This window comes from Misgurnus anguillicaudatus, chromosome 21 (assembly GCF_027580225.2).
Source record: "Misgurnus anguillicaudatus chromosome 21, ASM2758022v2, whole genome shotgun sequence".
Lineage (NCBI taxonomy): Eukaryota > Metazoa > Chordata > Actinopteri > Cypriniformes > Cobitidae > Misgurnus > Misgurnus anguillicaudatus.
This window is the reverse complement of record NC_073357.2, coordinates 65,240,755-65,312,843: the sequence shown is the minus strand read 5'-3', so window position 1 is coordinate 65,312,843 and position 72,089 is coordinate 65,240,755. Positions and strand designations below refer to the sequence as shown.

General features: G+C 40.0%; 2 long non-coding RNA genes across 2 annotated transcripts; one reads left to right on the top strand and one right to left on the bottom strand.

Moving 5' to 3' along the window:
• The first annotated feature begins 59,052 nt into the window (after positions 1 to 59,052).
• Positions 59,053 to 61,235, top strand: LOC129430757 (uncharacterized). The gene is made up of 3 exons (XR_012359922.1): positions 59,053 to 60,104; positions 60,184 to 60,238; positions 60,838 to 61,235. It is a non-coding gene; the product is annotated as an uncharacterized lncRNA (long non-coding RNA).
• Positions 61,236 to 61,602: 367 nt separating this feature from the next.
• Positions 61,603 to 62,415, bottom strand: LOC141352786 (uncharacterized). Its single transcript, XR_012359921.1, has 2 exons — positions 61,948 to 62,415; positions 61,603 to 61,829 (listed from the first exon to the last, which is right to left on the bottom strand). It is a non-coding gene; the product is annotated as an uncharacterized lncRNA (long non-coding RNA).
• Between the last annotated feature and the right edge of the window lie 9,674 nt (positions 62,416 to 72,089).

The window sequence follows — 72,089 nt, the reverse complement described above, 5'->3', positions numbered from 1 at the left end:
CTTCTCCCAGAAACCATACCAGGAGAATCAGCGTCGTCTGAAACGCCTAGAAAAATAGGTCCCTGGTGACAACATTTTCACACCCACACTAAAAATAACACCCATACCAGGAGAATCAGCGTCGTCTGAAACGCCTAGAAAAATAGGTCCCTGGTGACAACATTTTCAGACCCATACTAAAAATTTTCAAAAAAACACCAAGTCCAAACTCAAAAATACTTCTCACAGAAATCATACCAGGAGAATCAGCGTCGTCTGAAACGCCTAGAAAACTTGGTCCCTGGGGGTGACCAAGAAAAATCTCAGGGGGTGCACTTCCAGGGGGTGCACTCTTCGTATTTATGCCTATAACCTAACCCTAACCTAACCCTAACCCTAACCTAACCTAACCCTAACCCTAACCCTAACCTAACCCTAACCCTAACCTAACCTAACCTAACCCTAACCCTAACTCACTAACCCTAACCCTAACCCTAACCTAACCCTAACCCTAACCCTAACCCTAACCTAACCCTAACCTAACCCTAGCCCTAAGCTCACCAACCACTAATGTGGATTTATTTTTCAAAATGTAGAATATTGTGAGTGCTTGTGCATACTATTTTGGGCCTTTGGTATGATGATGGGGACTTACCTGAGGCGGCCAGTTGAACGATGGTCAGTGCTTCCGAGTTGGACCTTGGGTCTGGCTTTGGCCTGGCTTTTAGCCATTTCCTAACCTAACTCACGCGAGTGCCTCGCTCTCTGGACCTTGAAAAGTGTGGTTTCCATTTTTGTACCAATGGTTTCACTGTGGTATTGCAAGTAAAAAGCAAAAATATGCTTATTAAAATTTTATTTCACGTTGGGAAGAAGAAAGAAAATTAGGAGAGAAGCCACGCCCTTCTCAGATATATAAAGAGCTATAGAGATAGACACTGAGACAGAGGAAAAGTGCATGTAAAATTATTAAAGGGGTTTTACATTTAAAATAAAATGTCAAACACACAATAAAAAAATATTTATGTGTGGTATATAAACTCCACCGCATAGAGTGTTGAGAGCTCATTTAAAATCAGCCTCCACTGGTATCAGAACTAGTAAGAAGGTTTCTCAACACGAAGATGGACATGGAGCATTTATTTTGGATCTGGTTTCCACTGAGAAATAGACATTAAAGACCACCCTAGAAATCTCCTATCAGCCCGAAATGTGGAAAGTAAGCATAGGATGGATGTATAAAAGGGTATCTCACGTCTCAAATAAGATGGAGGCACACTTTGGGTCGGTGTGTTATGGTCATATGTCAGAAAAACAGTGTAGAGTACCGGTCTCGTATCAATCTCGGTCATTGGAAGATGTTGAAGGTCCTTCTGAAGCTTCTGAACAGTGTAGAGCCTCATTTTAAATCAGTCTCCACCAGAAGAACGGTGTTGAGTCCTCTTTAATAATTTTTTTAAAAATTAAGCCTCGCCTGAAGAAGACACAAAAAGCTGTCGAAACGTCGCGTGACAGGCTAACAAACCAAAGCCTTCTCTCGAACACCAGCATAACACCATCTGGAGTCCTTTATTGTGGATGGTGATTGAAGTAGATCCATACAGATCCTCTCACCTAAACACAAACTCTAACCCCAACGTCACACGAGCCCTGCAAAAAGCAGCCCTAAGCTCACCAACCACTAATGTGGATTTATTTTTCAAAATGTAGAATATTGTGAGTGCTTGTGCATACTATTTTGGGCCTTTGGTATGATGATGGGGACTTACCTGAGGCGGCCAGTTGAACGATGGTCAGTGCTTCCGAGTTGGACCTTGGGTCTGGCTTTGGCCTGGCTTTTAGCCAATTCCTAACCTAACTCACGCGAGTGCCTCGCTCTCTGGACCTTGAAAAGTGTGGTTCACATTGTTGTGCCAATGGTTTCACTGTGGTATTGCAAGTAAAAAGCAAAAATATGCTTATTAAAATTTTATTTCACGTTGGGAAGAAGAAAGAAAATTAGGAGAGAAGCCACGCCCTTCTCAGATATATAAAGAGCTATAGAGATAGACACTGAGACAGAGGAAAAGTGCATGTAAAATTATTAAAGGGGTTTTACATTTAAAATAAAATGTCAAACACACAATAAAAAAATATTTATGTGTGGTATATAAACTCCACCGCATAGAGTGTTGAGAGCTCATTTAAAATCAGCCTCCACTGGTATCAGAACTAGTAAGAAGGTTTCTCAACACGAAGATGGACATGGAGCATTTATTTTGGATCTGGTTTCCACTGAGAAATAGACATTAAAGACCACCCTAGAAATCTCCTATCAGCCCGAAATGTGGAAAGTAAGCATAGGATGGATGTATAAAAGGGTATCTCACGTCTCAAATAAGATGGAGGCACACTTTGGGTCGGTGTGTTATGGTCATATGTCAGAAAAACAGTGTAGAGTACCGGTCTCGTATCAATCTCGGTCATTGGAAGATGTTGAAGGTCCTTCTGAAGCTTCTGAACAGTGTAGAGCCTCATTTTAAATCAGTCTCCACCAGAAGAACGGTGTTGAGTCCTCTTTAATAATTTTTTTAAAAATTAAGCCTCGCCTGAAGAAGACACAAAAAGCTGTCGAAACGTCGCGTGACAGGCTAACAAACCAAAGCCTTCTCTCGAACACCAGCATAACACCATCTGGAGTCCTTTATTGTGGATGGTGATTGAAGTAGATCCATACAGATCCTCTCACCTAAACACAAACTCTAACCCCAACGTCACACGAGCCCTGCAAAAAGCAGCCCTAAGCTCACCAACCACTAATGTGGATTTATTTTTCAAAATGTAGAATATTGTGAGTGCTTGTGCATACTATTTTGGGCCTTTGGTATGATGATGGGGACTTACCTGAGGCGGCCAGTTGAACGATGGTCAGTGCTTCCGAGTTGGACCTTGGGTCTGGCTTTGGCCTGGCTTTTAGCCAATTCCTAACCTAACTCACGCGAGTGCCTCGCTCTCTGGACCTTGAAAAGTGTGGTTTCCATTTTTGTACCAATGGTTTCACTGTGGTATTGCAAGTAAAAAGCAAAAATATGCTTATTAAAATTTTATTTCACGTTGGGAAGAAGAAAGAAAATTAGGAGAGAAGCCACGCCCTTCTCAGATATATAAAGAGCTATAGAGATAGACACTGAGACAGAGGAAAAGTGCATGTAAAATTATTAAAGGGGTTTTACATTTAAAATAAAATGTCAAACACACAATAAAAAAATATTTATGTGTGGTATATAAACTCCACCGCATAGAGTGTTGAGAGCTCATTTAAAATCAGCCTCCACTGGTATCAGAACTAGTAAGAAGGTTTCTCAACACGAAGATGGACATGGAGCATTTATTTTGGATCTGGTTTCCACTGAGAAATAGACATTAAAGACCACCCTAGAAATCTCCTATCAGCCCGAAATGTGGAAAGTAAGCATAGGATGGATGTATAAAAGGGTATCTCACGTCTCAAATAAGATGGAGGCACACTTTGGGTCGGTGTGTTATGGTCATATGTCAGAAAAACAGTGTAGAGTACCGGTCTCGTATCAATCTCGGTCATTGGAAGATGTTGAAGGTCCTTCTGAAGCTTCTGAACAGTGTAGAGCCTCATTTTAAATCAGTCTCCACCAGAAGAACGGTGTTGAGTCCTCTTTAATAATTTTTTTAAAAATTAAGCCTCGCCTGAAGAAGACACAAAAAGCTGTCGAAACGTCGCGTGACAGGCTAACAAACCAAAGCCTTCTCTCGAACACCAGCATAACACCATCTGGAGTCCTTTATTGTGGATGGTGATTGAAGTAGATCCATACAGATCCTCTCACCTAAACACAAACTCTAACCCCAACGTCACACGAGCCCTGCAAAAAGCAGCCCTAAGCTCACCAACCACTAATGTGGATTTATTTTTCAAAATGTAGAATATTGTGAGTGCTTGTGCATACTATTTTGGGCCTTTGGTATGATGATGGGGACTTACCTGAGGCGGCCAGTTGAACGATGGTCAGTGCTTCCGAGTTGGACCTTGGGTCTGGCTTTGGCCTGGCTTTTAGCCAATTCCTAACCTAACTCACGCGAGTGCCTCGCTCTCTGGACCTTGAAAAGTGTGGTTTCCATTTTTGTACCAATGGTTTCACTGTGGTATTGCAAGTAAAAAGCAAAAATATGCTTATTAAAATTTTATTTCACGTTGGGAAGAAGAAAGAAAATTAGGAGAGAAGCCACGCCCTTCTCAGATATATAAAGAGCTATAGAGATAGACACTGAGACAGAGGAAAAGTGCATGTAAAATTATTAAAGGGGTTTTACATTTAAAATAAAATGTCAAACACACAATAAAAAAATATTTATGTGTGGTATATAAACTCCACCGCATAGAGTGTTGAGAGCTCATTTAAAATCAGCCTCCACTGGTATCAGAACTAGTAAGAAGGTTTCTCAACACGAAGATGGACATGGAGCATTTATTTTGGATCTGGTTTCCACTGAGAAATAGACATTAAAGACCACCCTAGAAATCTCCTATCAGCCCGAAATGTGGAAAGTAAGCATAGGATGGATGTATAAAAGGGTATCTCACGTCTCAAATAAGATGGAGGCACACTTTGGGTCGGTGTGTTATGGTCATATGTCAGAAAAACAGTGTAGAGTACCGGTCTCGTATCAATCTCGGTCATTGGAAGATGTTGAAGGTCCTTCTGAAGCTTCTGAACAGTGTAGAGCCTCATTTTAAATCAGTCTCCACCAGAAGAACGGTGTTGAGTCCTCTTTAATAATTTTTTTAAAAATTAAGCCTCGCCTGAAGAAGACACAAAAAGCTGTCGAAACGTCGCGTGACAGGCTAACAAACCAAAGCCTTCTCTCGAACACCAGCATAACACCATCTGGAGTCCTTTAATGTTGACGGTGATTGAAGTAGATCCATACAGATCCTCTCACCTGAACACAAACTCTAACCCCAACGTCACACGAGCCCTGCAAAAAGCAGCCCTAAGCTCACCAACCACTAATGTGGATTTATTTTTCAAAATGTAGAATATTGTGAGTGCTTGTGCATACTATTTTGGGCCTTTGGTATGATGATGGGGACTTACCTGAGGCGGCCAGTTGAACGATGGTCAGTGCTTCCGAGTTGGACCTTGGGTCTGGCTTTGGCCTGGCTTTTAGCCAATTCCTAACCTAACTCACGCGAGTGCCTCGCTCTCTGGACCTTGAAAAGTGTGGTTCACATTGTTGTGCCAATGGTTTCACTATGGTATTGCAAGTAAAAAGCAAAAATATGCTTATTAAAATTTTATTTCACGTTGGGAAGAAGAAAGAAAATTAGGAGAGAAGCCACGCCCTTCTCAGATATATAAAGAGCTATAGAGATAGACACTGAGACAGAGGAAAAGTGCATGTAAAATTATTAAAGGGGTTTTACATTTAAAATAAAATGTCAAACACACAATAAAAAAATATTTATGTGTGGTATATAAACTCCACCGCATAGAGTGTTGAGAGCTCATTTAAAATCAGCCTCCACTGGTATCAGAACTAGTAAGAAGGTTTCTCAACACGAAGATGGACATGGAGCATTTATTTTGGATCTGGTTTCCACTGAGAAATAGACATTAAAGACCACCCTAGAAATCTCCTATCAGCCCGAAATGTGGAAAGTAAGCATAGGATGGATGTATAAAAGGGTATCTCACGTCTCAAATAAGATGGAGGCACACTTTGGGTCGGTGTGTTATGGTCATATGTCAGAAAAACAGTGTAGAGTACCGGTCTCGTATCAATCTCGGTCATTGGAAGATGTTGAAGGTCCTTCTGAAGCTTCTGAACAGTGTAGAGCCTCATTTTAAATCAGTCTCCACCAGAAGAACGGTGTTGAGTCCTCTTTAATAATTTTTTTAAAAATTAAGCCTCGCCTGAAGAAGACACAAAAAGCTGTCGAAACGTCGCGTGACAGGCTAACAAACCAAAGCCTTCTCTCGAACACCAGCATAACACCATCTGGAGTCCTTTATTGTGGATGGTGATTGAAGTAGATCCATACAGATCCTCTCACCTAAACACAAACTCTAACCCCAACGTCACACGAGCCCTGCAAAAAGCAGCCCTAAGCTCACCAACCACTAATGTGGATTTATTTTTCAAAATGTAGAATATTGTGAGTGCTTGTGCATACTATTTTGGGCCTTTGGTATGATGATGGGGACTTACCTGAGGCGGCCAGTTGAACGATGGTCAGTGCTTCCGAGTTGGACCTTGGGTCTGGCTTTGGCCTGGCTTTTAGCCATTTCCTAACCTAACTCACGCGAGTGCCTCGCTCTCTGGACCTTGAAAAGTGTGGTTTCCATTTTTGTACCAATGGTTTCACTGTGGTATTGCAAGTAAAAAGCAAAAATATGCTTATTAAAATTTTATTTCACGTTGGGAAGAAGAAAGAAAATTAGGAGAGAAGCCACGCCCTTCTCAGATATATAAAGAGCTATAGAGATAGACACTGAGACAGAGGAAAAGTGCATGTAAAATTATTAAAGGGGTTTTACATTTAAAATAAAATGTCAAACACACAATAAAAAAATATTTATGTGTGGTATATAAACTCCACCGCATAGAGTGTTGAGAGCTCATTTAAAATCAGCCTCCACTGGTATCAGAACTAGTAAGAAGGTTTCTCAACACGAAGATGGACATGGAGCATTTATTTTGGATCTGGTTTCCACTGAGAAATAGACATTAAAGACCACCCTAGAAATCTCCTATCAGCCCGAAATGTGGAAAGTAAGCATAGGATGGATGTATAAAAGGGTATCTCACGTCTCAAATAAGATGGAGGCACACTTTGGGTCGGTGTGTTATGGTCATATGTCAGAAAAACAGTGTAGAGTACCGGTCTCGTATCAATCTCGGTCATTGGAAGATGTTGAAGGTCCTTCTGAAGCTTCTGAACAGTGTAGAGCCTCGTTTTAAATCAGTCTCCACCAGAAGAACGGTGTTGAGTCCTCTTTAATAATTTTTTTAAAAATTAAGCCTCGCCTGAAGAAGACACAAAAAGCTGTCGAAACGTCGCGTGACAGGCTAACAAACCAAAGCCTTCTCTCGAACACCAGCATAACACCATCTGGAGTCCTTTAATGTTGACGGTGATTGAAGTAGATCCATACAGATCCTCTCACCTGAACACAAACTCTAACCCCAACGTCACACGAGCCCTGCAAAAAGCAGCCCTAAGCTCACTAACCACTAATGTGGATTTATTTTTCAAAATGTAGAATATTGTGAGTGCTTGTGCATACTATTTTGGGCCTTTGGTATGATGATGGGGACTTACCTGAGGCGGCCAGTTGAACGATGGTCAGTGCTTCCGAGTTGGACCTTGGGTCTGGCTTTGGCCTGGCTTTTAGCCATTTCCTAACCTAACCTAACCTAACCTAACCTAACCTAACCTAACCTAACCCTAACCTAACCTAACCCTAACCTAACCCTAACCTAACCCTAACCTAACCCTAACTAACCCTAACCCTAACCCTAACCTAACCCTAACCTAACCTAACCCTAACCTAACCCTAACCTAACCCTAACCTAACCTAACCTAACCCTAACCCTAACCCTAACCTCACGTTAAAGAACACGACGAGGAAAATGTTAGACTGGAGCCTCACGTTAAAGAAAAAATACGTCATAATAGGTGATTCTAATATAGCTAGAATTCCTGCTTACGATGTAAAGGATTTGCAAATCGACAGCTTTCCGGGAGCAAAATTCCAACATGCTAGTAATTTACTTCAAAGGGCAGTCATCGCCGTTGAACCGGAAAAGTTGGTAGTTGCATTCGGAGTCAACAATAGAACCCAGAGATATAGGATAACAGTAGAGAAAGAGATTGACAAAGTTCTCAGCATAGTGAGGAAACGTTTACCTAACACTCAATTATACGTCCCTATGCTTAATTTTTCTAGATCCTTACCGGTGGAAGAACAGTCCTTTCTTGAACAGCTGAATAATTATATTCAAAAGAACACAAATTTTATACCTCCCTTGTCTCAAACACAGTTTCTGGTCGAACATGATTACATACACTGGAAAGCCACCACGGCCAGGGCTATGTTAAAACACTGGGCGAAACATTTAAACTTGCTCCAACCATAAGCCAGAAATTTGGAGAACATAGTCTTATCGTTAACCTTTCCGACTCGTTTGAACTCACACCGACACAGGAAACTGTACTCTCTAAGGGCCTTTCTTTCATTCCCACACCACAGAGCTTTAAAACACAGAAAATTGAGATACAAAATGATTTACAAAAGTATCATAGAAGACTCAAGTTAGAAGCATTTTTTGAACCTAGAAAAAGTAAAAAGAACAAGCTACCGTTTACACATGGGTCTGATTGGACACCAGCGTTATCTAGTTTACCCATGCAGATAACATCTATAATCAGAGCAGATTATTTGGCTCTTAAACATCTCAACTGGTCCGTTCAACCAGGCCCTAATCTGAAGGTAACGGAGAGAAAGGCTATTAGAGAGCTACAGCAAAACAAAAATATCGTGATCAAACCGGCCGATAAGGGCAACGCAGTGGTCATCATGGACAGAGACCAATACGTTTGGGAGGGACAGAGACAGTTAGCCGTGACAGAACATTACAAAAGTCTTGAAAAACCTATTTATTTGGACACCATGAAGGAAGTGAGAGACATTCTTGAAGAAATGTGTGAGAAAAATATTTTAAAGGAAAAGCAGAGAGAATATTTACAAGGGCCTACGATTCCCAGAGCCAGACGTTTTTATTTGCTACCAAAAATACATAAAGAACCTGAGAAATGGAGCATTCCTTTCAAAATTCCCCCAGGGCGCCCGATAGTATCGGATTGCAATAGCGAAACGTACTATACGGCAGAATATATTGAACATTTCTTAGGCCCCATTTCACAAAAACATCCTAGTTACTTGAAGGATACTTATGATTTCATTTCTAAAATTAAAAATATTGATGTCCCACAGGAGGCCATGCTTTTTACTATAGACATAGATAGCCTGTACACCAACATTGAAACGACTGCGGGTATTGAAGCGGTTAAAAAATGCATGGAAAAATATCCTGATAGCAAAAGACCAGATGAATACATTCTAAGATTATTGGACATTAATTTAAACAAAAATGACTTTGAATTCAATTCTAATTTCTATTTACAAGTTAAGGGAACAGCCATGGGTAAGAAATTCGCCCCATCATATGCAAATATATTCATGGCGGCCTGGGAAGAATCAGCTCTCTCCTCTTTTCCTTTAAAACCTCACGCTTACTTCCGTTTCCTAGACGACATATGGGGAATCTGGACTCATTCGAGGGAAACCTTTTCTGAATTTATTGAACACCTTAATAACCATCAGAGTTCCATCAAGGTCAAGTTCACACTCAGCTACACTGAGGTAAACTTCCTTGATGTGGTCTCATATAAAGGGCCTAATTTCTCCACTACAAATAGACTAGATTTCAGGGTATACTTTAAAGATACGGACACACACTGTCTGCTGCACAAATCGAGCTTCCATCCTAAACATACATTTAGGGGGATTATTAAGTCTCAACTCCTCAGATTTCACAGAATCTGCACGGAAAAAGCTCAATTTGAGGTGGCCACAAAAATACTTTTCTCAGCTTTGAGACAGAGAAATTATTCCAGATCTTTCCTTAGGAGTATATACAAATCTTTTCTTAAACCTAAGCCGTCTAATGTAGTGAATGAACAATTGAGAACAAAGATCATCCCCATGGTGTCCAAATTTTGTGACCCGAGTATCCAATTGAACAGAAAAATCAAAGAAAACTTCTTTAAATTTACAGACTCCACGCCCTATTTACAAAAACATAAGCCTATTGCAGCTCATTGTAGAAATAAGAACTTACTAGATATTTTAGTAAACAGTAAACTACCTAAACCTCAGACTAAAAGTAGGGCTGGACTCTGTAAATATTATGTTCATATGAAATGGATACAAAATAAAGTCACAAAACAAATATTTGAACTAAAACAGTCTCTGTCCCCCCACTCGACCAACTGTGTGTATCTGATATTTTGCAATAAGTGTAAGATTCAGTATGTTGGACAAACTAAAAATAAAATAAACACTAGAATTTACCAACATGTACATAATATCATACATAAGATTGACAAAAGAAGACACTTAGTTAATCATTTCCTGAAACACGGGCTGAAAGAACTTAGGGCCACTGGCTTACAATCAGATCCACAGTGGTCACTTAGAGACAGACTTAACACAGAAAGTTGGTGGATTAGAAAACTCAATACATCCTTTCCTAGAGGCCTAAATGAGGCCTAAGGTCAGCTGTTTTTCCTATTCTAGTGTGTCACACTGAAGTCTCCCCTGTCATATGGTTTGTGTATACACACACATATTTCTGAATATTCTATCTCTTTGCAAATAATATATCTTGATATAAATGTATTTTCTTTTTCACATTACAGAGAGCTGTGAGGAACACATCTGATCACGATCACAGGAGATGAACAAACACAAATTGAGAGGCCTCAACACAATTACAAGGGGCACAGTTTGCTTTACGCCTAACCCCAAGTCAGGTGATATCTGTGCAATTTGCCACAACAACAAAAATAGAACACCACACCTACCCCTTTCCCTAACCCCAAGGTCACAAAACCTGAGCCCTGATCTCCCCATACACACTGACAGAAGCCCCAACCTACCCTTTTCCTAACCCCAAGGTCACATGACCTTAGCGTATATCCCCCCCATTCCCTAACCCCAAGGTCACAAAACCTAAGATTATCCTTTCATTGACAAATAGCCCCCAACCCTGTAGGCCACAACCCTTTATAATTGAAACACTATACATTCATAACACCTATATCACAATACATTGAATTCATTTATACTATACAAAAGTATAGTAGCATAATACACAGGATCTTACACACAGTAGAAATATAAATATTAAAAAATACCCCATAGGAGGCACACACACTATATACACAGTATATATACACACATATAATAATTCATATTAAAACACAAAAATTACAAACACAAGACATTGATGAGATTAAAATTATACATGATTAAAGAATTGTTCACCTGTTGATTGTGGATGTGGAACTCACAGTTTCTCTACGTACATGGATACCTCAGGTATGTTCTTATACCTTTTGACATACGGTACAACAACCATACATACAGTGGGACTGTGGGGTGGGGGCCTTTCTGTTCCTGGGGGTGCTGATGGGATTGCTCGGAGTGGTCAGTTGACTGATGGCCCATGCAAACCGAGTCTGGACTTGTTCAGTCTCTGGACTAACCTGAACTCCTAACCTAACCCCAAGGTCACAAAACCTGAGCCCTGATCTCCCCATACACACTGACAGAAGCCCCAACCTACCCTTTTCCTAACCCCAAGGTCACATGACCTAAGCGTATATCCCCCCCATTCCCTAACCCCAAGGTCACAAAACCTAAGATTATCCTTCATTGACAAATAGCCCCCAACCCTGTAGGCCACAACCCTTTATAATTGAAACACTATACATTCATAACCCCTATATCACAATACATTGAATTCATTTATACTATACAAAAGTATAGTAGCATAATACACAGGATTTTACACACAGTATAAATATAAATATTAAAAAAATACCCCATAGGAGGCACACACACTATATACACAGTATATATACACACATATAATAATTCATATTAAAACACAAAAATTACAAACACAAGACACTGATGAGATTAAAATTATACATGATTAAAGAATTGTTCACCTGTTGATTGTGGATGTGGAACTCACAGTTTCTCTACGTACATGGATACCTCAGGTATGTTCTTATACCTTTTTGACATACGGTACAACAACCATACATACAGTGGGACTGTGGGGTGGGGGCCTTTCTGTTCCTGGGGGTGCTGATGGGATTGCTCGGAGTGGTCAGTTGACTGATGGCCCATGCAAACCGAGTCTGGACTTGTTCAGTCTCTGGACTAACCTGAACTCCTAACCTAACCCTAACCCTAACCCTAACCCTAACCTAACCTAACCTAACCCTAACTAGTACCTAACCTAACCCTAACCTAACCTAACCCTAACCTAACCTAACCTAACCTAACCTAACCTAACCCTAACCTAACCTAACCCTAACCTAACCTAACCCTAACCTAACCCTAACCCTAACCCTAATTGTCAAAGACTGAATTTATAAAAAATACAACATTTGTTAAAGGATAACATTAAACATTTATTTCCAATTTAACATTTAACACCTTAATAATTAAAACAGACATTTAAGTAGAAATGCTGAGGCTGTAATTGCGTAGAGTAACCACAAGGGGGCGCCACGCGATCGTCAAATTTCTCAAAGACCTCATTAGACTCATGTTTTCATCTGCAGTGTGGATGGACTGGACAACACGTGCTAAACATCGAATAAAAGAACTACAAAGGACTTAAATCAGCTGTTTTAAAGGTGACATATGTACATTACATCAATATAGTAACTTTTTAACATCACCAATTAGCCTTTAGTCTGGAAATTATCTAATTTGTTGACATTGGCAAAACCACGTGGTTTAGCATGTTACTCGGCTCTCATATTAACTTAGCCTTAAAAACACTAGATTAACAAGGGTGACTTTTATTAATATGAAACAATTAAACAATTGTAAATACCGCTATATATGTCAAATTAATTGAATTTTAAGATTTAATTTATTATTAGAATCCATAAAAGAGCTCTCATCTCCAAGGCAAAAATCTGATGTTTATTCATTAGACTCCAACCTCACCAATTGAGAGTCTGATCGTTTCTATAGCGATTGGCTATGAGACACACACCTGGAACTGATCCACCAGGCGAGGGTGCCTCATGAGGAGGGTGTATAGTACATAAAACCCTGAAACATCCGATGATTCATGAGGTAGTGCTACTGACGATGTGTCTCAAACATTTCCCTCGCATTGGCATCAGTGACCTCTGGAGGGATAGGACCACTTGTGATTATCAACAACAATGAAGACATCCACAAGAAATGTAATGAAAATAGAAGAAAAGGCAATAACATAAGGACAGGGTATAGAACGCAACGTTGTGCAAATACAGTCCGCAAAATGAGGCCAAAACTTAAAAATAAACAAAACCCTGAGGCGGGTATAAACTCTTAAAAACAAAAGTCACGGATTAAAGGTGAAAAGGCGAAACGTATGGAAAAGGTATAGAACGCTACTCTGTGTAAGACAATCCACAAAACAAGGCCAAGACTCTAAAACAAAACTAATTAAACCCCAAAACGTGTTATTAATTCCCAAACACAGTTTTTTAAAGGTGCGACCTGTGGAAGGATGGGACGGCTGCTTATCGACGACAATGATGAAATCGACGAGGGACGTAACGAAAATGGAAGAAAAGGCAATGACATAAGGACAGGTATGAAACACTATTTGGTGAAAATACAGTCCGTTAAATGAGGCCTTTACTCTAAAACAAATTTAACAAAACCGTGAGACGGGCATAAACTTTCAAAAACAAATGTCACGTATAAAAATGAAAAGGCTACATATAAGGAAACAGAATAGAACGCTACTTTGTGTACGTACGATCCACAATACAAGGCCAAAACTAGACTAATAAAACCCGAATCGGACCATTAATTGCCAAGCGCAGAGGAGCGATTGAAAGGTAAGCATTGCATAATGTTATCGCTTGCTCGGCCCTCCTCCTGAGATTTCTGAGGAGGAGGGAGTCGAGTAAGGGAGTACTATGAAGCCCAGACAGGCATCAGGGAGATGGCTGGCGCAGTCTCGTCCCCGTCTCCCCTTACTCCCTTGCTCGACCGGATTTCGATGACGCTCGGTGGGTATAGATTTGTGGCGTTAAGCCTACTGGACGGGGGCGAGACTCTAGTCCTTGTAAGGGATTCAGTGCGTCGACCTCCAAAAACATGCGCCGGCCCGTGCCTTTTCCTCGTTCTCCCTAAACCAAACTGTGCAGAGTCTGTACAGGGGGAGACGTTGTATCTTCAATACCTAACCCCATAAAACCCTGAAACATCCGATGATTCATGAGGTAGTGCTACTGACGATGTGTCTCAAACATTTCCCTCGCATTGGCATCAGTGACCTCTGGAGGGATAGGACCACTTGTGATTATCAACAACAATGAAGACATCCACAAGAAATGTAATGAAAATAGAAGAAAAGGCAATAACATAAGGACAGGGTATAGAACGCAACGTTGTGCAAATACAGTCCGCAAAATGAGGCCAAAACTTAAAAATAAACAAAACCCTGAGGCGGGTATAAACTCTTAAAAACAAAAGTCACGGATTAAAGGTGAAAAGGCGAAACGTATGGAAAAGGTATAGAACGCTACTCTGTGTAAGACAATCCACAAAACAAGGCCAAGACTCTAAAACAAAACTAATTAAACCCCAAAACGTGTTATTAATTCCCAAACACAGTTTTTTAAAGGTGCGACCTGTGGAAGGATGGGACGGCTGCTTATCGACGACAATGATGAAATCGACGAGGGACGTAACGAAAATGGAAGAAAAGGCAATGACATAAGGACAGGTATGAAACACTATTTGGTGAAAATACAGTCCGTTAAATGAGGCCTTTACTCTAAAACAAATTTAACAAAACCGTGAGACGGGCATAAACTTTCAAAAACAAATGTCACGTATAAAAATGAAAAGGCTACATATAAGGAAACAGAATAGAACGCTACTTTGTGTACGTACGATCCACAATACAAGGCCAAAACTAGACTAATAAAACCCGAATCGGACCATTAATTGCCAAGCGCAGAGGAGCGATTGAAAGGTAAGCATTGCATAATGTTATCGCTTGCTCGGCCCTCCTCCTGAGATTTCTGAGGAGGAGGGAGTCGAGTAAGGGAGTACTATGAAGCCCAGACAGGCATCAGGGAGATGGCTGGCGCAGTCTCGTCCCCGTCTCCCCTTACTCCCTTGCTCGACCGGATTTCGATGACGCTCGGTGGGTATAGATTTGTGGCGTTAAGCCTACTGGACGGGGGCGAGACTCTAGTCCTTGTAAGGGATTCAGTGCGTCGACCTCCAAAAACATGCGCCGGCCCGTGCCTTTTCCTCGTTCTCCCTAAACCAAACTGTGCAGAGTCTGTACAGGGGGAGACGTTGTATCTTCAATACCTAACCTAACCCTAACCCTAACCCTAACCCTAACCTAACGAGCCCTGCAAAAAGCAGCCCTAAGCTCACTAACCACTAATGTGGATTTATTTTTCAAAATGTAGAATTATGTGAGTGCTTGTGCATACTATTTTGGGCCTTCGGCATGATAATGGGGACTTACCTGAGGCGGCCAGTTGAACGATGGTCAGTGCTTCCGAGTTGGACCTTGGGTCTGGCTTTGGCCTGGCTTTTAGCCAGTTCCTAACCTAACCTAAGTCGAACGTGGTACCAAAAGAAGCGCAATCAAAAAGGGAACAGTTTGAACTTGGATTGAAGTCTCTACGACCTTCCTATCAAGAGATATTTGAGGATCAGTCATTTGACTGATCCTGCATTTACCCCCTATACCTAACCCTAACCTAACCTAACCTAACCCTAACCTAACCCTAACCCAACCTAACCTAACCCTAACCCTAACCCTAACCTAACCCTAACCCTAACACAAACTCTAACCCCAACGTCACACGAGCCCTGCAAAAAGCAGCCCTAAGCTCACTAACCACTAATGTGGATTTATTTTTCAAAATGTAGAATTATGTGAGTGCTTGTGCATACTATTTTGGGCCTTTGGCATGATAATGGGGACTTACCTGAGGCGGCCAGTTGAACGATGGTCAGTGCTTCCGAGTTGGACCTTGGGTCTGGCTGTGGCCTGGCTTTTAGCCAATTCCTAACCTAACCCTAACCCTAACCCTAACAAACCAAAGCCTTCTCTCGAACACCAGCATAACACCATCTGGAGTCCTTTAATGTTGACGGTGATTGAAGTAGATCCATACAGATCCTCTCACCTGAACACAAACTCTAACCCCAACGTCACACGAGCCCTGCAAAAAGCAGCCCTAAGCTCACTAACCACTAATGTGGATTTATTTTTCAAAATGTAGAATTATGTGAGTGCTTGTGCATACTATTTTGGGCCTTTGGCATGATAATGGGGACTTACCTGAGGCGGCCAGTTGAACGATGGTCAGTGCTTCCGAGTTGGACCTTGGGTCTGGCTTTGGCCTGGCTTTTAGCCAGTTCCTAACCTAACCACCCTAGAAATCTCCTATCAGCCCGAAATGTGGAAAGTAAGCATAGGATGGATGTATAAAAGGGTATCTCACGTCTCAAATAAGATGGAGGCACACTTTGGGTCGGTGTGTTATGGTCATATGTCAGAAAAACAGTGTAGAGTACCGGTCTCGTATCAATCTCGGTCATTGGAAGATGTTGAAGGTCCTTCTGAAGCTTCTGAACAGTGTAGAGCCTCGTTTTAAATCAGTCTCCACCAGAAGAACGGTGTTGAGTCCTCTTTAATAATTTTTTAAAAATTAAGCCTCGCCTGAAGAAGACACAAAAAGCTGTCGAAACGTCGCGTGACAGGCTAACAAACCAAAGCCTTCTCTCGAACACCAGCATAACACCATCTGGAGTCCTTTATTGTGGATGGTGATTGAAGTAGATCCATACAGATCCTCTCACCTAAACACAAACTCTAACCCCAACGTCACACGAGCCCTGCAAAAAGCAGCCCTAAGCTCACCAACCACTAATGTGGATTTATTTTTCAAAATGTAGAATATTGTGAGTGCTTGTGCATACTATTTTGGGCCTTTGGTATGATGATGGGGACTTACCTGAGGCGGCCAGTTGAACGATGGTCAGTGCTTCCGAGTTGGACCTTGGGTCTGGCTGTGGCCTGGCTTTTAGCCATTTCCTAACCTAACTCCTAGAGGCCTAAATGAGGCCTAAGGTCAGCTGTTTTTCCTATTCTAGTGTGTCACACTGAAGTCTCCCCTGTCATATGGTTTGTGTATACACACACATATTTCTGAATATTCTATCTCTTTGCAAATAATATATCTTGATATAAATGTATTTTCTTTTTCACATTACAGAGAGCTGTGAGGAACACATCTGATCACGATCACAGGAGATGAACAAACACAAATTGAGAGGCCTCAACACAATTACAAGGGGCACAGTTTGCTTTACGCCTAACCCCAAGTCAGGTGATATCTGTGCAATTTGCCACAACAACAAAAATAGAACACCACACCTACCCCTTTCCCTAACCCCAAGGTCACAAAACCTGAGCCCTGATCTCCCCATACACACTGACAGAAGCCCCAACCTACCCTTTTCCTAACCCCAAGGTCACATGACCTAAGCGTATATCCCCCCCATTCCCTAACCCCAAGGTCACAAAACCTAAGATTATCCTTCATTGACAAATAGCCCCCAACCCTGTAGGCCACAACCCTTTATAATTGAAACACTATACATTCATAACCCCTATATCACAATACATTGAATTCATTTATACTATACAAAAGTATAGTAGCATAATACACAGGATTTTACACACAGTATAAATATAAATATTAAAAAAATACCCCATAGGAGGCACACACACTATATACACAGTATATATACACACATATAATAATTCATATTAAAACACAAAAATTACAAACACCAGACACTGATGAGATTAAAATTATACATGATTAAAGAATTGTTCACCTGTTGATTGTGGATGTGGAACTCACAGTTTCTCTACGTACATGGATACCTCAGGTATGTTCTTATACCTTTTGACATACGGTACAACAACCATACATACAGTGGGACTGTGGGGTGGGGGCCTTTCTGTTCCTGGGGGTGCTGATGGGATTGCTCGGAGTGGTCAGTTGACTGATGGCCCATGCAAACCGAGTCTGGACTTGTTCAGTCTCTGGACTAACCTGAACTCCTAACCTAACCCTAACACACAATAAAAAAATATTTATGTGTGGTATATAAACTCCACCGCATAGAGTGTTGAGAGCTCATTTAAAATCAGCCTCCACTGGTATCAGAACTAGTAAGAAGGTTTCTCAACACGAAGATGGACATGGAGCATTTATTTTGGATCTTGTTTCCACTGAGAAATAGACATTAAAGACCACCCTAGAAATCTCCTATCAGCCCGAAATGTGGAAAGTAAGCATAGGATGGATGTATAAAAGGGTATCTCACGTCTCAAATAAGATGGAGGCACACTTTGGGTCGGTGTGTTATGGTCATATGTCAGAAAAACAGTGTAGAGTACCGGTCTCGTATCAATCTCGGTCATTGGAAGATGTTGAAGGTCCTTCTGAAGCTTCTGAACAGTGTAGAGCCTCATTTTAAATCAGTCTCCACCAGAAGAACGGTGTTGAGTCCTCTTTAATAATTTTTTAAAAATTAAGCCTCGCCTGAAGAAGACACAAAAAGCTGTCGAAACGTCGCGTGACAGGCTAACAAACCAAAGCCTTCTCTCGAACACCAGCATAACACCATCTGGAGTCCTTTAATGTTGACGGTGATTGAAGTAGATCCATACAGATCCTCTCACCTGAACACAAACTCTAACCCCAACGTCACACGAGCCCTGCAAAAAGCAGCCCTAAGCTCACTAACCACTAATGTGGATTTATTTTTCAAAATGTAGAATTATGTGAGTGCTTGTGCATACTATTTTGGGCCTTCGGCATGATAATGGGGACTTACCTGAGGCGGCCAGTTGAACGATGGTCAGTGCTTCCGAGTTGGACCTTGGGTCTGGCTTTGGCCTGGCTTTTAGCCAGTTCCTAACCTAACCTAAGTCGAACGTGGTACCAAAAGAAGCGCAATCAAAAAGGGAACAGTTTGAACTTGGATTGAAGTCTCTACGACCTTCCTATCAAGAGATATTTGAGGATCAGTCATTTGACTGATCCTGCATTTACCCCCTATACCTAACCCTAACCTAACCCTAACTCCTAACCCTAACGTTGTATCTTCAATACCTAACCCTAAAGTCGGATAAAATAGGGTTGAAGAGGAATGGGGACATGTTTAGGGTTAGGGTTAGGGCTATGCCATGTTAGGGTTATGGCTGGATAGGGTTAGGGTTAGTAAAAAAAAGGGTTTGTAATTTCAGGGTTACTAGAATTAGGGTTAGGGTGGGCAGTTAGGGCAGACGGTAGTATAATGCATTGAGAAAACCACTGAAACCACTGTTCAAGGATGTATTTAACCCTCTAGGCGCCACGGTCGACTTTTGTCGACAAGATGCGTCACTGAATGTAACTGCCGATTTTGTCACATAGGGTGTCAAATTTCGTTCATCCCCCCCCTCCACTAGATGGCAGACATGTCATACTTTATACCCGACTCAGAAAAACATCATGCTTCTATACAAACTCTTAGAGCAAGAGCGCATTGAAGTGCGCAACAGCAAAGCTAGTGTGCAAGTGAGTCACTTTATCTGAGCGATAAACTCAGCGAGTTTTTTCAATACATGATCATATAATGGCATCAAAAAAGCTTAACTGCAATGAAGTATTGGGTCTTATATTCGCTGACAATGATTATGAAGGGGAATATCTGCCTTCAGAAGATGCTGGTGATTCATTTAGTGACCACAATTTAGACGTGCCCCTGCTTTGCAATCGTGCGGCTGGACAAAGTGAAAGTGTAGCTAAGTTATACACCAAGCACATGATGAATCCTTTGCCCAATGTCAGTGGTGGGAATGTTACACGGGGTCGGAGAATTCATCGGGTTAGCGGGCGTGTTACAGGTGTGGGGAAGGAGGCTGGAGGTAATATGCGCGTCCAGTCTTTTTACCGTGCAAGCAATGTAGAGCGAGCTGCGTCTTCCCGAGCGGGCCCTGGGAGTCTGTCGGGCGAGCGGACGACTTCCAGTGCTCCGTCCCGTGCACACAATCACGGCGACAGTAAAGGCAATAGTCCAAGCTGTGCAAATTCTCTCCACTCGGGGCGCATGCGAGGCAGATCTGGCCATGCGGCTCGTAGCAGGAGCAGAGGCGGAGTTACATTACACGGGGCAGAGGAGCCATTATGCATAACGTTAGTCTATCGGCGCGCAGATCAGTTTGTTTACTACCTACTATTTACCCGAGCATTCAGTATTGTGCAATATAGCATACAGAAGGTGAGGGACATTTTGGGGGGAAAGAAGTGCTGCATTTTATCATTCAAACATGTGACTTTTCATGAAAATTCAAGATGGCTGCCACATATGACGTCATAATATGCAAATGTAATGATTAAATTTAATTTAATTTTATTTCCCTCCATAAAGTGTTTCATCCTTAATATTTCTCTAATTTACAGAAAGTCTCTATCTCTTATCACGTTTAAGATATAGCCTTTTGAAAGTAACATGTCAAAATTAAATGTTTTAGGAAAAAACCTCTGGCGCCTAAAGGGTTAAAATGTCATTTATCTAGGGGCATCTAGCACTAACACCAATCCAGAGAGGAAGTAAAGATGGGTTAAAAAATCATAAGTGCTTTTACTAAACCAAAAAAAATCTACACTTTCTGTCATAAATGCTACACCAAATACACAGTAAATCCACATTTGCTGAAGTATCTCGAACCGGAAAACTTGCAGTGTCCGATGGTGATTAAAGCAAATATTAATCCCGGAAAAATGAACATCCTCATGCAAGATCAATGGTTTGTTCTTCTCTTTATGGATGTTCTAAATGAGATCAACATGATTTATACCGCACAAATCAATCATCACAACAACTAAATTGGGTCAGAAGGACCTCGACCTTTACACCTTGCTGCTCTTATCAACGTCATCGGTGTGCACTCCTTGTCTTTGCATGTCGGCTGCCCAATTGCTGGTATCAAGCCAAGCATCAAACTTCTGGTCCCGTGTAAGGTTGTAGGAGGTAGTGGGAACAAAGGGCATCTTGTCCCTCGCATGTGGCATTTCAGAGGCAGACAGTTTCTAGTCCAATCTGGATAATCATGTGCTTAACCTAACAGGCTCAATGTAGTCTTTTGGCAATACGACTGTGCCATTCCTTTTGTGCAGTTATATGCTAGAAAACCCACCCAAAAAATTGTTTTACCTTAGCCTCTTGTTTTTCACCAGGGACCCATTTTTCTAGCTGTTTCAGACAATGGGGATTCACTTGGTAGTGTTTCTGTTAGATTGATTTTTGAGTCTGAACAGTGATCTTTTTATTGTACGGGTCTGAAAATTTTGTTATCAGGGACAAATTGTTCTAGGCATTTCAGACAACGGGGATTTACCTGGTACTGTTTCTGTGAGAAGAATTTTTGAGTCTGGACTTTTTGGTGAAAATAGGTAAAAAGATTAATGTTTAAGGCTATTTTTCTCAGCCTAGGAGGGTCATGGAGACTTGCCCTTGTTAGGAACCATTAGTTAAAGTGATCTCGGTCTAAACTGTTTTTTTAATAATCCTTGGTTGTCTAATGGGTATTCTCGGTTTTTAACCTATAGGAAGTCAATGCATAGTTGGTTGGCTATCGAGCTCTTTCAAAAGAGTTCCCACTAATTAGTATATATACCAAATTTCAGGTCTCTATGACCTTCTGGTCAAGAGATATTTGAGGATCAGTCATTTGAATGATCCTGCAATTACCCTATATAACCTACCTACCTAACCTTAAATGCCTAAATGCACCCTAGGTGCATATTCGTTTTAAGCCTATAGCCCTGCCTATCCTCCTGCTGAAATTTCACATCTCCTCACAGGAACGTCGTACAAACTTGAACCTGGTGTCATTGGAAAGGCCTAACCCCCTTTAAAATGACACCACCCACAAGTCTCCACAACATTCCTGAAAGTGCCACACCCTCGACATTGGGCTCGTTGGAAAGGTGACCTTGCTACGTCAAGCTGAAATGCAAACAAAAATAGCTACAAAAACTCTATTTCAACATGTCTATATCTCAAAAGCAAAAGCTCAGATTGACTCAAAAACTGCACTTACTTAAAATTTTGAACGACATATAGAGAAAAAACCCATTCAGAGGGGACATATCCAGAGGGGACATCTTCGTTTTAAGCCTATAGCCCTAAGCCTAACCCTACTCAATATAGTAACTTTTTAACAGCACCAATTAGCCTTTAGTCTGGAAATTATCTATTTTATTGACATTAGCAAAACCACGTGGTTTAGCAGGTTACTCGGCTCTCATATTAACTTAGCCTTAAAAACACTAGATTAACAAGGGTGACTTTTATTAATATAAAACAATTAAACAACTGTAAATACCTCTATAGACATCAAATTAATTGAATTTTAAGATTTAAATTTTTTAGTAGAATCCATAAAAGAGCTCTCATCTCCAAGGCAAAAATCTGATGTTTATTCATTAGACTCCAACCTCACCAATTGAGAGTCTGATAATTTCTATAGCAATTGGCTACGAGGCACACGCCTGGGACTGATCCACCAGGCGAGGGTGCCTCATGAGGAGGGTGTATAGTACATAAAACCCTGAAACATCCGATGATTCATGAGGTAGAGCTACTGACGATGTGTCTCAAACATTTCCCTCGCATTGGCATCAGAAACTGTTACGATCCCAGATGGTGTTTTAGGGGTATGAATGGGAGGCAACAATATGAAATGATTGTGGATTTATTTTTGGTGTGTGTATGGGAGCCAACAACGACAGACAACAAAAAAATAGTGGGCAAAACTGTGCAATTTATTAATGTACAAAGGTGTTTAGTGGTGTGACAAGGTGAATAAAAGGTAATGATATTTACAATATTTACAAGTAACAAATACACAAAAGGGGAAAGGGGCACGAGCGGTGCCAAAACAAAGAAACAAACAAAACAAAACCGTTCTAGCTAACGTTTAACCCTCTTACCTACGCTATAAAACAAAAAGGTAATTAGATAAATTTTCAGCGTGACACGACGCCCTAACTTACCTACTCTACCTACCCAAACACAAAACGTACAGAGGGTGGCACACGCTCCTAATCTAGTGTCTCTAATACAGTGAATGTAACCTACGTGTTGCACAATGTATGTCACATGACGTACTTACCTGTCCACTTTCCCCAATATTAACAAAGTCACACACAACAGAGCGAATGAACACTAACGTACAAACGCATAAACAAGTGACTAATAAACTGGGTACGAACAGTCTGACATACACAACGAGAAACAACACAGCAAATGATTCTCAAACAGTATACCAAACAACAACAGGGGTTTACAATAACAGTAACCAGCGTACTGGCATGAATGAACAGCGGTGGGTTTTAAATAGGCGGGATCGGGTGTTGATTGGTGGATCGACGAGTGACGTCACACAGGATAATTAAGATTGACAGGAAAGGTGTCCAATGGCAGGGATCTGAGGAGACAGACAGCGGAGGAGAGAGAGAGAGACAGAGAGAGAGAACAAAAATAACCAACAAACAACAGAGCACGTAACAGCAACCTCTGGAGGGATAGGACCACTTGTTATTATCAACAACAATGAAGACTTCGACAAGAAATGTAATGAAAATAGAAGAAAAGGCAATAACATAGGGACAGAGTACAGAACGCTACGTTGTGAAAATACAGTCCGCAAAATGAGGCCAAAACTTAAAAACAAAAATAAACTAAACCGTGAGGCGGGTATAAACTCTTAAACACAAATGTCACGGATTAAAGGTGAAAAGGCGAAATGTATGGAAAAGGTATAGAACACTACTCTGTGTAAGACAATCCACAAAACAAGGCCAAAACTCTAAAGCAAAACTAATTAAACCCCAAAACGTGTTATTAATTCAAACACAGAGGAATAATGAAATGGTGGAAGCACCGGATGACACGAAAAACATTGAAAGAGAACTACTAAGGAACTAAATCGGCAGTTTTAAAGGTGCAACCTGTGGAGGGATGGGACTGCTGCTTATCGACGACAATGATGAAATCTTCGAGGAATGTAATGAAAATGGAAGAAAAGGCAATAACATAAGGACAGGTATGAAACACTATTTGGTGAAAATACAGTCCGTTAAATGAGGCCTTAATTCTAAAACAAAATTAACAAAACCGTGAGACGGTCATAAACTTTCAAAAACAAAGTTCACATATAAAAATGAAAAGGCTACATATAAGGAAACAGAATAGAACGCTACTTTGTGCACGTACGATCCACAATACAAGGCCAAAACTCCAAAACTAGACTAATAAAAACCCGAATCGGGCTATTAATTGCCAAGTGCAGAGGAGTGATTGAAAGGTAAGTTTTGCATAATGTTATCGCTTGATCAGCCCTCCTCCTGAGGTTTCTGAAGAGGAGGGAGTCGAGCAAGGGAGTACTATGAAGCCCAGACAGGCATCAGGGAGATGGCTGGCGCAGTCTCGTCCCTGTCTCCCCTTACTCCCTTGCTCGACCGGATTTTGATAACGCTCGGTGGGTATAGATTTGTGGCGTTAAGCCCACTGGTTGGGGGCGGGACTCTAGTCCATGTAAGGGAGTCAGTGCCTAACCTAACCCTAAGAGCACTAACCCTAAGGTCAGGAGATTTGAGAACCCTAACCATAGTGTCAGGAACCATTAACTAGAATGATCTCTGTCTAAACAGTTTTTTTTAATAACCCTTGGTTGTCTAAAGTATTTTTGATTTTTAACCTAAAGGAATTCGATGCATAGTGTGTTATTATTCATTACTCTGAAAGTCAGTAACATCTGACCCTCAAAAGAAGGAACTCTTGAGTTCCAAACCACTGTATTTATTAAAATTTGAGAGAGTTGGCTTGTGCCACATGTTGGCTCCAAGGCTAGTAACCTTGTTACTTCTGCCTGCTATAAGGAACTTTTGAAGTTCCAATTACGAGGGGGTAGCCCGGCATAGGGGGGTGGGAAGACACACGCCCAGACTGATCACCTGGTGCGGGCCACCTCAGGGGAGGGCGTCTAGTGATTGTAAGGCCGAAACGTCCAATGAACCTGAGGTTTACTACTGATGATGTGTCAAATGGGAAATGCAACTTGGAGCCAGAGTTTTTGGGGGTGAAGGGACCAGTGACGTTGTGCTCTGGTCTGGGGAGGAAAAACAGGGGGCAGAACAATCCTTCACTAACATGCGCCGGCCAGTGCCTTCTGTGCATCCACCTATCTAACCAACAGCCGTGTAGGCAGTCTGGGGGTGGAGCATAACCTAACCATGCCAGTTGCCTTCGGAAATGGAAGGTTTGGGATAAGCCCAGTGTAAAAATGAGGAAAAGAGGTGGGAGGCTGTGCTTTACTTTTTTCTGAACAATGCAACCATGGTTAGAGTTCAAAATTGGTCCCCTAGGGGTCATTCTGGTGATATATATGGGGGGTCTTGTGTATGGTAGAATAACATTGGATTGGATCAGCTGCCCTACCCGATCCGGACTTAGGTTTCTGGGTTTGTGATCGGGTGGGGGAGCGAAGATGAGGCCTGATCAGGCCCGGGAGAGGACTGGCGAAGTCCCGTCACTCCTCTCTTCTTCTTCATGACCCTGTCTTGTGTTACCAATGGGTGTTTTTGAAAGGTTGTTCTATACTTTTAGTAAGACATATTTTCTATGTTGTAGGTGATATGGATTCAGTAGGAAAGGCTACTCGTATCGTGCATAAGCACATTAAAGCTTCCCACCATCTCCAGAAATTGGAAGGGCTAGGAGACAGGCCAGGTCCGGTCCAGCTCCGGAAAATAGCGGAATGGTTGGAAGAAGTGAACTGGCCAGCAGCCCCTAATATGGCTACACAAACTAGCCTGGAAAATAATGCTGAAGGTTGTCTAGTTTCGGGAGTAGAAATATTGAAGAAACACTACTCGAAGGTTCCAGATGAGATACTGCAAGAGTTTGAAGCGTTGGGGCTACTTGGTGAGCAGAAGAGGAGGGCCATTGAAGTAGCGGCAAAATGGGCCAATAGAAATATCAGGGGCCTTAAGCCAGAAATTTTACGAGAGATAGAAAGGAAGATTCTTCCGGATGGAAGATTAAAGCAGCGGAGGGAGGAGCAGGAAGGTCCAAGGGAAGACCTGGGACAAGTCCCGGTAGGGAGTGGCATTGCACCACAAAGAGAATTGAGCACGGTAGCGGGTGGGTCTGGGGAGCAAGGTGGACAGACCCGGACAGAAGGTTGTGTGGTGCAGGGAGAAGACCCTGAAGAAGAGGGGGTAGGGGGTTCCCAAGAGAGTGCAGAGCAAATTATCCGGAAGCAGACAAAGAGGAAGAGGCAGGGGAGTCTGTTTATCACCATCCGCAGACCACCAGGAGAGTGGGCTCTTGAGCCTCAGAGGGAAATTATAGTTATTGGTGATTCTAATGTAGGCCGGCTGCCTCAACCATCAGAGGCAGAAGTACAAATCGTTAGTTTCCTGGGGCGCAGTGGATGCACAACCCCTCTTTGGTGGAGAAGGCCATAACCAGGGGTTATAATGCGGCCTGGGGCGCATTCCAGAATGCCCAAGTCTTTGTTCCGGTCCTCAACTATTCAGAGACCCTAACATCAGCGGAAAAGCATATGGTCAGACAGATCAACAACCATATCAGATCTTTAGAAGCAGTGTTGCAGCCCCTACCTCCCCATCACTTTAAAACCAGTCAGGATGGTATTCACTGGACCAAGGAGACGACAGAGGCAATCTGGCAGATGTGGTTGGTGGAGATTGACTGGGACTCTCAGCAGGTTTTGGGGGGTGTAAGCCAAGGTTGGCTGGGGGATTCTGTCCTTAATTTGTCTGACCAAGTGAGCATAAATAAAGAACAAGTAAACCTTTTGTGTAAGGGTCTTCATTTTTTGCCCACACACGGGATTACATTTTGACAGGTTACAGGTGGGGAGGGACTTGGCAGAATATCACAGACGCATAAAGTTATTTGCTTTTTTTAATGATGATGGTAATGATGATGATGAAAATTAAGGGGCACAGAGGTATAGAAGGTTCACTTTAAAATCTGAATGGGAGCCGGAGGGGGATCAGGTACCAGAAATGATATGGGACATTATAGATAGGGACACTGAAACCCTTCAAAACTTTGGGGAAATTGAGGGGAGGCCCAATTTATCAACCACAGAATTAAGGGCAATGCAATCCCTAAGGCAGGATAAAAGAATCATTATCAAGCCTGCGGATAAGGGAGGGGTCATTTTGGTGATGGATAGGGCCCAATACAAAAGTGAGGCTTTGAGTCAGTTGCAAAACCCAGAGTTTTACAAGGAATTAGCAAAACCCGTGTTCCCAGAAACAGCAGAGGTTCTACATACTCCCTAAGATCCACAAGAATAGGGACTCCTGGCCCTTCCCGGACATGCCACCTGGCCTTCCGATAGTATCTGATTGTGGGAGTGAGAGTTATGGGGTAGCTGAGTGGCTTGACAGTTAATTGAATCCTCTGGCAGCAAAGCACCCTAGTTATCTCAGAGACACATGGGATTTTCTGGAGAAGGTAAGTGGTATACAGACAGGCAGTAATTCTAGGCTCTTCTTTATGGACGTCTCTAACCTTTATACAGAGATCGACATAGGGAGGGGATTAGAGGCAGTAAAGGAGTGGTTGCGAGATATCCTGAACAAGGGAGGCCAGATGAGGCTATTCTGAAGCTACTAGAAATAAGCCTGAGATCCAATGATTTTGAGTTTGCCGGGGTGGGGCGTCGTAGGAGTATAGTGGTGGGGAGAAGGGCTGTGGTCAAAGGGGTTGGAGGGAAAGTTTATAGATTCCAAGGTGGGAAAAAGAACTGCAAAAATGGAATCTATTTGTTGCAGTGTATGAAGTGTGGTAGGAAGTATGTGGGAGAAACGGGCGGAGTGTCTCAAATCAGCGAAATGCTGCCGTTTCAATGAGCATTCAGAATGTTTTATTGAAAGATTGGCATATTGTTGAAAGCGATCCTAACCTTAAGAAATGTTTTGAAAAACCTCCCCGTGTAGTGTATAAGAAAACTCCCAATCTCCGAAATATCTTGGTTAGAGCCGATTTGAAACCACCTAGTCATTTTTTAAACAAAATACCTTATGGAAATTACAGATGTGGCAACTGCCAACAGTGTAATTTCACATTTAAGACTTCGACTTTCACACACCCTCACACGGGAAAAACATTTAAGATCAGAGGCATCATTTCTTGTAAGACTGCTAACGTTATTTACCTTTTGCGTTGCCCTTGTGGGTTGTGTTATATTGGAAAAACCAGCAGACCTTTAAATATCCATATCTCTGAACATCAATGTGCCATTAGACATGGCGATCCAAGAAGTCCGATTGCACAGCATTTCGCTGATTTGAGGCACTCTGTTTCCACTCTGCAGTACATTGGTATTGTACTAGTAAAATATCCACGCCGCGGTGGTGACATTAATAAATTGCTTTTACAGCGTGAGCTCTACTGGATCTACACATTAAACACACTGTCGCCAAAAGGTTTAAATGAAGACTTTGATATTTGTCCTTTTCTTTAATGTGTAAGAGATTGTATACTAGGGGTGTGCAGCAGAGTCAGTATTTGTATCTGTATTTGTATCTGTAACAGTCTCAAAATTATTTGTATCTGTATTTGTATTCGGATGGAACCGGAAGTGGGCAGGTCTTAAACCGGAAGTTTGTCATATTACACGAAAATTGCATTTTTGCTCTTTATTATAATTATAACTTAAAGGTAGGGTAGCAGATTTGATCCTGAAACATTTTTTGTTATGCTGGTTAAAAGTCTCCTCACATCCTGATAGCAATCACTGTGTTAAGTTGTTTAAATGTATTTGTAGAAATTTATGTCATCTGTGAAAGGCGTAGGACCAAAAAATTTTCAACAAATCATAGATTTCGGTCCGAACGGACGTTTCCATTTTTGTCCCTCATACGTAAGCGTAATTGAATGCCAACCACGCAGCGAGTCCACGCAGACACCATACGTCATCGGCGCGTTCACGTGCGCTCACCTCCTGTCTGTAAACAGTGAGAACAGCAAACTTTTCTGCTGAATTGACAACCTACACAGGAGGCACAAAACGAAAGACATCTTTTATAACAACAACAGCAAAAACTGCCTGGATCGGCAAGAGCAAAAACCAAAATTAACATCGGTAACTTTACTGCTTTACCACGAGATGAAACAGCTGCAGGAGCTGCAAAGGGTCTGAAAGGGTCGTTGCACTGTTTATTTTGGTAAGGTAGGTACGCGATATGTTTGTATTGAGATGGATTCAGATATTCTACTTTGATGAAACATTGTGTTGCTTATGAAATTTGTGTTCGTTTACAGATTAGCGCAACGATATAGTTACTACGTCTACACAACCGAACGTGTGCTTAAACTAATTCTGATGCAAACCAGTTGTTTGGTTATTTTGGAAGTCTTATTCAACTTTGTACTGCAAAGTTTTCTCACTGCTGAATGAGACATGAGATGTGACCGTCTGATCTGTGCGTGTTCATGTGTTTTGAAAGAGGCGTGACTTTGGATGGCGATTTGACTTGAGGGTGGGATCGGGATTTTATTGCTAGGCGGCTACCGCTAGCATTTTTCAAAATGTGTTACCCTACCTTTAAATAACTGTAAATATTTATTAATAATAATAATACAAAATTTTAATCAAAAAGCTGTGCCTATGTGCTATGCATCATTGTATTGTAGCATTAAAATAACAAACTTGAGAGCACACTGACAAAACTGTAGGCTACATCACCTTTAAACGGTTTTGTGCCTGTCAGCACAGTTCCATGAGACCCTTTATGTCTAAATGAGTGGGATTTTTTCAGAAAAAAATAGTAGCATTCATTAATCCCTCGTCTAGTGATTCAAATAATTAAACATCTAAAATTATCGTTATTTGTAAGTTTTCTGAGTGAAATATAACTATGCTACTCATACATCCACATGTCTGACATCTTGGTTTCGGTTTAAAAACATGCAGGAATGTGAAAATAAAATGCAGAACTTGCTTGATGTTTAAAGAGTTATTAAGGGAGATAAAGTTCGGGAACTGATTTATGTTAAAAAGTTATTAAGATCGACAAACTCGCGCTGACTGACAGATCCGAAATGCAACGCAGAGACACGCAAGTGCGCCACGCTAGGGTTAGAATAGTTGAAAAACATCTGTTTTGACAAGAATTTATGAAAGCATAATAAGCATTACAACAAACTTGCTGAGCTTATTATTATCTATGTCCATATAACATTTGCGCGAACATAACGAATTGTTAAAAAAAACTCTCTCATTAATCTTTATCTAAATAAATAAATAATCAGATATTCGTTTAAAATTTTAAATAACAGTATTTCAAATAACAGTATGCAGTTTTGACTTAGTTCAAAACAAGCAACATGATTTTAAACAATAAGGTAATTAGAAAGATTGAATTCAAATGTTTCAGTTGTTATTTGCTTACTTTATTTTTATGTTAATTAATAATTAATAGTCATAGTAATCTTCACTTTAAATTTTGCTTTTAAAATGTTATTTTCATATTTTTAGCTATTTACTTATTTATTTTATATTCACCAAGATTGACAATAAAGCTTGCTTGGACTAGAAGTAATTAAAAGATCATCTACCGGAGTCAAACAGAGACACAGAGTTATTAACGAATATTTTATTATTAAAGTGCAGCATTTTATCAAGCTTTTTTGGTCTTGTGTAATTAGATAAAACGAAAAAAAAAAACTAAAAGGGTCATTTTTAAAGCTGGGTTTAAAGAAGTTTGATATTAACAGCGTTTTTAAGATTTTAAACTAATTTCAAAACAACTCGCGTTTTTAAATAAGGGTTGCTCCGAAAATGTAATTCATGTAATTTTATAGATTGCACTCATTTACTTCACATTCACATTATTCATGCTTTAAGGGGTTTATAATTTACAGCTGTTCCAGTAAACACGTGATTTTGCCCGGCCAAATATTTTCTCTGTTATTCGGATGAATTCGTTATTCGTTTTGAAGCCATTATCAGTGCGCTTCCAAATAACATATTTGGCTTCGGGCACATCCCTATTGTATACTTTTCATATTTTTGTGGTTATCAGCTGTAAATATGTACGCAATCTAAAGTATTTATGTTTGTTAATGTTAAAATTGTTTTGTGCATTGTGCATATTCCAGTTGTTTTCTTTTATTATTATTATTATTTTTTCTTTAATGTATTTTGTCATTGATAATTTCTGCTTGTGATTGTAATATATTTTTTTGTGAATGTGGTATGATCATGTGACACCTAATTACCTGTGGGTAAGTCTATAAATAGTGGTTTATCAGCTGGGTTAATTTGTCTGATGAAGAGCCTGCATGCTCGAAACATAACCTGATGCCATGTACTGTTTTTAAATAATAAATATTTTTGATACTTTTGGAGCTTTGGTGTCACCGACTTTGCATTACTATACTACTACGTTTTTTTGGTCGAGCACGCAATTTAAATTGCTGTGCGTGCTTTAGCCTGCTTATAATAAAGAAATGCATAAAATTGCCTTGCATACAGGTAGACATATCAGTAGATGAATGCCGGGGGTGGATCATGCAAGAGGACTTTACCCTCGCTGTTTGGGTAGGGCCAATATAACCTGTGATGTGGATGAGATTTTCTGGCCTCACCCAGAACAAAAACGGATGTTGAGGCAGAATAAAAAAAATGTTTTACAGTTGTGCTGTGTAGCACATGAAGGAATAAAAATGTGCTAATGCATACATTGTTTGTGTCTTTTTTGGTCATATAAAAAGGTTTTTGAGGGTGAGAACCACAAGCAACTTACCAGTTTTGGATCTATTGTTTTGAATATACAGCACCAGTGTGTAGTCCTATGTTGTAGTGTGTGTGTTTTTTTGAAAGCTTGTGTGTAATGTCTGAGGGAAAATGTTGGTTTTTCAGTTAGAGTGAATGGTTTTGAGTGTAGAGCTTCATTTTGACCTGAAAATATGATTCATGCTATATTTAGCAGTTTTACCATATTTACATTTACGTATTTACAGCAGTAGGCTAGTAACGTTAGACTAATGTAACTTACATGCGAGGAGTATGTCCATCATTCATTCCAATTCAACATTTTCAGGTCACTTTGCAGTGTCACTCTGTGTGTGTGTGTGTATATATATATATAATTGTTTTAATTGACTGACCCCTGAGAATTCTACAATTATAGTATTACAGCTGTTTGTATCTTATACTTGACTTTACTTTCCGAAGGCAGTCGCTCTACGCATCTTCAACAAGCATGTGAAGCATATGATGAAGTACACACAAAAGTTGGATGACATCACAGTAGCGCGAGAGCTGTTCGTAAGCAGAGTCCTTATGACTTCTCGATTCACTCTTGTGGCACTTTGATGTCACCTGCCTGTCAGTTTTTGCAGCGTGGCAAGAACTGAAACAAATCTAATGTCTAGGATACATGTTGGATGACGGCAAAGGGCTTGTCAACAAACAACGCACACATACCCCCCCAAAATTTCTTATTGAATCTACAGACTTCACATGGGTCACCCGTTTTGCTTGAAAATCGCAAATTTCTCTGAAAGGTGAGGGATTTTCATGCCTGAATAAGGCTGAAGAACACATACCAAACATTTTTTTTCACCAACAAAAAGTACTGGATCTTGTAGAGTTGGAAATTTGCTATAAAAAGATGTAAAAACCATTCTACCCACTTATTCACATGTAACAATATATTGATTTAACTTTTGTAAGACACTTTTCTTGTGTAAAGGCAATATGCAAGGAACAGTCAATGGTCATGAATATTGATGTGATTTACACCTGGAGATAAAGACCCAACCCCTTAATGCCTGAATAAGTTGTGCTAGAATGAGAAAATAGAAAATGTTTTGCTTGTAGTTTAATAACAAAATACTCTAAAATAAAATCTAAATAATAAGTATCAAATTTAAACTGTGTACATTTTAGCAGACAACTTTGTGTTGGAAAACAGTTCCTGAACATACAAGTGAACATCACATGACTGGCATTTCCATGATCTTTATACAAGCAATGCTAAGAAACTGAAACTTTGAGTGATACACAACAATATGTATGTACAATTAGGCTGACCTATGATAAAAACAGGTTTTTAATGATTTAACACTTAATGATAAAGATCGCTATGTAAATTGTTTTCTCAGTATAAAATGCATTATGCCTATGGAATGTCCCCACAAAACATGGAAACCAGAGAGTGTGTGTGTGTGTGTGTGTGTCATCTAAATCATCATCCAGTATATTAGACCCCATTCCCACAAAATTACTTAAAGAGGTATTTCCTGTAGTGTCAGACCCAGTACTAAATATCTTTAACTCATCGCTAGAATTGGGATACGTTCCAACAGCTTTCAAACTAGCAGTTATTTGACCGCTACTTAAAAAAACAAACCTTGACCAGGGAGATCTTAATAACTTTAGATCAATCTCAAACCTATCTTTTCTTTCTAAAATATTAGAAAAAGTAGTGGCAAGCCAGCTACGCACATTCATAGTGAATAATAGTACATATGAAAAGTTCCAATCAGGATTCAGGCCCCACCATAGCACAGAGACAGCGTTGCTTAGAGTTACAAATGACCTACTCTTAACATCCGATCGTGGTGAAATCTCAATCCTTATATTACTAGACCTTAGTGCAGCCTTTGACACAATAGATCACAGAATCCTACTTAATAGACTAGAAAACTATGTTGGCATCAGTGGTCAGGCATTAGCCTGTTTTAGATCGTATCTAACCAATCGATATCACTTTGTTTATGTAAATGAGGAAGAGTCATATCGCTTCTCGGTTAAATACGGCATACCACAGGGATCAGTTTTAGGCCCTATCCTATTCTTGTTATATATCGTCGCTGTCGGGCGGAAACCTCGTATGTCCAAATTTTGTCAATTTCATATTTTTTCACAAATCGAGGCTATTGGTCAGTCCCCACGTGGGTCTGTTACTTTTACAATTTATTAACCAATCTAAAGTCCTGAAAAAGCTTGAGTGTAAACCTCTTAACTCCTTTGGACATTTCAACTGTCTGAAAAACCTCATAACTCCACCTCCTCTTCACTCCGTGGGAGAGCTTCGCTGCATATTTCTTTTCAAGATTGAGAATCGCAACGAAATCCTCGTCAAACAACACGTCCACTGAGGTAACCTTAACTCAAAACACTGGTTATTTATGTTTCAGTTATATGAATTATATAATAACATTATGTTTTTATATTATGTATAACAGTTTTATCTCGAAGTAATGGTAGTGCTAAAGTCTAATGTATTGTTTCTGAGGCTGCTAGATTTTTCTTTACGCTATTCACGTTTCTAAAGTGAATTTAAAGCACAAATTGCATGTTGTTTAATTAGTTAGCCACTATGCATTGGTTTCGTCATCATGTTTGGTGAGATATCTAACGTGATATTCGTGGGGCTTAAAGAAAAAAAATATTGACCCCGCTAATTCTGCCATTGCAGTCATGAATTATTATGCAAGGTAACTGTTTTTTGCCTCGTTATTATACGTAAACATGCCTTATATAACGTAGGGAAATGATTGTTTGTTCTTTATTAATTTATTTTTTGCAGCAACCATGTCTGTGTCCTTAAAAGAACTCTGTCAGGTACAGAGTGGAACGATGAACTTGAAAATCAACCATTCTGATGACTGCGTCCACATCGAGTCACAACCTCAGACAACAGCAGTCACAAACTCACAAACACAAATACACTCAGTAATGGGCTAAATAAAGAAATTCTTAACTATGATTTTATCTGTTAACCTATGATATCAGTTATTGATATATAAAAAAAAATAAAATATTACTAAGCTTATCATACATGTGCACTGAAGTTTTAAAATGTATCTAATATAATACTTGAATTAAATTGAATGTTTTAGATACCACCATTAAATTATTTTGTGCATGTAAAAGACAAGTAGCAATGTTTTTATTGAATTCAATTTTGAATTAAATTGAATGTTTTCGATACCAGCATTAAATTATTTTGTGCATGTAAAACACAAGTAAAAGTTTTTATTTATTAAAGAAAAAAGGGCTGTTTAATTAATATAATAATTCTGTTTGTTAGACACTAACAAGTGAAAATAGTTAGTTTTGAGTACATTTATTAAAACTCGATAGCAGTTATGCTTCTGTGCAGAAGAAAGGCCATGAGCCACGAAGGTAAGTTTGCGAGCAGATTAGATTAATTTCCACCTATTAGACAGCATAGTCCGCTCATCATGTTTTGTATTGCATCACTTAAAGGCGGAGTCCACGATGTTTGAAAGCGAATGTTGATATTTGAAATCACCTAAACAAACACGCCCCTACCCCAATAGAATCTGGACCTTCTGTTGATAGACCCGCCCCACACATACACAACCCGGCATTTGATTTGATTTGATTGGATATAAGTGTGTTTTGCTAGTTGGCCCGTCTCCTTTTCCAACGCGTTTTTCAAACATCGTGGACTCCGCCTTTAAAGATCGTAAACCTTTAAAATAGAGTTTAGTAAGATGTATGTAACTACAGTTGGCTTTTGTTAACTATTGAAGCCTTGTCTCTTGTCAAAAGGCTCAATGTGACCGCAGTATTTGTTGAACACTGCTGGCAACAGTGACAACTGTGTCCGTACCATTCTTATCAATGAGAGCATAAGCTTGTATCTCCCTGCTCCCAAGTCATAAAGCACGTATCTCCGATAAAACATGACTTTGGGAAAATGTTGTGTTTTGGAGATACGAGAATTCTGCCCGACAGCGACGATATGTTACCTCTAGGAGACATTATTAGGAAACATAACATAAGTTTTCACTGCTATGCAGATGATACCCAGCTTTACATCTCGTCACATCATAGTGAAACCCACCAGTTTTCTAAGTTAACAGACCTCATTAGTGAAATTAGGGACTGGATGGCACATACCTTTCTTAAGCTAAACTCCAATAAGACAGAGATACTTATTATTGAACCAAATCGCTCCAAACATAATATGTCAGATTACAAGTTGCCCATAAATGGCTGCACGGCGGTGCCATCTTTCACGGTTAAGAATTTAGGTGTAATGTTTGACAGCAATCTATCTTTCGATAGTCATATCTCCAATGTCTGCCGCACAGCATTCTTCCATCTTAGAAATATCTCAAAAATACGCCATATGCTGTCTGCATCAGATACAGAAAAGCTTATCCATGCTTTTATGACCTCTAGAATAGAATTGTAATTCGTTACTCAGGGGATGTCACGCAAATCAGGTAAACAAGCTGGTTCAAAACGCCGCCGCAAGAGTGCTTATTCGATCAAAAAACTATGACCACATAAGTCCAATTCTGGCATCTTTACACTGGCTACCAATTAAATATCGCATACAATTTAAAATATTACTAATCACCTACAAAGCCTTAAATGACCTAGCACCCTCGTATATTAAAGAATTACTGTCAGAATACAATCCATCACGTACACTGCAATCACAAAATTCTGGTTACTTAATTATCCCTAGAATATCAAAAGTGTCTAAAGGTGGTAGATCCTTCTCCTACTTAGTCCCTAAGCTCTGGAATGATTTACCAAATAATGTTTGAGTATCAGACACAGTTGATCAATCAACTAAACTTAAGACATTCTTCTTTAACAAAGCATTCACATAAAATGTCCAGTAAATGTACTTATCCCACAAAAGTTAGTTTGTCTAGAACAAAGCACTCACATACCTCATATTGGGTAATATACTTATGCCGCAATAGTTTGCCTGTCTGGAACCGAGCTGACTTAAACCACTATACTGTATGACACGTGCATTACATGTGAACAGCCCCTACGCTAATAGGATTCTGTTTCTCTCTCCCTGTCTCGTCCTCGACCCCGAGGACAATGAGACAAACCGACCCAGTTCCTGCAACTGTGAAGGTCATCACACCGTTGATCTACTGACCATCCTTCAATGAAATGCCCAGCCGATGCCTGACCAGCGACCACTGGCGGAACCAGTTTAATTCGCTTACCCGTTCACATACCCCGATAGTATATATATGTGTGTGTGTGTGTGTGTGTGTATCTCTCAAGGGTTTTTTCCCTCCTAGGAGTTTTCCCCCTGGACTAGCCAGGAGGGTTTTTCTCCTGGGGGGGTTCATCCCCTGGAGAGTCCGCCACTTTTGGCTTAACTTACTACTTTACTGTATATGTTAAATTATTACTATGCTCGTTTTTCTATGCTTTTATACATCTATTAATGTAAAGCTGCTTTGAAACAATTTACTATTGTGAAAAGCGCTATATAAATAAAATTGAATTGAATTAAACCTGGTGTACCTGGTAATTATCACATTGTTGGGAGCGATTGTCCCCACAAAGATAGGAATATCAGATAACATTTTAATAATAATAATAATAATAATAATAATAATACATAAGTTTTATATAGCGCTTTTAAAAAAGACGCAAAGACGCTTTACAAAAAATGAAACAAACAAAAATGAGAGTGCTAATTTGGGTTATATGCCAGTTGAAACAGATGGGCTTTTAGCAGTTTTTGTAGGTGGTCAGTGAGTCCGAGTTTCTGATGTGGATAGGTATTGAGTTCCAGAGAGGGGGCGGCAATGGCGAAGGCACGGTCCCCCAAAGTTCTGTGTTTTGATTTGGTGATAGGTTTGAGGAGGTTTAAATCGGCAGAGCGGAGATTTCCAAGAGCACGGTGATGCTGTAAGAGGTCTTTGAGGTATGGAGGGGCTAAGTTATTGAGGGCTTTGTAGGTGATGAGTAGAACTTTGTAGTGAATGCACTGTTGTACATGGAGCCAGTGAAGCTGTTGGAGGACTGGGGTGATGTGATTTCTGGAGCGGGTGTGGGTGAGGAGACGGGCAGCAGAGTTTTGAACATATTGCAGCTTTTGTAAATCGGTGGAAGGGAGACCATATAGGAGGCTATTGCAATAGTCGAGTGTAGTCGCTTGATGTAGTAAATGCATGGATGAGGGTTTCAGCAGCAGATGTGGAGAGAGTGGGCCGTTAACGAGCAATATTTCACAGGTGGAAAAAGGCAGTTTAGTGATGTGTCGGATATGAGGCTTAAATGTGAGCGTGGGGTCATAAATGAAACCAAGATTTCGGATCTGGAGAGAGGTGGTAACTGTATGGCCATCGACAGATAGAGTGAAATCTTGGTAGGAAAGGAGTGATTTGGGACAAATGATTATGATTTCTGATTTATTGCAGTTGAGTTTAAGGAACTTGGCATTCATTCAGGATTTTATTGCAGACAGGCAGTTTGTGATGGTAAATACTGTGGCAGGAGTGATGGATCTGGTGCTTAGGTATAGTTGTGTGTCATCAGCGTAACTGTGGATTTTTAGTCCATGATTTTGAATGATAGATCCAAGGGGAAGCATATATAGAATAAACAAAAGGGGACCTAGCACAGAGCCTTGAGGGACTCCGTGATTGACAGGTATGGTGTGAGACATACAGTTATTGATGGATATGAATTGAGATCTTTTGGTGAGGTAGGAGGTGAACCAAGAGAGGGCTGTGCCAGAGATGCCAAGATGTTGTAGGCGTTGTAGTAGAATGGAGTGGTTAATGGTGTCGAAGGCGGCAGAGAGGTCGAGTAGAAGGAAATGGAGAGGGAACCAGAGTCAGAGGCGAGGAGGAGGTCATTTGTTACTTTGAGTAGTGCAGTTTCAGTAGAGTGAGAGTGCGAAATCCAAACTGAAATGTTTCGTAGAGCTGATTGGAGAGGAGGTAATGTTTTAGTTGATCCGCAACCGTGCGTTCCAAAATTTTTTACGGGAAAGGTAAGTTGGAGATGGGGCGGAAGTTGTTGGGGTTTTCAGGATCCAGGCCAGGTTTTTTAAGTATTGGTGTGATAGCTGCAACTTTAAAGGCAGAGGGAACTATTCCAGAGGTGAGAGAGGAGTTTATGAAGACCGTAATGAGTGGGCTGAGGCAGGTGAAACAGGGCTTGACCAATGCGGATGGAATAGGATCCAATAGGCAGGTTGTGAGGTTGATTTTATTGGAGTGTTTAGTGATATCCATTTCGTGATGACTGATAGGGAGGGGAGAGTGATGTGAAATGGAAGAGATGAGTCAGATTGAGGGTCTGTGCTGGGGGAGATGTTCACAGAGAGTTCTTGGTGAATGCTGTCAATTTTAAATTTAAAGAAGTCGATGAAATTATCACATTTGTCCATGGTGAATGAGCGAGTGATATTGTCAATGGGTTTGAGTAGTTTGTTAACTGTGGCAAACAGAGTCCGGGGGTTTGAGGATCCAGAGTTAATGATACCAGAATAAAAAGCAGTACGGGCAGATGTAAGGGCTGATCTGTAATGATGGCTATGATCCTTGTAGGCTTGAAGGTGTACAGTGAGTCCGGTTTTCTTATATATGCGTTCTAGTTGTCTGCATTCTTTTTTGAGTTTGTGCAGTTCTGGGGTGAACCAGGGTGCAGAGCGGGAGAATGTAACTGCTGCAGTTTTAACAGGTGCAAGAGTGTTTAGACTGGATGTGAGTATGCGATTGTAGTAAACTACTAAGTCTTCGGTGGTTGAGTTTTCAGGAATGCTGGATATAGATATATTGTTTGCAATATGTGTGGAAAGGGAGGTGAGACAGAGGGACTTTAAATTTCGGTAAGATATGGTACGTGTCTTGTTTGAAATAGGGGCTGGGGGGTTTGATGTGGAATATTATGGCGAGGTGATCAGATATAGCCAGGTCAGCGTATGAGAGATTGTCGATATTTAAGCCAGTAGAGCAGACCAAATCCAAAATGTGTCCACGGTTGTGAGTGGGGAAGTTGACATGTTGTGTAAAAAGCTGTGTCCAAAAAATCCATGGTAAGTTTGGAGGTTGAAGAGTCGATGTGAATATTGGAGTCCCCTACGAGTAGTATGGTTGATGAAGTTGAACAGAGTTGAGTTATGAATTCTGAGAAATCTGACAGAAACGTAGGATTTGGTTTAGGAGGGTGATAAATTATTGCAATAGTCAAGGAAGTGGGGCCTAAGAGTTTAAATGAGAGGTGTTCAAAAGACGGAGCAGATGGAATGGAGAGAGGGCAAAGCTTAAGAGCTTGTCTGTAGATGGCAGCAATACCCCCGCCCCTGCCTTCAGGACGAGGTTGGTCCATGTATGAAAATCCAGTGGGGGTGGCTTGGTTGAGAGAAAAATATTCATGAAGTATTTGCCAGGTTTCAGTTAAGCAAATTAAATCTAATTGTGAGTCCAAAATAAATTCATTAAGAATTGTGAATTTGTTGTTAAGGGATCTTGTGTTAAATAGTCCAAGCTTGAAAGACTTGTTTTGAAGGGGATGAAACGGAAATAGGAACTGGCCGGAGGTTGAAATGGTTCACGTGACGTTGGTTCTGATGACGTTGTGCATGTTTGTTTAGATGCCGGGAAGCGGAAGAGAAGTGATGAGGTGTTGTGTCTAAACTGTCATTCCCAGTGGATATGTGTATTAAGTTTCTACGGGAGCCGCCGTGGATGTAACGGTGGCGTTGAAGTAGTTTGAGGGTTTTTAGTTCAGCGGTGAGCTCCGGAGTAGCCAATGGATAGCGGTTTAGCTGGAGTAGCTGTTTAGCTGAGTACCGGAAAACCATGAAGTGGTTGGTGGAGTTTTGCAACCAAGAAAGCAGGACGAAGAGCAGAAAAGGAGGTGGACCAGGTGCTGCATCGTCCAAGGAGGAAATTTTAGTCGCCTTTGGGGAGGACAAGTTAGCTAACCGCCCGAAAGTGCGGGTGTTAACCCGATCGATCCAGCGGCGTTGCCAACTATACAGTCCGTAGTCCCAAAACGCAGCTGAACCAAGCTGGATCAGGTCAGCAGAGACATGCAGGTGAAATGGTCCAGGTGAGTGCTGAAGTAGTTTTAATCCAATAAGAGATTTTAGAATTGTTTTTCCTGGAGGGAGAAGCGACAGCCAAAAAACGCACCAGCGTCCTCTTCCATCCTAATTTTGGACATTTTGAGGTCCCCATGAGAAAACAAGCTTATAAATCAAACAGAATGATGTTTCTTGAAAATGTGAAGTAGCAGAAAGTTTTCTGTGATGGATGGGGTTAGGGAATACAATACAGTTTGTACAGTATAAAATGCATTAAGTCAATGGAATATCCCCACAAAACATGGAAACCAGAATGTGTGTGCATGTGTGTGTGATTCTGTTTGTGTTTGCATCTGAGTCTCTGTGTGTGTGTGCTGATGGAATGTGAATTGTGTGTAAAGCTTATAGGCTTTTATATACTTCAGCTGCAATTACCTGCTAACAGCTGCTTACTGCACAGCAATCAGTAATGCAATAACACTTCACATTCAACTCTGAATGATGGCTCTTCACTTCTCTCTCTTTCAACCCCTCACAACATGACCATGTCTCCCAAAAGAACATTATGGATAAGGTAATTTAACTGTTATAGAAGTCACTTTTATAGTAAGTTTGTGTGTGGATGTGGTGTGACAAAGGGTAACTTTGGTTTGAGAATTGTGGGGACACAAAATAGGGAAAAACGATTTCGAGTTGAATCGCATGTTATGCATTTACATACGTTTAGGGCAGCATTTCTCGAAGTGTGGGGTGGGCCCCACTTTACTTTAAAAAAACTGACGCATTTATCCAAAGCGACTTACAATTGCTATACATGTCAGAGGTTGCATGCCTCTGGAGCAACTAGGGGTTAAGTGTCTTGCTCAGTCACAGTGGATTTGAACCCAGGTCTCTCACACCAAAGGTGTGTGTCTTAACCACTGCGCCATCACCACCCCCTGGTGGGGAATAGGAACATTACAAGTGGGATGTGACAAACAGGAGGAAATTTGGTAATTTTTGTGATCTCTATTAATTCCTTTATTTATTGTCCATACACTTAAAGTGAAATATTTAAATGTAATCCTAATTTAAAACAACATCAGGGTGTGAAAAAATGGCACTCAGAAATATTGTAGGCATACAAGAATGAATTAAAGGGATAGTTCACTTTAAAAATGGAAATTCTGTCAGCATTTGCTCATCCTCATGTTGTTCTAAACCTGTATTAATTTATTTTTTCTGATGAACACAAAAAATATATTTTGAGAAATGACGGTAAACACACAGCAGCAAGTGACCACCGACCTCCATAGTAGGAAAAATATTTTGGAAGTATTGTGATAAATGGCTAAGAAAATATTTTGATAAATGATGGTAAGCACACAGTTGAGGGTACCCATTAAATTCAATCGTCTAGAACAGGTTTAGAACAACATGAGGATGAGTAAATGATGACAGAATTTTCATTTTAAAGTGAACAATCCCTTTAACACTGGAATGTTAATTAAAGTGAAACAAAAACTTTAATGTTGAGAGGTGGTATAGGTCGTAGCGGGTATAAAAGTTAACAATGGATATGTTTGCGACAAAGAAAGAAAATTTTGTTATGTTTTAAAACATGACGTAATTAAATACATTTTAAAAGTTAAACTTAAATCATACTTGATTACCATTTTGTTGGTGCAATTAGGGACAGGTGGGGCTTAGAACCCTTCCCTACCCCCAAAGTAGGGAATGGCAGAAAAAGTTTGAGAAACACTGGTTTAGGGACTATGGTGATACAAATTATAATGATACAAATTATAATGATAAATTCTGCCAAAAAGAATATGCTACTAAACTATTGTATATGATTTATTTGTGGTTTACCGTTTTCTACATAAAAATACCCTACATCATGTAAAGAACATTCTGTGAAAATATAAACTTGAAATCTTTAATATTGACTGAGTAATGTCATGAAATTAATGCATGAAATCAAATGTGATGCTCCTTATCTCACGATAAGATTTGAGACTTTAGTCTAGTTTTCACAGGCAGAGTCCCAGTGACATAATGTTTACTTAAGCTGTTACACACCAACAAAATTGTAATATTTAAAAATGGCAAACAATGACAATACATCCGTCAGGAATCTCAGGGATAACAGGGGTGAACCCAAACGCAGACAACAAGGGGTTAACTCAGGATATTTATTAATTAACAAAACAGGAAAACAAAACCCCAGAGCGGCCAAAACATAAACTGGAGACTAAAACAGAGGGAGAGAACACTAAACAAGACTTGATCTTTAGTACACTAAACAGGTAGACACTAAACAATGAACTTCACTAAATACAATAACACGACTAGACTAGACTAGACTAGACTAGACTAGACTAGACTAGACTAGACTAGACTAGACTAGACTAGACTAGACAACGTACTCACAGGCTTTTGAAACAAACGTCAATGCTGAAGCACGGGACAATGAATACAAGAGGATTAAATAGGGGAGCAAATCAAGAGGGTAACAGGTGATATAAATCAAACAATAATGAGGAGAGGATGACAAAGGAGCGGGGTGAAAGTGATGAGACACGGGAAAAACGTGGTCTAATATAACAATACTAAGACCACGCTTTTCCACATAAAACATTGTACTGTCAGAACCCTGCCATACTGGTCTAAATATTAAAACAAGACAAGGTTCCAGCAGGATCCTGACAACATCTTTTATACAAATCTGCCTTCTGCTTTAAATAAGTCTGGGTCAAGAAATCCTTGACCAAAGCTTGTATAGATTGTATTATTATTATTATTACTCATAAGATGAACAACATGTTTCACACACTAGCTTCAGTAAAGCAAAAATAACAACAGATCACTAATCATACTTGACTAGTTAGCCTTCATTAAGTTTCTGTCTCATAACAAATCAACTCGATTCTCGGATGCATAAAAATACTTCCTTGGCATATTGTGTTACATTGTGGTGTGTAACTGAGCTATGTAAATTAGCTTATACGTGCTATGTTCATTAAAACAGCTTATAAGGGCTGACTTCACATCAGAATCATAACACAAAACGAGGAACGTAAATCTGTATTGTATTGCTCCATTTTTTAAAATTGCATTTATAGTAAGGAAATGCACATATGCAGATGTCATAGCAAATAGCAGTAAATACACACACACACACCTTGAAGTTCACTTCACTCGAGGGTGAGACAGCACTAAAATAACTCAGAGTAAAGACTTGGCGGATCGAGGGAGAGAGGGGCCAGTTGAGGGGGTTGATCATGCAGCACAGTCCATGGTTGGGGACTTCAAAAGTTTATGGGCCATTAGAATTGTCCTAAGCATCCCCCTTATGGCGTCACATTGACACAGGCAGATATCTCTCCTTTTTTTGTTCCCCGTCGGTCTTCTGCAGTGATGACAATGTGCGGTTAAAAAAATTAAAACCAACAACTTTGAAAGTGGGGGGAAATGATCAGGATTTGGAAATTACACCCCTGAACGTCAGTAATCACCATTTATTACATACATTGGCAAATACATCACTTTCACTTTATTTCACTTTTACTTTCAGAGTCAGACAGTAGCTTTATTGTCATTGTGACCCTATACAGATTGTACAGAGTGAAACGAAACATTAAATGGGCATTATGTAGCTTATTAATTTAAAAAAAAATCTTTAAGAAAGAGTTTTCATTTGTATACTTATGAGCCAATCATAATGAAATAGAAAGAATGACAGATTGACTGTCCTCCACGTTTGTCTCTGTCAGCCTGTAGCCGCTATTGTGTGTGGAGGAGTCGGGTCCGAATTGGCGTGAATATTCAAAATGTGACATCATGCGCGTGCTCGTCTACTTTGGCGTTCCATATACACGCTTACGGCAGCCATTAGTAAACAGCGGCAATCGCTAGCATGTTTCAAATTGACTTTGCAGACGGAAAGAAGAGACCAACCTCCAGCACAATCCAAACACCCAAGGAAACTGGGTTAGGGGCAAAGCCAAGAGTAAACATTGGATTGGCATTTGATTCTTGGAGGGAGCTCCGGTCAGAACTGGGTATGAAAACAGACCCTGAGCTGGCTTTCTTTTTACTGCAAAGGTAAGACATAGTTACAGGCCATTTGTAATATATTATTTTATTGTTTTTGTGGTTTAATGCTAACGATAGGGTTAGGTTAGTATCCATAACTTAAAACATGTTTTCATAAAAATATTAAGATTGATACCACTGGACATTATAATAAGATATCTGCTATTGGAATCAGTCTCTTACTATCACAATTTAAGTGGTCATATTGGTTAATAGCTATCTCAAGTTTTTCTCGTGCTCCTCTGATGTCATTCACTTGGATGCGCGGCGCACACGCACATAGAGAAAGTTAGAAGAGCAAGATCCGATAAATGTTGTAAATAACGCAGGCTGCTTAAATATATCCAAATTTGTGCTAAATTATGATTGATTGATTTAAAAAACTCTCCAACTGCTTTGCAATCAGCACTGAGAAGCTGTTTGTCTTTCAAAACTCTGACTCTGCCAAAAGAACCGTCGAGGCATTGCCCCGCCTCCCTCTGACTCTGTTTGCCCGTGATTCATGGGCCGTAAACCTGCAACAAACCAATCAAACCAAAGATGGCAGCGAGTATTACCCAATCAAGGGCAGAATAGGAAGTGTCTTCACACAATGCGGGTGGGTTGATTTGCATGGGATGCTGCTGCATAATGTGGACCTATGTAAAATACGGGACAAATCATGTCCCGTATTGATTTCATATGGAATGCGTTATTTTGCCTGTAAATATGGGACAATTATGTATTTCACAGGATGGGTGACAACCCTAACTACAGTAGACAGGGGATCTTAACTGAATGTACAGTGGCAGCTGTTTGTGAGCTAATAATAATAATCATAATAATAATAATATGTTTAATTTCTATAGCGCCTTTCCAATGCTCAAGGACGCTTTACAAAGACAGTTAGAGTACAGCAAACATTATACACGAAAAAGAACAAAGAAATTGATAGTAGTCATTTGCTACAGTCAAAACATAAACAATTGCAGTTGCACATCGCAAGAGTTCAGATATTTATATACATACACAAAGCTGAAGAATTAAAAGACATACATTATGACTTATAGTACTGAGCAAAGAGAGAGGTTTTTAGATTAGACTTGAATTTATGAAGTGATGTTATTGTTCTAGGAGCCAGATGCAGCGAGTTCCATAGCTTAGGGGCAACAACAGAGAAAGACTTGCCACCCATAGATGATAGTCGGAATCTGGGTACACACAGGAGCTTGCAGTCAGAGGAACAAAGAGAACGAGAAGGAGTATAGGGAGACGATAATTCAGAGAGATAGGAGGGAGCGAGACCATTGAGCCCTTTAAAGGTAATCAGGAGTACTTTGAATGTAATACGAGATAGCACAGGTAGCCAGTGAAGATGATAAATGATAGGGGTGATATGAGTGGAGCGTTTAGTGGATGTAAGCATTCTTGCAGCAGAGTTTTGAATGTATTGCAAGCGGGAGATTGACTGCGTTGTTAAACCATAAACCATAATCAGTTACAATAATCAATGCGTGATGTGACAAAAGCATGAACCAGTGTTTCAGCATCTTTTGAACTGATGTATGGGCGGAGTTTAGTAATTCGGCAAAGTTGAAAACATGCAGTTTTAGTAAGGCTTCTAATGTAGGGATCTAAGGACAGAGAGGGGTCTAAAGTGATACCTAAGTTTTTGATAGTGACAGATGGGATGATGGATGTAACACCGAGGCCAAAGCTAGGATATATTGTTATGATTTTGTTAGGGTTGGGGGGTGGTAATTAAGATTTCAGTTTTGGACAGGTTTAGACTTAAAAAATTTGAATTTAGCCAGGTCTTTAGCTCACTGACACATGCTGAGAGTGATATGATCTGGTTAATGCAGTCTGGTTGGCAGGCATTATAGATCTGAATATCATCAGCATAGCAGTGGTACTGAAAACCACGACGGCGGATAATTTGTCCAATATGCATGATGAACAGTAATGGTCTGAGAACTGAACCTTGAGGAACACCTTGTTTGAGTAGGACAGTTGGCGATTTATATTTGTGCAGAGAAATAAAATATTGCACTGCTCCAGAGATACCAATCTCTAAGAGGCGTGTCAGTAATAATTTGTGGCAGACAGTATCAAACGCTGAGCTGAGATCGAGTAATACAGTAAGGAAATGTTGCCGGAATCACTAGATAGGAGGAGATCATTAGTTACTTTTACTTAAGCTCAGTGCTGTGGTTCGGTCGGAATCCAGATTGAAAAATGTCAAAATGATTGGTGTCAGCCAGAAAAGATTGGAGTTGAGCGGCCACAACCTTTTCTATTATTTTTAACCCTCTGGGGTCGGACCCTTTTTGGACACTGTCAGAGGTTCTGACATGCTCTCACATTTGGTCTTTTTTCAGTTGCTTTAAAACACATTAATGTATGTACATGTTTGTATTTTTAAGTAAATTATGTTTATGCATGGTTAGTAAAAAAATGAAAACAAAAAGTTGCTGAAATAAGGCCAAGGAACACATCCTAAACATTTGTTAACAAGCAAAAAAGTTATCTACTCATGTAGAGTAGAGAATTTGCTACAAAAAGATGTAAAGATGGGCCCTGGGGAAGTTTTGACATGCACTGACATTTGTGATTTTTTCAGTTGCTTAAAACATATTAATGGCAAAAGTCTCATAACACTGCATTCATCACAAACTGGGCTACAATATCATATAATCAACATGTATGTACATGTTAGTATTTTTGAGAGAAAAATGTTTATGCGTGGTTTTTGAAAAAGCAAAAATTTTAAGTCACTGATATAAGTCCACAAAACTAATTCTAAACATGTTTTCCCAAGACTTTTCAAAACAGGATCTAGTAGTCTAGAGTTTTTTCTTCAAAATGATGTGAAAATCATTCGGCCTACTCATTCACATAAAGCAAGATATTTTATAATGAGCCACATAATGAGCCTTGTGGGGATGTTCAACAGGAATGTAACTTTATGAAATCAGAAAAAATCCAAAGTGCTCAAAAAATAGCTGAAAAATTGTTTGAGAAAAATTAGTTAGGTGCTCTTTGGTGTAGGGTATACAAAACGTGAAAAAAGAGGAATCCAAGACACTCTTCATATATCAAAAAGTAAAAAGCCTTTATTTAAATATGGCTATAACATTAAAAACATATAACAGGGCAGTAACCCACGCGTAGCGGCACAGATAGCCTTCTTCAGGGTATACTGATCAAACAAACAATCTTCACTTATAGGGCCCTATTTTAACAATCTAAGCGCATTGTCTAAAGCGCACAGCGCAACATCTAAATGGGCGTGTCCGAATCCACTTTTGCTAATTTAACGACGGAAAAAATGGTTCTTGCGCCGAGCGCATGGTCGAAAAGGGTTGGTCCTATTGTAATGGGAGTATTTTGGGCGTACCGTGCAGTAAACCAATGAGAGTCTCAGCTCTCATTCCCTTTAAAAGCAAGCTGTGCTGGCGCTATGTCTAATCCCTATTTAGATGACGGACTTTGTAAACTGAAAAACTAAGCGGAGGTAGAAGATCCCCAGTTTAAGATTAATGTTAAATAATTGTGTTGTTTTTCACTTGTATTGAAATTGTTATTTTTTTATTAAAAACTTTAAAACCCGTTTTCTTTTAGTCATGGAAGTAAAAAGCAGGCTTGTAATTGCTTTAAATGTATGGCTATCCAATATCATCAAAACATAATTTACAAGTATGTAAGAAAAGGTTTGTACTCAAAAAATACTTTATTTGTAACAAACAGAAGATAAAGAAACGGCTCTCCTCACGTTTCAGCACTTTGGACAGCGTTTTTTTTTAGCAAAGAGTTTTTTTAAGCATTACTTAAAAATGTTTCTCATCTCACCATATCCACAGGTACATCATATACAATAAATCCGTGAGGTAGCATAAAAAAACATTTAAAAACAGACGCATTTGTTCAAAGCAAAGCATTTATTTACTTACCAGGCTGCAGGTGAAGAAGCTCTTTGGGCCTTCTAACGTCTCATAATTAGTCCTCATTTATGTCCAAGAGACTCAATAATAATCTTTTACATTCAATCCTTTAATCTTTTATATTTAAAAGCATTTTTGTGCTGCTGCGCATTCATGCTCTTTGTGATAAGCAAACCCGCAGTGTCCTCCCGTTTATAGGCGCATTTTACTAATGCGCTCTTTAAATAACATAAAACACATTGCGCCATTGACTTTATACTTTAGACCAGGTTTTTGTTGGTCAATGGCGTAGTCTATTTTAGTTGCCTCAAAATAGCAACGCGTCAACAATGCGCCTGAACACACCTCATTTTCAGACCAGAACGCCCATGGGCGTAAAAGGGGGCGCAAAAGCATTTGCTATTTAAACAACGCGGCGCTAAACGTGAAAATTAGAGTGGAAACTAGCGAAAGACACTTGCGTCGCGCATTGCGCTGCATTGCGCCGGGTGTAAGATAGAGTCCAAAAAGTTAGCTAATCACAAACACCTGAATGACATCACAAAGGTAATGTATTCCCATATGTAAACAATACAAGAAAAGACCACTAGATGGCAATTTCACTAGAGTTAGGACACAAATAAATAGAACTCTATTAAAAAGAAAAGAAAAAACAACAAACAACAAAAGAACAATTACAAAAAGGGACTAAAGTCAATTTCATAATTTAGTCCTGGGTATGTCATAGCCTGCAAATTATATATATAAAAAGTTTCTCTTTGTAGTAGTAATCTTAATCTATCACCACCCCTAATGTTCTTTTTAATTGTCTCTAGACCTTCAACCATTAAACCATCTGGGTTGCTATTATGTGCACTGTGAAAGTGTTTGGCCATTGGGTAGTCAAAATTTGCCTTTTTAATAGCATTCTTATGTTCTGAAATTCTGTCTTTGAGACGCCTCTTTCTTCGGCCTATATAAAGCAACCACATGTACAAGATAATCTATCTTATCTTGTACATGTGGTTGCTTTTTGTAATTGTTCTTTTGTTGTTTGTTGTTTTTTCTTTTCTTTTTAATAGAGTTATATTTATTGGTGTCCTCTCTAGTGAAATTGCCATCTAGTGGTCTTTTCTTGTATTGTTTACATATGGGAATTCATTACCTTTGTGATGTCATTCCGCTGTTTGTGATTAGCTAACTTTTTAAGTCAAGATTGTTTGTTTGATCAGTATACCCTAAAGAAGGCTATCTGTGCCGCTACGCGTGGGTTACTGCCCTGTTATATGTTTTTAATGTTATAGCCATATTTTAATAAAGGCTTTTTACTTTTTGATATATGAAGAGTGCCTTGGAGTCCCCAGGAATGTAACTTTCTCTGTAGTAAAACCATGATTGCATAAAACCAAGGTTTACTTTTCAATATAATGTAAATACACACACATTATATATCTTGTATATATATATATATATGTTTGTGTTTGGTTGGATTTGTGTTTGGTTGGCCAGCGAGAGGTTTACTTTTGTGCAGTAAAAAGCTCAAAAGAACAACTGCCTGTTTATTTACAGCCGCCGCCATTACCTCATGTGTTGATCATGATAGCAGTAAATGTGTGCACATGCGAGTGATCCTGTGTTTAATAGGCGTGCTGTGCGATGATATACGCTTAGACACAACTAAATAAGGATTGTACTGTTTGCAGTCGCGTATTTTATAAGAATACCAAAAACCGCGTCGATTTCCTGACTCATGTGTTTTTGTATGTGCGTTTCCCATCGCGTGAACTGTTTGACAGAAGACAAAGAAAACACTCGCGTCTGGAGATAGTGACACACATACGCAAGTAAATAAGGATTGTACTGTGTGCAATCGCGTATTTTATAAGAATACCAAAAAGCGCGTTGAGTTTCCTGAGTCGTGTGTTTGTGTATGTGCGTTTCCCCTCGCGTGAAATGTTTGACGGAAGAACAAAGAAACACTCGCGTCTGGAGATACTGACACACATACGCAAGTAAATAAGGATTTAGATGTCATGTTTTAGTGCAATCGGATGAAACAACAAGGAATGGAGAGACTGGATTGTGGATTGCGTATCCATTGAGGAGGCACGAGTTATTCATTTGGATGTTTCTGCTCGTTCACTTCAATGGCGCGGGGGTGTGGCGATCTCTTCTCATTACAGATAATCAGGTAACATTAGAGAGACGGTCCCTCTCCTACTTCTCATACAGTTTACACCGAATGACAATATATGTTTTCGATCTCACTTACATCATTTGAATGCTGACATTCCAAGCATTATGTAGACATTTTTCTTTTGTTTCTATGACATGTTTTCGTGAAGTTACAGTTAATTTTCTGACGCGTTTCTGAAATGACTTCACTGAGGGAGAGAGAACAAAACGCGCATCATGTTTATTTTCTTAATTTTGCGAAAAGCACAACAAAACTTTAACGTTTTAAATGATGTATAAATCATATCTGTATGTCCAAAATCAGCAGAGTTATCTAAGTCTCTTTGCGGAGTGATTGAAAAATAAAGAGTTTGCCCGCACCGCAGCCGACCCCAGAGTGTTAATATGATTAATAGGTTAATTTTGATTTTATAACTAAACAGAAAGGTCTTTATGATTTAAAAGAAAGCATTCAAGTAAACAGTACTAAACGAACTTGAAGCAAAAATAAATTTCAGCAAATGCAAACTTCAATCGAACATAGTAAGAGGTGAAGTATTGCTTTAGCCTACAGAAATGCTTATTGCATTAATTTTTAAAAGTGTGCGAGGTCCGTGCACGTCCTCCGCTAGCAACACATAAATAGCTAAAAGCGCAAGCGGCTAAACGAGCATTAAATATTAATGACGTTGTTGAGTTTCTTGTTTTTATTAATTTATATTACCAAACCTATCTTAAAGTAGAAAACAAAACTTAAATTAAACTCGAAAATACTGTCTGACCCATTACAATTCTCCCTTCATATTGGCCTTTACAACGCCCTATATGGCGTTTAAAATTACAGTCTATCTTTCGTAATAAGCTAACTAAATTTAAACAAAACATAAACGCATTACAACAATATTCAAACCTAGCAGTACTCAAATATAAATATAAAATAGACATTATCTATAAGGATGCATGTTAAAACAATCCGATATAGCGTTTATTATAGCTGGTTGGTAGATGTTTACTATTTTTGGCAAAACCTCCGTTGCAAACCTCCATTTACCTGAATAAAATAATTTTTACTTTGAAAATGATGCGCTTTCACGTTAGCATCAGCTGTTCGTTTACATAAGACTCCGTATACGTCCATTTACACTCAGCGCAATGTCTGAGTTCTCAAACTAAAACAGGGTCTGCAGCGTTTGCGATCGAATCCGTTTATGAGGGTCGAAAACGGTGATGTAGTGTAGATGAAAGGCATAAACGTAGCAAAAGTAACGCGTTTTAAAGGATGACATGACATATGACATATCTCCGGGCACATTTACAGCACATCAATACTATGATACATCGATACATTTACGATACCTAACCCTAACCCTTACAAATGGCAAATTAGAAATTGGGCGATTGTTAGCAAAGTCGGTTTGGTCAAGAGTTGTTTTTTTAAGGACAGGTGTAATAGCAGCAGTCTTTAAAGAAATTGGAAGATTAGCAGAGATAAGAGATGTGTTAACCAGATGTGAAATAGGAGCAGAGATGACAGTTGTACAGTGTTTCAGAAGGAATGTAGGTGCAGAGTCTAACTGGCAGGAAGTGGAATTAGATTTTTTAATTATTTCACTTATTTGAGTGGGGTTTGTCAGAGTAAAGTTATTAAGCAGACGAATAGGCTGAGCTTGCTCCAAGGAAGAAGTAGTCGGCTCAATACCAAAAGCCCTGCATAAGGCATCTAACTTGACCCACGAGAAAACCACTGTTTTTAAGGAAACTTCACGAAACTTGCAGATTTAAGCTGATTAAGATTGTATGTACTACTTAGTCTGTTGTGAGGGGAAAAGGTGCTTGTGCTATTGCTATAAAAGGAAAAAGAAATGTATGAGCCTGTGATTAGGCAACTTTAGTGTCTCTTTTTGTGTGTCGGTCACGTTAAACGAAAAGTCTTTGACTGAGAAAATTTAAGCAGGATAAAGAAAAATCTGAACGCCATTTCGGCAGATTGCCAATACAACTCAACTTGAGAATGTAATTCCTAGTCATGTCCAGTTGGTGGCAGTGTGTTGGTGGCATATTTTGATGTCATACACTGATTGGTCTGCGCATGGCTGCTGAAGTTAAACATTACAGGAGCGCTGCAACAAGACGCCTGTCTAAGGTAAAGATACAAAATCTAATGACAAGAGTCTGCATTAATCTGCCTTCATGCGTTTATTACACAAGATGGTTTCAGATGAGTTTAGTTCAATTCAGATTTTTACACGTTTTTTTGATATTTTAATCGCTGCAGTGTTTTGGATTTGTTCATATTTGCCTGTTCAGCATAAAGCTCCGTGTTTAATTGCCTCCGCTGTCACTGTGAGAGAAAAAAACATTAATTCATCTGCTTCATGTGATGTTAAACATGCAAAGTGATCCACGGTCTCCGTTTATCTGTTCTCTAAACAAATAAATAAACACATTTGACTTCTATGCTCGTGTAAGTTTATGATTAGAAATGGACATGTGAAAATGAAAATAATTAAAACATGAAATGACGGATAATAACTGAGTGTGACGGACTCTTTACAAAAAAATGACGGAGATTGAAAAAGTCTATCGCAACTTCTGTGTGTGTGTTTGTGTGCGTGTGTGTGCGTGCGTGCGTGTGTGTGTGAATGATTATCTTGATATTAGTTCATTACAGATTCATAATACATTTATTTCATGCGTTTGATTTCAACTGTAACATTTTCAGCATTTTAGCTAAGTAGCCTGATACTCGTCACCGAATAAATGGCTATTAAGAGTACTGCATTACTACAGTAAAAGTTTGATTTTGAATGTGTTTGCGCCCCCCAAATTTTTTTAGCACCAGCCGCCACTGATCATTTCTATTTTCAATGTATATGAAATACTATGTCAAGCAGATGAATTCAGACCCACAGACAATCCAGATGTGAATACAGGTGATGCCAGTTGTGCCCCACAAAACATGACACCAAAATAAGCACCATTTTTGTAAAATGCAAGAAGTCAGAAAGCACATGTTTGATGTGTGCACATCATGTAAACAGTAATTTCTTGAATTTGTACGATGAGCCTCAAGATCAAAAGATGAGCATGTTTAGAAATAGCTTAATTTCATTTCACAGCAATATTAAATTGTTAATTTAGGATGTTTTAAACATAGGTATGTTCTAAAAAACACGTTGAATTAAAATTTTATTTCTGCAACATTTGTTAAAACAAAGATGTTAAAAATTATGGTTAAATGGATTTTTTTAAATCATACTTTTTAATTTTAAGTGTTTGTAATGTGTGACAAATACTGATACTAAAATGGTCCTGTTCATACCTAATTCCTTCTTGTTTTTAATAATGTGATATTTAAGGAATTGCATTTAATCCAGTGCGGGTCAATTTGGCCCACTCCATCAAAAATGAACACAATACAAGGTTTAAAGCTGCTTTGTAGTGGTTAATATGTTCTGAAAATGTTTGATAGTGTATTGTCATGATCCTGTCTTCAGATCACAGTTGTCTAGTCATAGTGACAGGATCATGGCAGCCCAATGTTTTGTGTGAGAGCACTGGCTTTGTTTTTTCATTGCCATGTGCTTTCTGTCTCGTCTCCTGACCCCGCCCCCTTGTCTCCTCGTTAATCGCTTTGTTATTGTTTAATTTATGTTACCTGTTCCCCTCTTGATTTCCTCCCCCATTTAATGCCCTTGTGTTTGCTGTCCTGTGCTCGATCGTCTGTGTTTCATGGAGTGTGAATTGTTCCTGTTTAGTCATATATTAAATTTAGTCAAGTCTTGTTAGTAGTGATGGCCAAACGAGGCTTCCTGAACCAATGAGGCTTTCCAGCCCATTGGTTCGCCAAAAGGTTCATTTACCCGAAGCCTCATGAAACACTGTGCTCTTCAGTGACACCTGCTGTGCAAAGCAATGTATCGCACACGCACACAAATCTATTCATTTTGAGCAACCAAATTGTCATGGTGTGGGCTTTTGAATAAAGTATATTAAAGAAAGTATTTTACTCTGCTTGTGTTAACCTATGTACACACAACTCACACATACACAACTTTGTGTTCAACTATACAGTAGTTCTTGAGTTAGTGATAACAGTGAATGCACAAAATAAAGAAATGAAGAGTTTCGTTGCAAAACGAGATAAATCCATTTTTTAACATTTTTGTCAAAACATGTTTATTATTACGTTATCATGTTATTATTTTGTTTTATGGTGCTACTTAGCTGTATTTTTTTAAGTTATGAAGGTTTAAATCAAAACAAACCAACTGCAGTTGCATTGAAATTAATTGGAATGCACAACCAAAAAACAAAATTTCTGAACAATTAAAAAACGGTGGTTATCTCGTTTTGCAACGAAACTCTTCAAATTATCGTGAGTGCAGTGCTTATTGAACTGGGGCTGCAATAGTGCAATGCTTATGGGACTGGAAGTGTGGAACAGCAAACTGCAACATGGAAAATGGTTTACTGGTTTTTATTTAGAAACAAAAGTTTTTTAACAGTATTTGGATTGAGGTGGTTTCTGTTTTTAGAAAACTGGACAACATAAGAAGATCAGTGCCAGCTTATATAAATTGGGATATTGGACCTTCTGTTTGTTCCAATATCCCAATGGATCCTCAGTCCTTCTAGGTTATCCCTAATACAGCAGCAATAATATATATAATAATAACACTACTACTAATATAGGCTATATAATATAATTACGTATTATAGGTATTAGAACTAGACATATGCTAATTTACTCTAATGATCTACTGAACTAGGCTATGTATAATTTACTCTAATAATCTACTAAACTAAGTGTAATATAATATATAATACAGGCTATGATATATAATGATAACTATACTAGAAACTCACTACAACCTCGCCACTACTCGCTACAACCAACGCTTTAACATCAATGCAAACGTACTGCAAAACCCACAAGAGGCGCGAGTTTGAACCGTAAGCGAAACTCAGAATGAAGCAATGACGTATTCAACAGAAAACGAGGCCTCGTTTGTCATCGTCACGTGATTTTCACGGAAACGATACAAGCCTCGAATCGGGGCTTCATCTGGAACGCCCCTTTTTGCTCGACACAAGCTCCGGAGCCTCGCTTCAGATGTCCCATCACTACTTGTTAGTGTTTCTGTCACGGTCTTGTCAGACATCTGTGCTAGATGTAGGTCTGAGTGCATCTGACAGGACCGTGACAGTATTATGTTCTGTGTGGGGACATGTGGAATCACATTGTGTGTGTGGCTTCCACATGTTCCCAGTGTTGTGTGGCTGTCATGGCAGCATTGTGTTTATGTGGGAACACGTGTGTTTTCACATCATGTATGTGTGACACGTGTTCCCAGTGTCTTGTCACTTTTACCCTACTCCCTTATGTACTCGTGTCTTACGTAATTAATTATGTTCACCTGTTCCCCATTGATGTGCTGTCTATATAATGCCCTCGTGTTCTCTGTGTGGTGTGCGTGCGTTGTTGTGAATTCAGTGTTCATGTTCTCTGTGACCTGTTTCAGTTATTCCCGTGTTTCTGTTTGTGTTTCATCACAGTGGTTTTTGTTATTCCTTGTTTTACCCCCTCGTGGGTGCTTTTGTTATATTTAATAAATTCAAAGTTATATTTTTATACATCCTTCGCGTTTGGGTTCGTCCTTTGTTTTCCACTTCCCGGTATTAACCGATCGTGACAGTTTGCTCTTGTCCAACTCAGTGTTTATAGTTTAGTCTTGCCTTGTTAGTGTTCTTGTATTATCTGTTATTGTTATTTTACCCCCTCGTGGGTTTTTGTTTTCTTGTTTTTGAATTAAAGGTTATCAGTGTATTTTCCCATCTCTGTCTGCGCTTGGGTTCTTTGCCAGCAAATCCTGACAGAACGATCGAGCCAAATTGAACCCAGCAGACAACTCTTGCCATGTCTGACGCTAAGTGGTGGAGCGATCTTATTGCTGAGACGCTTGCTGGCGGCGGGCCGTTTCCGCCCCAGAAGAGGATCCCACTCAGAGACTTTGCTAAAGACATGGAGGGGAATAGGTATTTTATTCCCGAAGGTCTGGCCAATTCTTATTTTATTGCGGCTCTCAATAACCCACCACCACTGCAAGAGCGGACGGAACTTACCCGTCTTCCCTACTGGGAGATGGTGGCCTGTATTGAACAGCAGCAACGGGTTCAGACTGGCAAGTCATTGGGTGGATCTGCTTCCAGGCCATTGCCTCCCATTCCAGAGGACCACGTCATTGGTGTTATGGCACTGAGGAACCCAGTGCTCTCCGTCCCAGGCTCTGAAGGCTTCGTCCAGCCCGTTAGTCTCCGGGGTAAGAGAGAGCGGAGAATTTCTTGGGAGTCGGCATAAGAGGGGTCTTCCTCGGAACCTGCTGCTCCCACCTCAGTCCTCACCTTACCTGCCTCAGGTTCTGCTCCTCGCCCTCGGAGAAAGAAGCGAAAGAAGGGAGCGTTGGCATCACAGTCAGCCTCCGTACCTTCCCCTTCAGAGCCGTCTGCCCAGCCACCGCAGCCACAGCCGTCTGCCCAGTCAGCGCAGCCTTTGCCACAGCCGTCTGCCCAGTCAGCGCAGCCTTTGCCACAGCCGTCTGCCCAGTCAGCGCAGCCTTTGCCACAGCCGTCTGCCCAGTCAGCGCAGCCTTTGCCACAGTTGCTTGCGCAACCAGCGCAGACTTTGCCACAGCCGCCTGCGCAACCAGCGCAGACTTTGCCACAGCTGCCTGCGCAACCAGCGCAGACTTTGCCACAGCCAGCTGCAATGCCCCCTACCACACCTCTGTCTGACTATTCCTCTATTCCTCCTTGCCCTGTCCCCACCAAGCCTGTCCGTTTTAAATCCCCTATCAAGCCTGCCCGGACCACCCGCTCTAGACCTAGTCCATCCCAGTCTGGACCACCCCCGATGAACTTTCTTGTTCCCCCACCGCCCTCCCTTTAATTATGTTTTTGTTATTCCATCCAAACCCTGTCATTGTAAGTTGTTGTTTACCGTTGTGTTTGTGTTATGTTTTATTGGTTTTTCTCTGTTTCTCAGTATGTCTTGTCTCGTGTCTAGTGTGTTCCCTTGGGGGACGCCAGGTGGCGTCCCTTAAGGGGAGGGTCCTGTCATGGTCCTGTCTTCAGATCACAGTTGTCTAGTCATAGTGACAGGATCATGGCAGCCCAATGTTTTGTGTGAGAGCACTGGCTTTGTTTTTTCATTGCCATGTGCTTTCTGTCTCGTCTCCTGACCCCGCCCCCTTGTTTCCTCGTTAGTCATCCCTTTATTGTTTGATTCATGTCACCTGTTCCCCTCTTTATTTGCTCCCCTATTTAATGCCCTTGTGTTTGCTGTCCTGTGCTCGATCGTCTGGGTTTCATGGAGTATGTATTGTTCCTGTTTAGTCATATATTAAATCTAGTCAAGTCTTGTTAGTGTTTGCTCTTGTCCAACTCAGTGTTTATAGTTTAGTCTTGCCTTGTTAGTGTTCTTGTATTATCTGTTATTGTTATTTTACCCCCTCGTGGGTTTTTGTTTTCTTGTTTTTGAATTAAAAGTTATCAGTGTATTTTCCCATCTCTGTCTGCGCTTGGGTTCTTTGCCAGCAAATCCTGACATGTATGGTTGAACCCGTTTTCCTATAGAGGCGTTCAAGTTGCCTGCCTCTTGACTTTATAGCTCAAAGCGCAGGATTAAACCAGGGACAGGAGCGGGACACAGGAACAGACTTAGTCTTAATTGGGGCAATTGATTGATACAAGTCAGTTACCATGGCTGGACAGGTAAAATTTAAGACATTAGATATAGCAGATGAGGCAACAGAGTCAGCAAAAGTGGCAACATTGATAGAATTGGTTTTACGATAAGATTTTTTGACATTATTAATACACTTCATAGGACTGATTGATGTGAAATTAAAAGTGATAAGCTTATGGTCAGAGATGGGAGTAACAAGACCATTAATTGAGAGTTTGTTTAAACCTGACGTACAAATTAATTTGAGTATATGACCATGTTTATGGGTTGAAAAGTTGACATTCTGATGAAAATCAAAGCAGTCCAAAACAGATTTAAAGGAATTCTTCATCCAATTTAAATTCGAATATATTATTAAATTGTGTCACCTATGTAGTAGAACTGTGGAGTTACTTTAGAAATTGGTGCCTTCTAGGCCGAGAAAAGTCAGAAAATGTGGATTTTTGCTCATGTGGATGAAAAACACCAAGTCCCAGAATGCATTGCTTCGCTGCTCTACGAGGCCACTCCCTAGTCACGCCTACCGGTTCGAGACGGCAGGAGGGAGGGAGGGAGATTCAACTCGGCTAAATACAACTTTTACAGACACGTCTGCAAAGATTTAGTTGATATATTATTATAAATACACCTTTTCCACATTGAAATGATGATACGTTGCGTTATAACGGGATGTTCAACCAAAACCGGGAAAGGACAAGCAGTTAGTTTTCATCATTTGCCACGGTGTAAACAATGGGTGCGGGCTATCAACCACGCAAAGTTCAGAGAAGACAACGATGCGGTAAAATTTGCAGTCTCCATTTCAAGCTGGAAGATATCGAACCCAATGTACTCGGAATGAAGCGAAACACGCGATTCCGTCTATATGTACCTTCACAGACACGACGAAGAGCCGGGGCCATCTGGCATCAAACGCATTCGTCTACGTTAGAGGTAAGACTTTTGCTAATACTCGTTTCTGATCACACAGTAGCCTTTACATAGTGATACAGTTGTAAGCAGTAAAGTTAGCAAAGTAACGCTAGATAGACAATGACATATAAGTTGTCTGTTCTCAACATAAAACAACTGTTAGCTACCGAGCTACTTCTAGAGTTTTACTTTACCACGCAAGCCTGTTGCTGTAAAGTTATTCGAGATAACTGCAGATACATTTGGGAGATGTACATTATTAATTCAATAATATTTATGCTTGCTACACGTACCATATTCATATTCAGACTTTATTGATAAGGTGGTGTTGATAAATTCAAAAACTACATGCAAAGTCAAACTTCTGCTGTTATTTTGGTGAAAGTAATGCTAAAGTATTGTTCTGCATTTACTCACAGATTTCCGTAAGAAGATGCAGAAGAAGGGGAAAAAAGAACAATGAAATCCTCCTTGCATGGACCAGGTCAGTGTTGGTTTGTAATGTGGGAGACTTTACATTGGTTTGCAAGGTTCAAAGTTATTAATTGTATTATCTTTCATAGGTCTGTCATAAATCATATGTGGTTTTCCTGTGCAACCAGTAAGGGGGACGTCAAGGTAAGACATTTGATTCTAATTTGTTTCTTTTTTTAGGAAAAAATATTTTTCTAGACTTATTGATAATAATCATATTTTCATGCAGGTACTGAAATGCCGGTGGAATCCATTCTACACCATATATTAAACATAATATTATATTACTACTCTTATAATGTTAGTTCCTGCACTACAATGGTACCACACTGTCCATAGCTGTACATATCTTATCTGTATGGTTCTTGCTGAATATGAATATTTATTGTGTTTTTCTTATAATATATTCTGTTTATACACTACATCAATATTATTTATACTACTATTAGGTTACAGCTACTAAATCGCACATATCTGTACATGTTGTTCATACATGCTTCATATTACAAATCCATATTTATTCTGCTCTTACAAGGTAACAGCTAATAAACTGCACACATTTATATTTTGTTTATATTACTCTAACCACCTTCTGTAAACAAACAGTATACTACTGTCTATACTGCACTATATATTTTTTTTGCAGTTCTGGTTGGAAACAAATTACACTTAGTTTTTTTTGTACTTGTACTCTGCATAATGACAGTAACGTTGAATCTAATCTAATTTCCTACCCTTTACAGGAGAAGCACGGTTGAACCAAATGTTCTGCAAGAAATCCAAGCAGTGAGTCTTGAAGAAAAGCTTCATACCACACAGTTTGTAGACGAACTCATCCAGAAGGCCATTGACAAGACTCAAACCAAACATTGTGTTTAAAGTGCCAACGTCCTCACTTGCCCTGCCACAGCCTGCGCTGCCACCCAACATTGCATCAGTGCCTAAACCATCAAAGGAGGCTGCCACGACTTCTTTCAAAAGTCGCTTCTGAGACTGACACTTTCTAATAATAATAATAATCACCTCTTCCCTGAGTCCTATTGCTGTGTCTAATCAGATTCTGCCACCACTCTTTATATTTATATTATAATATACTGTGTGTATATATACACACAATGTTTTTGTATATATTTTTGCTTTGTTTTTATTTTGTGCAGGACATTTTTAGATTTAAATTATGTCATTGTTTATTTTCATGTGTTCTTTTCACTGCTGACACAATATTTTTCCTTTGTGAATAATAAAAAATAAATATCTTCATCTAACCCTGTCTTTTGTATACCAAATTTATACATTATAGACTTGTAGAGGCACAATGATTACTGTTACTGTGATTTAGCTGTCATTACTTACTTTACAAAGTCATTTGGGTTAAAAATAAAGCCAAATATTATGTTTGTTACACAATTTAGACTTAAACTTTAAAAAAAAGGCAAGAATGCTTTCCTCAAATTGCAGTCACTCTAATGTAGCAGCAATAAGGACTATAACACGAACCACAATCAATGTGAGTTTTAACTTTTTATTAAAAAACATAAACAATTCACACTTATAGCTCATCCAGAGCTTCATCCGTTTATTTATGGTCGCTATAATGTCAGTGAGGAGCTGGATATCTACGTCTGATGTCCTGGACAACGAACACAGGCAGGTAAAACAAGTCGATGTCCTTTCCCCAGTCTTTCGCCTTGCAAAACTCATTCCAAGAAATGACGATAGGATGTAAGTCGATTGTCTAAAAACAGCAAGCACGACGTTAGCAATGCAAGCTATTTTCACATACAATAGGCTAACATAGGTGTAAATATAATAACCATAGCTCAGCTGACGGACGTGAAAAACAAAATACTCACTTTATACTCATGCCTCCGTTTCTCCTTGCGGGGTTCAAGAAGAAAATGCCATCGCTGAAATTCGCGACAGCAATATGATTCTCTTTCGGTGTCCATAGGCGCACAACGAGAGCGCTCACACCACCAGACCGGCACCACCTCGGCTACAGCAGCCGCGGTGGCAGCCTCTTGTTCCTCAATCATCCGTAACTGCTCCTCGTTGTATTGCGGCTCGTACAGGTACCACGACCATCAGATTCGAGCAACAGCGAGGCGCACAGCGAGAGCACGTAAAACCACCAGACTGGCCCCACCTCGGCTACAGCAGCCGCGGTGGCAGCCTCTTGTTCCTCGATCATCCGTTCTGCTCCTCGTTGTATTGCGGCTCGTACAGGTAACCACGACCATCAGATTCGAGCAACAGGTCATCCTGAGCAACAAAATCCCCTTCTGCCATCCGTTTTCAAAACTACACTCTGCCGTCGTGGTTTGTTTTTCTCTGCTTTCTCCACAAAGCAAGATCCAGGCTAGCTTAGCTTAGAGAAGATTAAAGATGGCTGACTCTCGTTTTGATTCGTGCTTTTCCGAATGGACTTGCAGTCCAACCCCTATGGGCGGGGAAAAAAACCTGCGGAAGTAGCTCCTAATACTGGCTGTAGTCTTTGCCTCTGGCCAAAATCTCCTCCGATGACGCAAAAATCGTCATTTTGCATCATCGGAGGACTTTTTTGCACAACCAGAATACAGATATCTCTCCTCTCACGGGGACATGAGGTAGGGAAACACGGTCATTCAGAAATACTGCCAGGTCTCTACTGATACAAAGCTGAATGCTAAATTGGTGAAGTATTCCTTTAAGCTGATTGTCATTGATGCAGGTAACGTCAACATGTATATTAAAGTCACCAAGTAAGATGACTTTAGAGGATGGACTACAAGTTAAGGTTAGTAATTCACTGAGTTAAGAGAAAAAGTCGTTAGGCTTGTGTGGCCTATAGATTAGGATGATTATAAGGGGGCATTTTGAGCCCACCTTTAGAACCGTATATTCAAAAGTCGTTGTACTGTGAAAGTCTAACTGGGAGAGTGATAAAGAGTTTCTATAGACGACCGCAAGGCCACCTCCTTTGCCGGATAGACGCGGTTTAGACAGATACTGATATCCACCTGGTGTAAGCAGATTTAGGTGCAGGAAGTCGTTTAGTGTTTACCAAGTCTTGGTAAGAAATAACATATCCAAATTGTTGTCAGTGGTTAGTTCATTCAAATAAGGGCCCTTATCCGTGATGGAGCGACAGTTGAGTAAAGCAAAATGGTTTTGCGCCTCTATATTTCCAGCTGAGCTAGGGTCAGACTTATTAATGTACGTAAGGGATGCGGTGTATGAGAGTCAGTTTGTAGGTATTGCGATTTGATCAAACCTCTATTTATTGACCAAATACACAGGATACGTAGATGTTGGCATTGGCTGGTAAACATCAAAAACCCTACGAACTGATCGGTGCACGTAATGGGGTCGACGGAGGATGTCAAGCGAGCGGCAACACTCATAAGTCACAGGGTCGAGCCGTGGGTGTGTATTAAATGCGTTGAGTTCACAAGCCAGGTAACTGGCTCCCATGTTTGTGTACTTTACAGGTCAAAGAAAAATAGTGAAAAGTAAACAAACAAACAAACATGTCCATAAATAAATTCACATTTGAGTGATAGCATTTTTTTATGGATTGCATTGCTTATATTACCGTTTTTAGGGTTAGCAAGGAAAAGGTTGTCTGAAAAATCAGACCTTATCTAACAGAGTGTAACGGTGTTGTCCCTGCGTTGTGTGTAAATCAGGATGGACACCAATTCACGCTTGAAGAGAGTTTTTTATTCTTTTGACAACATATTAACAACTGTGATCAGATTCACAAATCACCCTTGTGTGTGTTCAAAGCCATTCTCTCTCGTGGCTGGCGTGAATCTCAATGATTAACATTTATATGAACAGTTCTACAACTCAATTGAGAAATATGTACTTGTTGAGAACATATTAACAGCTGTGATCAGCCTTGTGTGTGTTCTATAATAAAATGAACAAACTTGATGTTACCACAATTATGATGTATCATAAACACAAAACAAACAATACACATTTAAACACACACACATTTATATGCATAAGATGGTTAAACAATTATATAATACACTTTTATCACGGATCACTCACTCACCACAGCCATTCTCTCTTGTGGCTGGAGTGAATCTAAATTACCCTATCGGAAGCAGGTTTGCAGGTTGAGTGCGATTAAAGGGGTCACACATGAAAATGTGTAGCAAGTGGAAACATCTTTATTTACCCTGCTACAAGAGCATGCGGCACAACTTCTTCTCCAGGCCCTGGTCATTTTTAGACTAGACTCCGTGCCACATGGGCAATCAAACCACTCCAAATGATTCAAATGCAGCAGCTCGACTGCTTTTCCAGAATCCCACAAGGCCAGATGTCACCCCTCTCCTCATCTCTCTCTACTGGCTGAACCCTGTAGTAAGTAAATGAACAACACCTTGTGTTCACTCCCCCATTTATTCATCTTTACTATTGCATACTCTCTCGCTCTCAATATGTTTAAAAAATGAACATACCTAAGGTGTTGATAATAATGAAACAAAAACAACTGCTTCCTATGTTTAATTAATACTTAAACCTTGTCTGTGAAAAAGTCATTCACTCAGGTTTCTGACAGTACTACAAAATGGCAGACGCCCAATATAGTGCATGAGATAGGAAGCGGTTTCAGGCACAGCATCTCTTTTACACACAATTTTAACATGCAGAGTGTGAAAAGCTGGTGTGTCTTCACATCCGAGTGTGAGTCAAAGAGCTGCAGGGGGAAACAAGTATCTCGGATCACTCTAATCTCTCTACATAGCTCTCTTTCTCTTGGGAGGAATTAAGAAATGTTCATTCAGCGAGCTTCAGAACAAGCCGTATTAAAAAAATGAAAGAGAGGGGAAATGAGACACATTAGAGACAATAACTTCATAGTGAGGTGAAAAGAACTTGGGTCTTGTGTTTCCACTTTATTCTTTGTGAGAGCTGAGTGATACTGATATTTCCTGCGCTCCCCCTTCTACCCCCAATCGACACTTTAAAAAATGCAACAAAGCTTTGTTTTCTCACCAGAAAGACTGTTTAATCATGCGCAAATAACCAGGGGCTGGTTGCACCAGCCGGACGTAAAGAAGTTGGGTGTCCTACATCGGGCTTAGCTACATCCGACATTAGGGGTGTAACGGTACGTGTATTCGAACTGGACCGTTTCGGTTCAGGGCTTTCGGCACGGTGCGCACGTGCACCGAAAGGCCGAATGCATTTTGTGTGCGCCTGTGCGGAACATAATACGTGCGTTTCCGCACGAACATATTAAGTGGCGGAAGTCTCCGCGTTCAGCGCAAGTCTTCTGTCAAACATATAACATAATTCAGCCCGCAGAAAGATTTTTATTTACTTAGTTGTATATCCGTTTGATTATTGATGTAAACGTTTACGTGTCGTATCCAAAAGCGCATGTTAAACGCGTGTCAACGCGCTGCTTTGTTCTTTCAAAAGTGCGTGAGAGGATGCACGTCTTTCGTTGCTACGCATTCATGAGACGCGCTTTCTGTGACAGCAAGAATAAGGAATGCGTGATCAGATTTTTCATCTGCATATCACGTCAATCATATCATTGTCACAATGCGATCAGCTGGTCGGGACAGAGAAGAGCTGTAACCCGGGCTTACTCAGCTGTTACTCAGCTGCGGAGGGGTTCGTAAGTAAAGTCACAGCTTACATTGATGACACAAGCAAAGATTAGGAGAAACGTGCAAAAGATCAAAAATGGCTATGTATGCAACTCACTAATCTCAAAATGAGTGTATAATAAGTATATCATCATGTTGCTTGCTATGCAGTTACACATAGAGCAGTAATATTATTTTTATACAGAGATGGTACATAGCCAATTCAATTCTTTGAGTTAAACAATACAAAATAAATCAAAACAGAAAATTTTTAGTGGCAAAAATGTAGGCTAATAGTTCATAAATGTATTCAGGAATTGAATTTGTTAGTTCAAGGTTTAAGTAGAAAAAGTTTAAGAGAAGGTTAAGATAAGAGTTACCTTCTGTTATAAAATAATGTAAAAAATAACTTTGCAGTAGTATTTTATTTATTATTTTTTCATTTTATATATATTTTATCTGTTATATTTTAATAAAGTGTTTTAAAAAGTGTAAAAAAATTGTAAAAAAAGTTTAAAGTAATAAACAACCTGCAGTTTAATGTTTGCATTTCTCCCTTACTGTACCAAAAATGAACCGAACCGTGGCTTCAAAACCGGGGTTCGCACCGAACCGTGATTTTTGCGTACCGTTACAACCCTATCCGACATTGTGAATATTTACGCCTGTTGCACCATCTGAAACTACGACCAGACGCAGCTACGCTCCTCATAGATGATGCATGCCCCCGTGTATGCGTTTAACCACTGTGATATTTAGACGTCATTTGAGTTTACTATGGTAAAAAACATACACTTACTGCCGCCAGCAAAAAAAATAGATGACATATGAGAGCTTTCCATGAAAGCGTCAGCGTAAGTTCTACCAGGAAGACTCTAATACCACGTCATTCATTCATAAAATTGGCTTACCAATCACAGCTCAATGGCGACTATTTAAACGCTGAACTAACACTCTCTCCTGCTGCCCGTAGGTGTCGTAGCTGAAGTTCGATTGCTCGATGCTTAGTGTAAACCAAACGTTTTCAAAGCGATTGTTACTCGTATGTACCACGCAAAATCGGATGTCAAACCGCTCGCCTTTCCTCTGCTTATGTGTGAATTCGGTATGTTTACTCGGCCCACAATGTTTTCGTGCCAATTTAACCTTTTCCCAGGATCTCTCATTCATGATATGCTACTCGATCTCATCTGCCACTCGTTCTCACAGACTGCAACACAAGGTTACGGTAGGCGTTGTTTGACCAGCCCCTTCGAACCCAACTCATCTTTGCCAAAGTCCCTTATTTAGGGAAGCTCGCAAACTTGGCACAAAAACGCAAGGAATGAGGCCGTTTCATTTCAATGAACAGATTAATACAATGCAGTCCTGTTTAACGTAAACTGTAATCGACCATAGCAACTCACTGGACGCTTGCACAGGTGTCACTGATGATTGCCTGAGAAGCTTCGGCTGCAACAGGTGTCACTGATTATATTGAGTGCCTGAGGAGTTACGGTTCATGGTAAACACCGAAGGGTGATATCTTCCTAACTAAAATATCTCTGTCTTCTCATCTAAATGAGACTCACCACGCGAAGGCTCAGTAAAGCAAAGATATATATATATTTTAACGGCATTATTCCTCCTGAAAGGCGATCGCGTTTTAACAGCACGGCATTATGCGTGAGTAAGCAAACGTCAAAGACCCGAACGCAACGGTCTAAGTTAATTATCTGTGCATGTTTGTTGTAAACAAATGGTGTAAAATGAGTAAACAACAAAATGGTGTAAATTTTCATATTTGTCTGTCTAAGAATCAAGGTATCCTCCGCAGCCTTTATTATGATTCGGCATATCATTGCCCCACATCATTGCCTTCGCGGTCTTCACGCTACATGGGAAGTCGTTGCCCCGTAACAGGCTTTGTCGCTTACAGCATATCATTGACCCGCATTTACCCTCCGCTGCCTTTATCGCTATTTGGCATATCATTGCCCCATATCTTGGCCTTCGGTCTTCACACTAAATTGCAAAACGTTGCCCTGTAAGTGTTCTCCACGGCCTTCTCGCCTATCGGGGCTATCGATCAATATGGCCTATCATGGCTTTACACATCGCCTATCGGGGCTATCGATCAAGGTGGCCTATCGTTGCTTTACATATCGCCTAACAGGGCTATCGATCGGCGTGGTTTTACACATCGCCTATCGGGGCTATCGATTGTTGTGGCCTATCGTGGCTTTACACATATCACCTATTGGGGCTATTGATCGACGTGGTTTTACATATCGGCTATCGGGGCTATCGATCGACATGGCTTTACATATCGCCTATCGTGGTTTTACATATCGCCTATCGGGGCTATTGATCAACGTGGCCTATCGTGGCTTTACACATCGCCTATCAAGGCTGTCGATCAAATGGCCTATCGTGGCTTTGCATATCGCCTATTGGGGCTATCGATCGACGTGGCCTATCGTGGCTTTACATATCGCCTATCGGGGCTATCAATCGACGTGGCCTATCGTGGCTTTACATATCGCCCTTAGGGGCTATTGATCGACGTGGCCTATCGTGGCTTTACACACCGCCTATCGGGGCTATCGATACATGTGGCTTTACACATCGCCTATCTGGGCTATCGATCGACGTGGCCTTTCGTGGCTTTACAAATTGCCTATCGGGGCTATCGATCGTTGTGGCCTATCGGGGCTATCGATCGTTGTGGCCTATCGGGGCTATCAATACATGTGGCTTTACACATCGCCTATCTGGGCTATCGATCGACGTGGCCTTTCGTGGCTTTACACATTGCCTATCGGGGCTATCGATCATTGTGGCCTATAGTGGCGTTACATATCGCTATCGGGGCTACCTATCCACGTATAGCCTACCGTGGCACTTTACGACGAAGCACATTGTAATTCTTATCCTATTCCTTTTGTGTGAATCAGACATTAAAGTGAATGCCTATGCCTATCGTGGCTTAATTTTTGGGGGGTTCCAATAAATAGCTTTTATAGCTTAAGAAGTCTGATTCCGTCTTAACATTTTCTTTTGTTTCAGGATTGACATCTCTTCGATTTCCAAGCAATCAAGCCAGTTGATCTATTTCACTTTTGGGAGTAGGCTCCACCCCTGCCTTCAACATCAGGCAGGATCTGCCGGACTACAGCTAGACCCGGACGAAAGGCGGGGTATATGCCAAAAGAATCTATACGAGACTCAAGCATCTATTTAATTGAGACTGATTTGAATTTCTGTCTTTTAATTCAACATGGAATAAATGTCATTCAAACGTTCACTTGCCTTCTGAGTCTTTATGGTAGAATCATGTTTACCTGTGCGCTCTCCCCCAAGATGTGTGCGTCACGTGCAGACCCATCAAACACATTCACGAAAGCCTTTACTGTTCGTACAAATGATATAATAGTTTGCAGATTCATTATAACAGCTCAAGTTTCAAACAAAATTAAATGAAAGATGAAAGCTTTTAATAAGCAGTGTCTTTGTAAGTATTTATGTATTTTATTATGTAACTCATAGGCAGTCTCTCTACCATGCATGAAAGCACATTGCTCGCGTATCCTGTGCATAAGACACACCCATGTCTCGTAACATTTCATTATTTCTATTTTTGCCATAGAAAAAGTATTTGTCTCTTGGTCCCTCTCCTCCTTTGTGACTAACAACTTTATTATAAGACATCCCACTTGACAGTTTCCCTGATTTCAGGCAGTTATAAGCTGAATGAAACGAGTTGGCATGCATAGCGGCTGCAGTGCATAACAGAAGAGCAGTGTGTTATGACTTCATATACCCGTCCTGATCGCAGGTGTTTCATGTTAAATTACAGAACAGCGTAACAGATATTGCGTCATTGGGTAGGCGTGGCCTATTTGATAATCTGCAGAGGTCAACGATCATGCGCAGATTGGGAGGTAATCCGTTTGCATAAAATGCTTCAAATAATGTTACTTGTCGGAGATAGTGAGTGTTTTTCACATTTAATTCATACTGTTACAACTTAAAATAACCTTTCCGCACTCGCGAGTGTTTCGTGAAATTCATACTTATAACCTAAAATATCTGTCCGCGATCGCAGTGTTTCGTGTCAAATTACATTAATATTGTTAAAATTACATAAATACAGTTATGATTTCAGATACCCGTACTGATCGCAGGTGTTTCATGTCAAATTACATTAACATTAACATTGTTAAAATTACATTAATACAGTTATGACTTCAGAGACCCGTCCTAATCGCAGGTGTTTTCATGTCAAATTACATTAATACAGTTATGACTTCAGTCTTCAGATACCCGTCCTTATCGCAGGTGTTTCATGTTAAATTACATTAATATTGTTAAAATTACATTATTACAGTTATGACATCAGATACCTGTCCTAATTGCAGGTGTTTCATGTCAAATTACATTAATACAGTTATGACTTCAGATACCCGTCCTGGTCGCAGGTGTTTCATGTCAAATTACATTAATACAGTTATGACTTCAGATACCCGTCCTGATCACAGGTGTTTTGTGTTAAATTACATTAATACAATTATGACTTCAAATACCCGTCCTGACCAGGTGTTTCGTGTTAAATTACATTAATACAGTTATGACTTCAGATACCCGTCCTGACCTCAGGTGTTTCATGTCAAATTACATTAATACAGTTATGACTTCAAATATTGTTATAACTTCAGATACCTGTCCATGTTCACAACATACTATTCCAGTTATGGTATGGCCATTTCACTTCAATAAGCTTACTGACTTCATATCAATTCTATCATGAGTTCAATTACACAAGACAAATCTGCAGTTTAACCTCAGATTTTATTCAAAAGTTTATACAAAAGTTCTCATTCGGCCAATGGTCCATCTGGAAGCCTCCAAGATGTTTCCTTTCTTGACCCTGTGCTCCTCTGTGAGGTACTTTCTGTTAAATAAAACAGAAAATGCATATCCAGTTTTTTAAAGTTGAATGATCAAACCACAGAATAACAGCAAAAATTGTCAGGAATGGTGATGGAGAGACCGAAGCACAGACAGCTCGTAACTTAAAAGACATTTATTAAAACAGAAAAGCCCTCGAGGGAGCAAACTGAGACAAAACTTAAATTAACTATAAAAGGAAACACAAAACAGACTCTGTTGACACAGGCAAATACAATGAACCAGCACAAGACATGAGACATAATGGCATTTAAATAGGGAAAACTAAACTTGGGAACAATAACAAACAGCTGGAGAGAATTATCTAATCAAGAGTTAACAAGGAAACAGGAGCCCAGATAGCAGACGGACTCGGCCCGAATGTGGCCTCATGATGGCACTGCTGGCGTGCTGCCGGCAACGGCATGCAACATGTCAGCCAAGTATGGGCCAGGTGTGGCAATGATGGCACTGGATCCATGATGGCAGATAACATTTGGGCCAGTTGTGGGTGGGAGGTATGTGGCCCAGATCAGTCTAGTGATTGTAAGCCACATTTGAAATACTGTGTTTTATAATAAATAATTATACGAATTGAAGGATTTTCAGGCTATCTTATTCTTAATGTAAATTTAACCTTTATTACATAAAATGTTAGTTTTGTATTAAAAGAAGTTAATATTGGAAAAAATAATGTCTACATTTTAATCACATGAACATGCCTTCAGATCATGGGTCAAGATTATTTTGTTCAAATGACCCTGAACTTCCAGAAGATTTTTTCTGAATTTAAAAGTTTTAAAACGTTGCTTTGAGAAGCACAATGGATCGATTCGATTTAAACTTGCTTTTGCGCGAGTTTATTCCTGCTGAAGATTTCTGACTTCAATGACTAAGTAAAACTATCATTGTGTACAATCAGATATTAGATACTGTAGAAATACACGATATGTTTCACTGTGCTTTTGCCTGCCGAAGTGTTAAAAAGATCAAATCTTCGCGTTACGTTTAGAATGCACAGTTTATTTATGCAGTGCAACAAGGACCTACACGCGGATGACGTCAAAGTACTGCAAGAGCGACTAGAATGATCATGGGCAGGATTCTGATTTCAAATCGCTCTCGTGGTATTTTAACATCATCCGTTTGTCAGTTCTTGCAACGCAGAATTTCTTCGAACACCTTGTCAGAAATGATTGAGATGGCCAATCAAATTAAAAAATGCGAGTGCTACTGGCCAATCACATAACAGCAGACAAGTTTCCTGTTAACGCAAGCCGAGCGGCGGCCAATCAAATTAACCAATAGGCGGGTATTTACTTGTATTTACCCATGGTAATTCATTTAAATTTCAATTCATGCTAATATATTAAAGGCGGAGTCCATGATGTTTGAAACCCAATGTTGATATTTGAAATCACCTAAACAAACACGCCCCTACCCCAATAGAATCTGGACCTTCTGTTGAT